This window comes from Triticum urartu, chromosome 1, assembly GCF_003073215.2.
Source record: "Triticum urartu cultivar G1812 chromosome 1, Tu2.1, whole genome shotgun sequence".
Classification (NCBI taxonomy): domain Eukaryota; kingdom Viridiplantae; phylum Streptophyta; class Magnoliopsida; order Poales; family Poaceae; genus Triticum; species Triticum urartu.
Window position 1 is genome coordinate 570,507,013 of NC_053022.1, and position 72,089 is coordinate 570,579,101.

The following is a 72,089-nucleotide window of genomic DNA, read 5'->3' on the forward strand; positions in this document are numbered from 1 at the left end:
GGTGGATGGTGGAGGTGGAGTACGGTCAGTCATTGGAATTTGCCAAGTCCACACCATAAATCTACCAGATAAACGATGGCTGTTAGATTGAGACACGTAGGACTGATTGTGTGGTGATGATTGGTTTGTGCGTTTTGTGGGACTAATTGTTGGGTGTACGTAAGAAAATTTTTGTTTGATTGTTTAATAGTAGTGAAGAGAAAAGGGGGACTAGACACCTGACCACGTACGTGAACGGCGCATCGGTCTCGAACGGGCAAGCACCGGTCACGCGGACGGGATGAGATACGGCGGCCGAGACCGGCCCGTGAAATGCGATGGTGTGACGCCGCTGCTGTTCATGCAGATATGCTGAGATCGACGGCATGGTAGGCCAGACAGCTATCATGGACTATACAGCTCATGCATGCATGCATGCGATCGATCGGGCACGTAGATACCGCTAGCTAGTGTCCTCGTCGGTTAATCGTTGATCGTCATGATATATCGTACACTAATTAACCCAGCTAAACCCCGCTAAAGCCCCATGCCGGGTAAGCCCCATTAGTCTTGGTTCAGTCCAGAACCGGGACCAATGGATGCATTTATCCCGGTTCGTGCGGCTAAGGTATTAGTCCCGGTTCACCTGAGCTCTTTAGTCCCGGTTCGTGCCACGAACCAGGACTAAAGTGTGCGATGCCCATTAGTCCCGGTTGGTGGCATCAACCGGTAGGTTAGACCTTTAGTCCCGGTTGGTGCCACCAACCGGGACTAATGGGTTTTGAGGCATTAGTACCGGTTCATGGCACGAATCGGTACTAAAGGTCTCATTTTCAAACTCTCCCCCCCTACCCCCCCCCCCCCCCCCCCCCACCGCCTTTTCAGTTTTAAAAAAACAAAAGAAAATGATGGAAATGTCAAAAAAATAAAATAAAATAAGTTTCCCATGTGATATGTGGTCTAGTTGTTGGGAAAATTTACAAATATGAATTTCAACTTTATTTACAAAATCTCTCTGAAATTTGTAAAATGGGCATAACTTTTGCATACGAACTCGGATTAAAAAGTTTTTTATATGAAAAATCATCTACTCGAAAAGTTACATCCGATGGAGACCGCCTACGGCCTGTTTGCAAATTTATAGAATCCTCAAATTCCAAAAGGAAAAAAAGTTATGCTCAAATTTCAGTTTTTTTAAATTTTCATTAAATCTGGTCAAACTATGGTCAAATTACTTATTCAAGAAGTATTAGTGTTACTAAATAATTATTCAAGAATATTAGTATTATTAAATAATTATTTCAGTTTTTTTGAATTTTGGTCAAATCTGGTCAAACTATGGTCAAACTGTGGTCAAACAATGGTCAAACTATTTATTCAAGAAATATTAGTGTTACTAAAAAATTATTGTTTTTTAGAACAATAGTTTCAAACTCAAACAGTGAAATGTGTGACTTCATGCTCAAGCTAAACTCCTGAGGGTTAATAGGATTGACATCTTACTATTATCAGGAAAACAACAAGTGCAGACTTGGAAACGAGGGAGAATAGAACCCGGAAGTTAAGCGTGCTCAGGCTGGGGGAGTGGGAGGATGGGTGACCGTCCGGAAAGTTAGATGATTTGAAATGATGAATGGTGATTAGAGATTAAATTGAGCAGTGATGAGGGGTGATTAGAGATTAGAAGTTAAAATAATTCAGAAATTTGAAAAAAAAATTCAAGAAAAATTTCAAAAAAAAAATCAAAACATTTCCTTTAGTACCGATTGGTGTTACCAACCAGGACTAAAGGTGGACCGGCCACGTGGAGGGCCTTTAGTCCCGGTTCTGGTTTGAACCGGGACTAAAGGCTCAGGGCATTAATACCGACCTTTTAGTCCCGATTCAGGAACCGGGACTAAAGGCTCTTACGAACCGGGACAACAGACCCTTTTTCTATCAGTGTCGAAAGATGAATGGACGCCGACGCCATCGACCTGATGATCGCCAAGACCTGTGCCTCCGCTGTCAACTTGACCTGTAACTCTTTGTAAAAGGCCGGTGAGTGTAGCATTTTTAGAGATACGAGTAGTACTACTAGCACTGTGCAGCGTGCAGGTTTTTCACCTGCTTGGTTGGGCGTTCAGCCACAGGAGCATGCATGCATGTCTTTCACTTTGGTGCTTGCATGCGTAATTATTGCCAGATGCATGGCCTCTCCTGTGCTCGGCGCACTTGTCCATTCTCTTCTTCATGCTTTTCTATGTTTACTCAATTTTAGGTTTCTTTTGTGGGAATACTTAATTTTATGTTACTAAGGTGATACAATAATAAGAAGAAAAATGCAAAGTAAACCATAATTGACACAATCAGCTGCAACGCTAAAACCAACCTCCTACAACCTCCGTCTGGGTTTTATTAGGCCCCCTCACATTTTGTGCCAAAATTCGACCATACATTCGCATAATAAAATACGAGTAATAAGTAGAAAATGATATCATTGAAAGCTTCATTTGAAAATGAATCCAACAATATAATTTTTATGACAGATGACTTATATTTTGCAAATCAAATCTACGGTCAAATTTTAACCCAAAATATAATGGAGTCTAATAAACTCGGATCCATGTAGTATATGTGTAAGCATAAGTCATATCTACGCACCCAACTACCAGTAAGTTACACATGTCCATCAATCGCTGAAACACGGTTGATGCATGATCGCTATACAGCTCTATACAAAGCTCACTATTTTGCTTAATTCCAACTTTTCCCGCTCTCATGTGGGCATTCCAGTGCTTTCTCGACTAACCCAAGAAAGTGAAGGCTCGGTAATGGTACCTTTGGCACACTGCGGGTGCAAGGATAGCTAGTGGTACGCAAGGCCACACAACCACAAGAAGATTCTGTTGCATCTCCTGATCGACAATGATCAGGTCCATGGCGCATCAGTTTTCTTTTCCATGGTTAGGGGTGGGTTGTCTCCCCATGGAGATGTACTTTTGGGCGCTCTTTGCTAGCATAGGGTCTATATGTTGAGCATGCATGATAGTGCTATATGTTATACTTACTATTCTAACAGGGGAGCATGTTACGCATGTGCATTAACTTGCTATACTGGTCATTAGGATTAGGTTAGTGGTTGCAAGAGCTGATTCAGAGACATGCTGTATATACTACTAGAAATAGAGGTTGGCTGAATTGATCGATAACCACCAAAGGGCAACTCCTGGCCATGTGAACTGACAATAGTTCCCAAAACACGTGGATCGGATGAAATTATATCATCAATCATATAAATTATAAATTATTAGATAGATAATCTGGCGGACTACATAATAAATTCATTGTTGAGATTTCTTGAACGTGCTTGAGAATGTAACCCGTGAACCGGATTGACTATTTTTTACGATGAGAATCAAAATCGGCATTGATCTTTTGTCGCATGCAAGCATGATAAACAAGGTTCCAAGGGTCACAACCCAACCACAGTATGTATTTAACAGTTCCACAATTGTCCACTACTTTTGTAGACAATGAAATTCTCTAGCAAGTTGCTCGACGAAAGCGATACTAGCAGTATATAAATCCAGATGACTAGACTGATGACTGTATATTGGAACAGAAAACATATCCTAATATAAATCATTGTACTAACAAAAGGAATAAGTTGTCACACCCAACATTTGCTAAATTGACGATGATCCAATCCTATACTTACATGAAACTGGTCCTAGCTAAGAAAATGATACTCCAAAAAAGAAAGGTCAAACCATTTTGGAGCTGGGCCGAACCACCACTTTTTTTTTGAAGGGAGACCAGTAAGGCTGGGCTTTTTCATTATGATAGGTAGGGAGCAATATGTACATAGACCAAGACGGTCATAAGGATGAAAAAGAAGAGGAAAATAAAAGGAGAAGAAAAGAAAAAGAGGACAGCACAGGCGAAAATCTCTCAGCCTGGGTCCCTGAAGGGCGACAGCAGGCAGGATGCACCCCCCAGTCTCCACAATTCCAAATCTCCTCGAATCTCCCTCATTGTGGTTTTCACCGTTGAGATTTTGTTGTTGAAGATTATGTTGTTTCGCTCAAGCCATATCCTCCATGACACCAGGATCATCATTGATTTGATGCCCTTCTTTTGTGCAGCCGTCGTCTTGGAGATGATAGAAATCCACATCTCTTTTGAGCTTTCAAGGTTTTGCCATCCAGTGGGATCGAGTGATCTGCATCCAGACCAGTCCGCAACCTTTTGCCAGATCATCCTGGCATGTGGGTATTCCCATAGGATGTGCAGCGAGGTCTCCAAGTTCCGCAGACACAGAGAGCAAAAGTAGTTGTTTGGCCAGCCTCGACGTTGTAGACGATCAGCGCACCACAAAATTTTGATAGTACTCCTACTTCTTTACACATACGTTTCACCATGCAATTTACACCACAAAATTTACAAGTGAGAACGCCCATCTGGGTAAACGAAATACTGGCTTGAAACCAGCGGTCGTATGTACGTACATACGTGGTTTTTAGTGATGAACACGCAAGGGTTTGAAGAACGCGGGGCATGCAAGCCTGTTCTGCGCAAGTCGTCGCCTGTTGGTTGGTTGTTCTCGGTGGAAGAACTGCAAAATAAATATGAAATGACGAAACCATCAGTCGATGTCACACAAAAACAAAGCCATGTTCTATGATCAAGCAGTTGTTCCCTTGTCTGGCTCGATCGATCGTAGTATCATCCGCCCTTCTGCTCTTTGTTCTCGCAACGGTCGGTCGCCGGGAGATCACGCGGCGTCAAGGGTCTTTTAGTTTGCCTAGTCTCCCTCCCGCTGTACGACCCCGGTTAATCATTGAGGATGCATTTCGTCCGAATTATAAAATGGTCAAGTGGCGCTTTGCAATAGGGCCCGGCCGATTTTTGTTTGGAAAAGGTCGCGCTGCTTTTGGACACGACTGACCCAAGATTGGACTTTGACCAGCAATGGCTAGCTACAGGTGTTCCGACGGAAAGTACAACCGACGCAAGTGGTGATGTTTGATGGATCGATCGGTCTGGCATTATCGTGGATCGGATCAACTTTGCAAATAATCGTTCCTAATAGTATGTCTGTCTATATCTCCTATGTGCACATGGTTTTGGGGCACGAGGACGGAGGACCGCATGCATACATGTAGGTACGTATGTCGTACGTGCAGTTGTTTGAAAATATGGAAGTACGTACATGCGTCGCGGTCGATGTTGTCGTCCGACCCTTGATCATGTACACACGTACAGGAATATGCAGCACATAAAGAACCACACGCGTGCGTGGTACCATTTCGATCCCAAGGTACGTACAACATGCTGCACGCACACTTTAACCGACCGACCGACCGACGTCCCGGTGCGTGTCAAGCTGTACATGCAGCAGCGCCGTGGCGCCATAACTTGTCGAAACGAACGCGAACCAACGCAGCACCGTGCTGTCTCATGCATTCTGTGCCCAGCTAGCCAGATCTGAAGTATGTACTACCCGTCGTGGGGCCCTGCGGCCAGTGGCTCATCTAGCTGCCTTGTTGAGTGGATCCTGGAAGAAGTGTGGCGTGCTTGCTGGGCTCAGCTCACTCAAGTGCCCGGATCCGGAACGACCAATGCCTTGGCTTCAGTACATTCACCCCACCTGCGGTCCACGTACTCCACTGCCTCTGGCCGTCCCAATAGCAAGCAACACGGCCGTGTACTACGCCGTGGCCTCGTGGGTGGGTGATGGGGATACATCCGCACTAGCAGGAACAAGGAAATTAACCGTGCAACCATCAAAAAGCCACTCCGGCACTCATCCATCTCCGATCCCACGCCGGCCAGCCCCTGAAAACTCCGTACAAATCAAAACAGCGGGTTGCGCCGTAGAAATCCAACCGCGACACCAACACAAGAGCTCGGAAGGGAACTTGATTAGGGCATCGCCAACACGGACCCTCGAAATGCTCGCAATCGAACCGAGCTGTGCGGACACAATTTACCATCCAACTCAGTACCTCATTGGTCAGCACACCAGTATAGTTGCCTAAGTTTCCGCAAACAAGACGCAAACACTTTTTTTTTAGGGGAACAAGACGCAAACTAAAGGAGGCTTTACAGTAGTCTGGACCAACACCACATAGGACTTCGATAGCCCTGGTTCACTTAAATCACCATCCTGCCCCACTTTTCTACACTCTGCTCCTGCTCCCCATTTTCTTGCATCCACACCATTCTCGTCTGACGCCACCGTTATATGTCTCTAGCGGTTGACCAGGCATCTTAGGACGTCGCAGCCCTACCCATGTGTCGACCCGCCTTGGATTATGCCGTTGTCCACCTAGGATTCGCCCCCTTCGTCTTCTTGTTGACGTCGTTCATGACGGACACCACGTCTTGCAAGTCGTGACACGGCCGAGATGACAGCGTCCGGAACAACCAATGCCTGGACTTTGGTATGTTCACCCCACCTGCATGTGTTCCATGCGCGTATTCCACTGGCTATCTCCCAATGGACCTCCATCCCAACAGCAACACCAACACGACCGTGAGCTACTGCATGGATGGCATATTTTGGCATGTCGATCCACCAAATATACTTGTAGCTTTCTCCATGCACGCAGCGGCCGGCTCTAGCGCACTGCGTCACACGCAAGCGCTTTGCTACCAGACCGACATGCACCGTCAATACGCTTGTGTTTGTGTTGTGTGCGCTTGGACTCGGCCGAGCACGATGGCGATGGCCACTGAGCGGTTAAACCTCCGCAACTTGCTTTAACTTCATTGTACCTATACGGCCACTGCCCTTTAGAAGAAGCAAAAATGGTAGACTTACGGGAAACAAACGGATTGAACCTTTCTTTTAGTAACATATGAATTAATTTTACTGATATAGCGATAGCTAGGCGCGCAAGAGGAACGAAAAGAAGGCCACTGCGTCTTTGGCAGCTCTGTAATGTTTGCCAACATGTCACAACCTAAAAGTTTACATAGCTATCCTACAGGAAAAAGGTTATATTAGCTTCTTCTTATAGAGAAAGAAGAAGGAATGGTTACTGGCTAGTTGCACATATACTCGTACACGCCTTTGGACGGTTCTGAGCACGCGGGTGTACATGCTCTTTCTATCACGTGACAGTAATCCCGCGTAGACAAGTATCAAGAACAAGGAACTCTAGTTGTTGGGTGTAAAGCGGAAAACGCCCTTCACGCCGTGTCAACTAAAGATGATAACACCAGCAGCTTGTTGTACATGAAAGGACAAGGGTGGATGCGCAACAAAAATAATTACCCACACAAAATAAGCGCCGAGAACATGTTTAGGTTTTCTTCTGGAAAAAAATATACTCGCCATAACCTCCACAAAACAACCATTGAATCAAAATATTAACATGTTTTTTTGTGCTCTATTTGCATGATGAGCTTCGATAAATGTACTTTGCACAAATATTTTTGCGATCTTTTTGATCCAAACGTGTCATAGGTTGATGCATGCTTCATCTAGCGATGAAAGAAACGACAAGGCGGACGAGGTACAAGAGAAGTAGGCTTTTCATCGAGCATAGTTCGTGGAGTGTCGGTGTACTAGAGTAGGGGTATCCTAATATCCCGTACTTGTGCACGGGCAGTCGCAGCATCCCGCGGCAAGGCTTGCCGGGTGACCGCCAAGGTCCTCCGTGGTTCCTTTGGAGCCATTCAAGAACAAAGTATCCAAGTCAAGGCACCTCAAGACCCCGGCAAGAGGAGCTTGCCGGGAAGGCCAACCAAGGCACCTCAAGACCCCGGCAAGAGGAGCTTGCCGGGAAGGCCAACCAAGGCATCTCAAGGAGCTTGCCGCGACGCGCCACGCGTCCCGGCAAGGCCCGGTGAGCGACAAGCTCCCGGACGCGACAAGACAACGACAGCGGCAAGGCGCTTGCCGCGGCAAGCCACCATTCTGTGCCCGCGCTCCAGCACATCCACCAACGTGTCGCTCTGGGGCCCTTTCATGGCGTACGTAGCGGGAGGCTGTGCAGCCAGCGGCGCGCGGTGGCAAGCGGCGCTGACAAGATCGCCATCGTGGCGAGCGTTGGCGTCCCTGACGGTCCCTTTTGCACTTTTTAGGCGACGTAGACGGGCATTTAATGCCCTTGTCCCCTGCCGTCAGGGTTAGGTATGATACACTGTAGCAGGTAGCTGTACCTACCGCAGCATCTTTCCATTTTTACCCTTTGCCTCCGTTGCCACCTGTCGGTGACCCCTTGAGCATATAAAAGGAGGCCCATGCGCAACGTAGAGAGGGGTTCGGAGAAACAGAACACTCACGCTCGGTCTCGTTAGCTGCTGGTGTGTACTGTAGCACTCCACGCTCCCGAGCAAGAACTCAATACAAACCATAAAGCAGGAGTAGGGTTTTACGCATCCGTGCGGCCCGAACCTGGGTAAACTGCTCGTGTGTTTCGCCTCGATCTGCTCTTCGTGCGACCTCCGCCCCTGCTGAACCGAAAGGGACTCGTCCCGCCGGTCCCATAGGTGTTCGTGGATCAGTCCCCCGACATGAAGTGAGAAATAATTGTTTTGCTCCGACTTAGTGTTACGGCTACCGACCGTAACCACAATGTAGCGTTTGGTAAATAAGTGAGTAGAGTGCCGATGCTAGGCCCTCAAAAAGAATGAAAGAAAACACTTTATTTTTGGAAGAAGATAAGGTAAGCCTACTGGACGGCTCTAACTAAGCAAATGTATACGGTAACAGTGGTTTGGCGTAAAGGGGAAAGCATGCAAGTACCAAAACAAGTGGAGAGACCCTGACGTTGTGTCTACCCAAGATGGTAAGATCAGCTTGTTGATCTAAGGACAATGATATCAAATATAATGTCTCCCTGTGCAAATATACATACCGGAATCCGCTTTTTATAAAAGATCATAGCGGAAGTCTTCACTAGCTAGGTGGATGTCTTTTCAGGTAAACAACATATATGGCAAATAAACGTGCCATGAAAAAGTATCAATGGCAACAGACCTCTACCAGCACTGAAAAGAATGCCGCGTCAGCTTCAGTGTACCCTTTTCACTGTAATTATTGTGGGAGCTTTCGTTCCGGGCATGACATATATAGGTGAGTAATGCTACACGTACAAACGAGTTACAAGCTTTTATAAAGAGGGTTAATTTAATTGGTCAATAGGTGGGGAAGCGACCCACCCCCTGAAAATCAGAGAGGGACAAGTTTGTGATTGATTAGTAGATGGAAAAAATCCTAGTCAGCGTGTAATTGCGTGTAACTCTTTGTATATTTAGCATTATTGTATATAGGTCGTCGGCTCATCATGGCCCAATGATGAAAGAAGGTGTAATATTTGTCTGCAGAATAACTCTTTCAGCAAGAAGGGTTGGGCTGCCATCGACGCCTTTAACGATAATTGAGGCAGAGGAAATGAATGAGACCCCGCCATATTGGTTACGAACTTAGGATCACCAAGGGGAGCAACATGAGTGGCGTTGGTGTCCTTGTTCGGCTTCGAGGTTAAGGTTTTGGGTGTGCAATGGATCTTTGGGTCTAGGCCAATGCGTCAAACAAACGACGAAATAGGGCCACTGTGGTACAGCTGTGGCGCTACCATGAGAGGTGAGCTTTGGTTGAGAGGCAGGGGCACCAATAATAATAAAAAGAAGATAATAGTTAGACATGTTGATCGAGAAATATTCCCATAATTGCTCCGGTTGATATATACAACATATACGTAATAACACACGTCCAACTCAATTCACCCTATTCCGTAAGAGCATCTACATTCAGACTTGGCAAATCCGACCCCTTAAACATCCGCGGACACGCTCATGTGCGTCCGCGGACAGTGACCAGTCACACCTCAAAAAATACATTCCACATCCGGATACCTTAAATCCATATTATTACATGTAACGCGGCGATCTTTGAGCGGAGCTTCGTCCGGTTCCGCTCCCCACTATGGCCATGTCTAGCGGCCGGCTGCACTCCCCAGAGTGTTGGTCCGGTTGCCGGCAGGGTAGAGTAGGGCATGGTACACGAGCCGACTCACGGGGCTCAAGGCGTTGCCGTCTCCCATGCCCTAATCTTCCACGCCGGAGCTCGAAACCCGTTGGGTGCCGATGGAGATCAGATCGATGACGGATCCGTCCTGGGATGAGCCGCCGACGTCCATCACGACGCGGTTGCGTCACCTGGACTGATGCGCCATATGGGGCGCCGGAGAATGCGACTCCGCCTCGCCGACGTCCACCTCTGTGAGGGCTACCGCCGCCTCCCGCGCCAGCGCCTGGCACGGCGGGCACGCCATGTCATGTTCTCGTCGGAGGAGGCCCATGGTGTGTCCCAATGCTCGGCGCGCCAACGGAGGGGTTGCGCGTCCGCCACCGCATTCGGACGCCAGATGGACCGCACCGGCTCCGGCGAGGCAGCTATGGCTGGCCTGGCGCCGGATCCATGCGACATTTGGGAGGACACAATGGATTCCAGACGGAAGGAGTCCGAGCGTTTCCGTGCGCGGGCCTCTTCCCGTGCGCGGCGGAGCGCAAGCCGGACGACCATCTCCTACTCGGGGCCACGAGGGATGAGCTTCGGATCAACGGATCTGAAGGTGAAGGGCTCGGATCCGCTGCCCACCATGCCGGAGACGGCCGGGAAGCGCCAGAGATGAGCTTAGGTGGCGAAGGGAAATGGAGTGAAGAGGCTAGGGTTTGGTCCGATGAGCGGATGGGGAGAAATATATGTGGGGTCAGGTGGGCCGGCGTTGGCCGGGTCCAACAAGGCGGGCGTGCCCAAACGCACCCGGGCGCCCCCATATCCGTTTCATATTTGGACTGAATATGAGGGGTGCCGATCAACCCGGGCATTTGAGGGCCGTTTGAGGTAGCCCATTGTAGATGCTCTAATAAAAATGAGAAACATGTCCTATTCATTGTGAGTGTCCATGGTGAGTACCCTTAGTAGCTCTGCGAGGACCAAAGTAAAGAGCCTACCCAAAGCCACTACATGTATGTACAGAAAAAAGGCAAAAGCGCAAGAAGGAAAAAAGCAAGCGACCATGCTGTAGCTGCTTGCGATAGAGCGGAAAGGGAGGCGATGCCGTCAACAAAATTACGCCGCCTACGTAGAGATCTTGTGCTGTAGCAGTTCACGAGCTCCTGTTCACCCAGATACGCTGAGGTCGACGGCACGGACGCACGGTAGGCCGCGAGAAAGCTCGATGCATGCCTGTGAGCACGTACGTAGACATGTACCGGACGCACGACTAGCATAGTAGCTTCGTGGCTGAGAAACCGATGGAGAAAGTGAGTCCATGCATGCATCCCGATACTGGCGGTTAGGCCGGCGCCTGGGCATCTAGTACAATGGAAGCTAGGCGCTTCGTTTTTTGGAAAAGAGAAAAGGTTATTTGGCATGGACGGTTCTCAGCGGAGCAGGTATGCCATTTCTGTGACCTCAAAGTAATTAACCCTCCATCGATGTAAAGACAACCTAGCGAGGGTGACAAGATAGGTTATACACTGCACTGAAACCATCTCCGTTGCGGATCGGTGGGTGGCTTTTGAGAGAATTATACACATAAATAGATAATAAACGTGCCATGCAATTCATCGGTGTATGGAGTGTTTGCCATAGCCAAAATATATAGGATGTTGTCTCAGCTTGATTGGACCTTTCATTGAGACTGGCTATATATACCGTGAGCTTTCTTGATACGGGGCATTTGTTGTTCCTTGTCCGGCTCTTTCGACCTCGTCGTGGCATAGTGGAACGATCATTCATGGACATCTGGTGCCATAGGTGGATCTCCACGCCAAGACGACGGAAGTAGTGCGAAGAGAAGACATGACCATGGTGGTTAGGGTCATGAGGAGGGAGTTGACCCGCCGACAAAATAAGAGCAATGGTGGTATAACAGAGCCGACGCAAAGGCTCGAGGTGACGATGGATGCGGAAAGAACTATGGAAAAGATGGGTAGTTGTTGGAAACAGAGGTTACGGCTGAGTCTAGTGTTCACTGGAGCGCCAGGTAAAGATTGATGCTTGATCGGATGGCGAAAATACTTACAATGCCGATGTGGCCATGCTGAGAAGGGAGGCAAGCTTTGATGGAGAGAGTGCGCCATGGTAAGAGGAGGAAGAAGAGCGAAAAGAAAAGGACCAACTGTACCAGAAGTAAAGATCCCAAATGTTCACTGACCAAGGAAATAATCATTTTGCAATCGATCTAGCCATGCTCGTTTCCTGCAGACACATTCAAAGCGTGAAGTGGCCACCACCTCCTGTTTTTTTCAGAAGTATTAATAGGACATGTGTCTCAAGACGTTGTAATCATTGTTAGCTAGCTATAGTATCCCTATAGCTATGTTGCTCCAACTTGGCAAGCCGCCTACTAAAAAAGCAAAGCACGAAATGGCAGGAGAAAGCACATGATACTGTAGCTTGCCTGTCACGAAACGGAAAGTGGATGCCATCAACAGAAATAGGCTATCGTGGTCGCTCCACAACAGCATACCCTTGGGCCTTGGCTGATGATACAATTAACCAGCTCACGGGGTGACAGACGAGAGGTACTATAGGCCACAGTCAGATGACACGGTACACCCTTTTTTTTAGCATCAATACATACACAAGCGCTCATATACACGCGCATACACTCACCCTACCCCTATGAGCACCTCCGAAAGACTGAGCGTTTACGAAGTCACCGTAGGCGTCTCGTCGTCGACGGGAACGTCTCCTCCCACTGAAAGCGCATCGTCGGAAATCCTGAAATAAATCCAAAAATAATACGAGTACCAGGATTTGAACCCTGATGGATTGAGGATATCACTGTCTACCTAACCGACTCAACCACAGATTGATTCGCGACACGTCACACCTTAGCGTTCCCCATTTGCGTGGTCTGGTACACGTTCCCCATTTTCATATTCGCTCGGACTGGGAAGGCGCCGGTCACGTGGACGCGATGAGATACGGGGGCAGGGACCGACTCGTGCAATAGCATGACGCGATTGAGCGCTGCCGTTCGAGCAGATACGCTGAGTGGAGATCGACGACACGGCAGGCGAGACGGTACAGCTCATGCATGCGCAGAGAATCACCTAGGTTTTAACATGCAACATGCATGGTGAGCAATCTTCAATCATTCAAAAAAAACGTACTTAAGGGGCTCAACAGACAACCAAAGAAACTTCAAACACATCGATATGAAGGATGGGTGCAAATAGAACTAAGGAAATATCACTTTAGTGGTTAGTATCGCGGAAATTTGCAGGGGCACTCTCCTGCCAAGCCCTGCCGACCGCTCGATTTGCCTCGCGATTTAGGAAGTAATTGAATGCCGCGCGAGGGCACAGTAAAAATGAAAATCTCTCAAAAAGTTTTAAGGCTCAATGACGAAACTTACGGTTTTTGCATCTAAAAATGCGAAGTTTCAACAAGTTTCAGATATATAACTCTAAACAATTTTTTCTCTCGGTCGTAGACACAAAATAATTGATTTTTATTTGGTTGCTAGTACTAAGTTTCAACATTAAAACTTTACTTGTTTTTTAAAATTCATCAAAATATATTCAAAATGGGTCTTCTTTGAAAGCGCTGGACACGAGAAACACAAATATGAAAACAGAATGCAATTTGGAATTTTTTGTTTAAAAGATATAGGACTTTAAAAATCTGAAGGCAAAATAAAAAGGCGGCACCAAGGACCTAAATGCCCCGCACCTGCGTGCCACAAATCTTTGTCCATTAGTATCGCCGGGGGGGGGGGGGGGGGGGGGGGGGGGGGGGAGGGGGTGTGGAGCGAGGTTCTACGGTTGAGGTTAGTATTCATTGGAGCTCCGGGTAAACATTGGCGTTTGATCCGATAGAAAAAGTCCCGATAATGCGGATGTGCCCACACTAAGGAGGGAGGCAAGCTTTGATCGAGAGAAGGTGAGGTGATAAGAGGAAGAGGAAGAAGAGCGAAAATAAAAGGACCGCTATGCTAGAAGTAAAAAACTGAAATGTTCATTGACTGAGAAAATAATTATAATCCATCGAGCCATGTTCGTTTCCTACCTACGCATTTAAAGTGTGAAGTGTCCTCCACCTCTAGAACTTTGAAAAATTTAGGGCATGTTTTTTTCTCAAAAATGAGTATAAAACCACCGACATATGCATTATTGTGATCCATACAACCATTGTTAATAATTGTTAAGCAGAGTACAGAAAAAGAATAACCATGGTAGAAGTCAACTTCTTCCACAACAACGCCTTCAGAAAGGGTACACGATCTCATGCCCGTCGTCACCATGTCCGATTGATGGTCATGACAAGAATTTTCATCCTGGTTGACGACATCAACAACTGAATGCTAGTACATCACCAAGGTCACAACACCTTCAATAATGTAACGACATAAGATCTTTGCTGCTAACTTCATCAATAAAGGCATGAATAAGGTTTTCATCCTCGGCAAGTAGTGTTTCAAAAACCACCTTGAAAATGGATATGCCGATAATCATCTGAGTCAGCTCCACACTAGGACATGGAGGTGTTAGCGAATGGGTGGGACGTCATCCCCCCATAGGCAGCTTCCATGGCAGTCGGGGGCCGCCCATGCCACAATACAGAGCTGGACGCTGTCAATCAACGCCAGCATGAGCTAACCTGCCCACCTTCTTCCGGGTGAGGAGAAGCGGATGCCGCCAAACTTCAAGTTGATGAGGGGGTGTGCCCCTTCCCCATTCGTGATAGATATAGGCACTGCCGCCATGAACCTTCCCGTCCGCAGGCCGTCTACCATGCATCAGACGACAAACATCAGTCATCGGCTGCCCTACAACCAACCTGAATCCAGCACTCCATGCTTCCTCCAATCTAGGAAGTTGTTGGCCTCCAAAGTATAGAGGTTCGTACCAAAGCAATGGTTGTCCTCAAGTGGATGACTTTAAAATATATTGAACCCGTAGGAATATTTGTACTATGATCAATGACCCGCACTTGCACACACAAATACAATACTTGCCACAGTCCCTAACAAAACCAGTGAGATTTTTAATCTCACTATCCTTGCTAGTTATAAAGATTAATGCAACTTCTGCTTGAATGTGTATTTTTGTAACAAAATTATTCAAAGTTCAGATTGTAATTGAAAATAAAAAAGCATTGATTCATGTCGAAGGAAATATGGATGAATGGACCCGGACTCATAGTTTCGCTACTGACATCTCTCAATAAAAATAATATGACATGCTAAACAAATTAAAGTTGCATGTCGATTAAATTGCAGTTTTTATAATTATGATCATACATGGCACAATCACAAAGTATACTCAAATAGAGTATTGCATTAAGTATGATGCCATGATGTAGATAGTATATTGTCTTCACCCTGCACTTAAAGTACAACTATGCAACTATCTTTTATCCTTAGTGGAAACAAGACAATAGAAGCCTTTTCCACTTTCTGTCACTGTGGTGGATTACTTCAAGATTGAACCCAACTAATATATACAAGTCCCTCTCAAAAATTATTCATCTTAACATAGCCATGTGTAAGATTAATGTATAGATCAAAGAGCATATATATCTATAAATCATGCAACGAAGAACTCATATGAATCCATTAATAAAACTTATATAAATCTGATCATAAAGTGATAATTCATCACACTCTGGCAAACACACCATCAAGATAACATCAGATTGATCACAGTTATGTAGGTGAGATCATGTTATCATTGTATTGAAGAACAAGGAAAAGATTGGCATCTACCTACTGCTATGGGCCCATAGTCTCAAGAAAACAACTCACGCATGGACATGGTGATAGCAAGGATGACGTAGATTGTCGTCTGGATGAATTCCCCCTCTTGCAGTGTACTGGAAAAGGTCTCCAGATTGAATCACGGTGGAACAGTGAGATGCGGCGGCAGAAAAAAATCCTTGATAAATATGATGAAGGGTTTCAAGAGTATATAAAGTCAGGGGTGCCTAGAGGCGGCCGATGGGGTGTCTATGGGGCCCACACGGCCTAGCTCATGGCCCTGGCAACGACCTAGGGGCACGTAGGGCCCATGGGCACTGCCTTCCTGAAACCTTCTAGACTTGAAACTTCACATTGTATTTTTTTCCCGATTTTTTCGTCTTCAAAACATTTTTAAAAGAAGTTTAAAAAACAACAGAAAACAAAAAACGAAACTGGGCAATGAATTAATAGGCTAATGCCGAAAATAATAAAACTATATGCCAAACTATGCAAAAATGATATAATTATTTCATGAAACAAACTAAAAATATAGATACATCTAGGACGTATCACTCCACCACCCTTCAGTCAAAATTGTTCTCCTTTCGTCAAATCGGCGTTCTGCCATCCTGTGCGGATGGACTAGAGAGATGAGTTGTTGCATGGGGTATGTGATGGATTTTGGTTGGTCAAACGGATGTCCGGACTCCCGTAAATGTCCCCGTAACTTTGTGTCCGGCCCGTGGGATTTTGGACGCGGATGTATGCATGGCAACCACGTTGGATGACAAAAAACGATCCACACGCCACGAGCCAAATGGTTAAGGGACGATTTGATGTACGATTCCCTTGGCTATCCCTAGCGCTAGCCATGCCGAGTTCATTCACCACACAAATCGGGCGCGGACCAAACTAAAGCCAACACCGAGGCCGCCAACGAAAAAGGCAGAGCACGAAAGGGGAAAAGCACAGGACACTGTAGCTTTGCGTGTGACGAAATGGATGGGGGACGATGCCACCGAGTCGATAGAAATGGGCTAGGCTATCGTGGTCGCTCCACAACAGCATATGCACCCTTTTGGATTTGTGCTACGCAGCAGTACCCTATCGGCCTAGCTAGCTAGTTGCTGGTACAATGAACTATCGAGTTCACGAGTTGAAACAAGAGAGAGGGGGGAGGGCGACTAGACCCCTGACCACGTACGTGCGTGCACGGCCCATCGGTCTCCAACGGGCAAGCGCCGCTCACGCGGCCGGGATGAGATACGGCGGCAGAGACCGGCCCGTGAAATGCGATGGTGTGACGCCGCTGCTGTTCATGCAGATATGCTGAGATCGACGGCATGGTAGGCCAGACAGCTATCATGGACTATACAGCTCATGCATGCATGCATGCGATCGATCGGGCACGTAGATACCGCTAAGCTAGTTTCCTCATCATGCATGCAGATATGCAGGCGAGACAGCATGGTAGGCCACTCATGATATATCATACACTAATTAGAGCATCTACGGGACTCCGTAAATCCGACCCCTCAATCGTGCGCGGATATGTATGGACGTGTTCGCGGGCACTGATCGTTCACGCCTTAAATAATGCATTTAACATCCGGATACCTCAAATCCATATTATTACATGCAACGTAAAGCGATTTTTAAGCGGAGCTCGTCCGGCTCCGCTGTGCCAATGTCCGACGGCCGGTTGTGTTGGTCCGGTCGCCGGTAAGGTAGAGTAGAGCATGGACACGAGCCGGCTCACGAGACTACCTACTCTTCCTCGTCAAAGCCAACAGAGGGGTTACGCGTCCGCCATCGCGTTCAGACGCTAAACTGACCGCACCACCTCCGGTGAGGCAGCGACGTTCATTTGGGCGAATGCATTGGATTCCCGACGGAATGAGTCTGAGCGCTGCCGACGTCATCACCCTAGCAGCTCGGGGTCGACGGATCTGAAGGTGAAAGATTCGGATCCGCTGCCCGCCATGCCGGAGGCGGCTGGAGATCACCGGACGGGATTTGGGCAGCGAAGGGAAGTGGAGTGAAGAATGAGGAGGAATATATATGGGGCCGGGTGGGCCATCTTGGGCCGGAGACGATTTGGCGGACGCGCCCGGCGCCCCATATCCACCTCCTATTTAGGCTGGATGTGTCGGGTGCCGGTCAGCCCGGATGTTTGAGCCTTATTTGAGGTGTCTGTTTGGGTCGTATTTTTCTGACCGATCAATGACCGAGCGGTATGAGACTTTCGAGCGTTCTGCTGCAGATGCTTTTTAAGTCAGATAAAACCCGCTCGACAGATCTGTGGATGCCGAAGCCATCGCCCTAGTTAGTAGTAGCGTCTTTTGTGATTTGTCCGTGTGCTTGGACTTCGTGTTTTAGCTCTTCGTTAAAACTACTTTAAGTACCTGTTGCTAGCCTTGTTGTGCCTTTGAACTTGGTTTGTATGCTACAGGTCGTTTGTTGGATGATACATTGCCGTTTTGACTTTGTAAGAATAAAGTCAGGTATACTGCCTTTTCTCTAAAAAAAAGTCTTCTCATAGAGTTATATCGAGAAAAAAAGTTTGAGCACACGATCGACTGATAGCTATGTAGGTAGACACGTACATACATCTATGTGAAACTATGTGCAGAGAGTGATTATGTGCGAAAATTTAAAAAACCAAGAATTGTAAACATAGGATACATCATGTTGGTGTAACTTGTAGACCAGAATAACTTAGTGTGAAAAAACGAAGTTTTCAAGTTTGTAGCAGCAGTAACTTGCCGACCAGAATACACGTGAAGTTTGGTAAAATATAATTTTATTATTTACAAAGCAAAGAAAAACTCACCAACTGCCAGCTCAGAAAAGAAGCTCTCCAACTGCGAAGGCACCATATATACACATCAAGTTAGTGTAGTTTGTAGACCACAACAACTTAGTGTGAAAAAAGAAAGTTTTCAACTTGTAGCAGCAGTAACTTGTACACCAGAACTGACCGTTCGTCCCTAAACTTGATATGCGCGTGTTTCTACTTGTCCTCTACACTTACTCTCACAAAAGTTTTCAAATTTGTATGTGATTTTTTTTGCCAAGTTGCAAATATCGTGATTGTGTCATACCATGGTTATATTAAAAGCATCTGCAACAGATCCATGTCTCTAAAATATTTCTGGTTCAAGGGAAGTTGAGCCGTAAAAATTGCTCCAACCGATCTCGTAAACGCAATTTTTTTAATTTCGCAAAAAGGCAATTTTTTAAGGGTCCCTTTTAATCTGCCCAACTACCCCTCCATCTAAGAGAAAATGACCCTTCGCATAAAAGTACCACATCAACATGCCGTCATCAGAGTCCGCCACACCACCGCCAAAAAACTCTTTTAGGGAAATTTTTACGGGATCTGCTAAAGCACCACCCGTGTTGAAAGATCGTGGATGTCGCCTAGAAGGGGGGGGGGGTGAATAGGCGTTTTAAAATAATTACGGTTTAGGCTTGAACAAATGCGGAATAAACTTAGCGGTTAATTTGTCAAGCATAAAACCTAAAACAACTAGGCTCACCTATGTGCACCAACAACTTATGCTAAGCAAGATAAGAAACTATGTGATAGCAAGATATATGACAAGAAATAATATGGCTATCACAAAGTAAAGTGCATAAGTAAAGGGCTCGGGTAAGAGATAACCGAGGCACGCGGAGACGATGATGTATCCCGAAGTTCACACCCTTGCGGATGCTAATCTCCGTTTGGAGCGGTGTGGAGGCACAATGCTCCCCAAGAAGCCACTAGGGCCACCGTAATCTTCTCACGTCCTCGCACAATGCAAGATGCCGTGATTCCACTAAGGGACCCTTGAGGGCAGTCACCGAACCCGTACAAATGGCAACCCTTGGGGGCGGTCACCGAACCCGTACACTTTGGCAACCCTTGGGGGCGGTCACCGTTACCCGTCAAATTGTTCGGGGCGATCTCCACAACCTAATTGGAGACCCCGACGCTTGTCCGGAGCTTTACACCACAATGATTGAGTTCCGAACAACACCAACCGTCTAGGGCGCCAAGGCACCCAAGAGGAACAAGCTCTAGGGTGACCAAACACCCAAGAGTAATAAGCTTCTCAAACTTCACTTCCACGTATCACCGTGGAGAACTCAAACCGATGCACCAAATGCAATGGCAAGGGCACACGGAGTGCCCAAGTCCTTCTCTCTCAAATCCCACTGGAGCAACTAATGATAGGGAGGAAAATGAGAGGAAGAACAAGAAGGAGAACACCAAGAACTCCAAGATCTAGATCCAAGGGGTTCCCCTCACATAGAGGAGAAAGTGATTGGTGGAAACGTGGATCTAGATCTCCTCTCTCTTTTCCCTCAAAAACTAGCAAGAATCCATGGAGGGATTGAGAGTTAGCAAGCTCGAAGAAGGTCAACAATGGGAGAAGAACACGAGCTCAAGAGATAAGGTTGAATGGGAAAGAAGACCCCCTTTTATAGGAGCTCCCGAATCCAACCGTTATGTGCTCAGTCCGCGCACGAGCGGTACTACCGCCCGGGAGGTAGAACACGAAGAGCGGAGCGAAACAGAGTGCGTGGCGGAGCCGTATGAGCGGCACTACCGCTGGAGCCAGCGGTACTACCGCTTGTGGCGATAAGCGGTACTGCCGCTCCGACCCGGCGGTACTACCGCTGGGACCGCGCACAACGCCTACCATGAGCACAGGGAGAAGGAACAGAGAGGAGGGCCATTGAGCGGCACTAGGGGTGGTGGTAGCCGCGGTACTACTGCACATGAGCGGTACTACCGCTCCTACTGCCGTTGAACCCGACACGAGAAAACCACGTCTCGAGTCGAGGCGGTACCAGCGCGGAACCGGAGCCGTACTACCGCTTATGGCCATGGGCGGTACTACCGCTGTCGCTGTGGGACAGCGGTACTACCGCTTGTGGCGATAAGCGGTACTGCCGCTCTGGCCCAGCGGTACTACCGCTGGCGCCATCCTTAAGCCACTTCCACGAAAGCAAGTAAACTCCACGAAAAACCAGAACTGCCATAACTTCTGCATATGAGCTCCGAATTGAGCAAACTCAAGCTTGTTGGAAAAAAGACGACGAGTAGCATCAAAACAGCGACTGGTTATAGTTAGAAGAGGCAGGGGAGGTAAGCCAACAAATAGAGGAGAGAAACCTCCAACCGAGAAGAATCGGCAAAAACCTCCAACATCGAAAACATCATAGAAGATGCGAGTGGACTCCGTTTTCGATGAACTCGAGCTTGTAACCAAGATGATCATAAGCTCCAAAACTCACAAAGAGAAGCAAACAAGAACCAAGAAAGATGATGCAAGGATGCAATGGTTTGAGCTCTCTACGAATGATACGATCAAGCTACTCATCAAGAGCCCCCCTTGATAGTACGGCAATCGATCCAATAACCCGGTCTCCCAACTACCATCATGAGACCGGTAAAATAGAAAACCTACCAAGGGAAAACCTTTGCCTTGCACATGGTCCACTTGAGCTAGATGATGACGATCTTGACTCCCTCAAGTTGGACCACCTTTCTTGATTGCGTTGACTCGATGAAGACTAGATGATTGCTCCCCCATAGTCCACTATGGGTGAGCCACTCTTCGGCACATCTTCACAAGTCCATTGTCACCACAATGGACGGCAAGCTTCAAGCACTTGATCTCTTCGCGATGATCCACTTGAACTTGCACACGGCAATCTTGATGACGATCACCACTTGATGTCATCCTCTTCATGGGTTGAGTGATATCTTCCCCTTGACACAAGCCCATGAACACGTACCTAACCCCACGTAGAACTCTCACATAGACCATGGGTTAATACACAAAGCACAATGGACAATGCTTACCAAACCATGGGATCACTTGATCCCTCTCGGTACATCTTCTACGCTTTGTGAGTTGATCAACCTGATTCACTCTTGACTTAGTCTTGATCAATCTTGAATCTTTACATCTCTCTTCATTTGGATGATGTCTTAAAGGTAAACATGAATGATCACACAATCTTCTTCTTCAAGACATGCTCGCAATAAGCTCAACTCTCACATGACCAAGCTTTGGATAATTCCTTAATAGCACCTTGGTCAACCCATAAACTCCTTGAAACTAACACATGGACTCCAAGAAAAGCCTATGGACAAAACCTTCAAATATAACTCAAGGCAATCATTAGTCCATAGAGATTATCATCAATTACCAAAACCAAACATGGGGGCACCGCATGTTCTTTCACGTGTGAACCTCCCTAAATTATATCATTATATGGACACCCGTTTCCAACTGATGAGTGGCTAATATATAAGTGTTTGAGGTAAGCCCCTGTGTCATGGCTCGGCTCTCGAACCATACGGCTCTTCCTAAGAAAGCCCCCCCCCCCCCCCCCAAAAAAAAATTCTTCAAAAAAACCTTTGGCCTCCTATTCAAAGGGGCTATTAGAGAAGCAACTTTGTTCCTTGATTTCTTTGTTTTGGACTTTCGAAGGGCTTCATTTCTGATACCTAGTTTCTTAGTTACGATCAGGGTCGGGCCGGCAAAATTCGAGGCCCTGTGCCAAACTTTAAAATTGGGCCCATCTAACTGAAAAAAAACATGTAAAAAGGCTGAAAAATTTTGAACTGTAAATATTGTATATGCCAAACTCAACAATGGGGCCTATCCACAACTCCTTCATGGATTGGGTTAAATCCTCCAGTCTTTGTTTTTTCTTGCCCTTTTAGTAATCAGATTCATAATTTTGAAGATGACTTGGATCTTTTTTTTGTGACATGACGTTGACTTCGATCTTGAAACACTAGACTTCTAAAGCAATTGATGCAAATGTATACAAAGATTAAAAGAACAAAACAAGCAACATCAAGCAACAATTTCGCAGGAAACAAAATTGCTAGGTGGACCACGGATTGTGGTACTCATGCAGGATCACGGTCCTTGGGGCTTGGGCGATGGTTGATGGATGTCGACATTGAATGGTCGAGGATTGTGTCTGGTAGGCTTTGGATTGTTCGATCAGATCACCGTATTTTTGCCTGGAGCCTGGACGAGAAAAGAGGAACGGACTATGTGTGAACTTCATATGAAGATGAACGGACATGGCGCTGGAGTATTCTTCAATTCGTCCATTAGTCCAAGGCAGGAAAAACACATCCACGCGCTGGCTGCTGCATGCGGGCCTCGTCGCGCGCACGACACAAATGGGACTGGTGCGGGCTGGAGCCTGCAGGCCTCTTCAGGCGATGGGATAAACATGCCTCTAGCCTACGGGGTGGTCGTGCTGTGCTAGGCAATTCGGGTCCCCTAGAAATTGGGGGCCATGTGCCATCGGCACAGGCTACACACGCATGGGCCCCGGCCTGGTTATGATCACACTTTCGATGACTTCTTCCTTGGTGTAGTAGAACCACTATTAGGGGAAGTTTTTTATGGGAACTATTGGAGTTGCTCTTATATCGCAGTTCATCGACGGGACTCGGTGGGTTCTGGTACATTCTTGGCATTCGAAGCATGCCCTATTTGGCCGACATTCGAATTACGATCCTCAATGAAATTGAGATACGTACATGTTGAGCATGTTGGTTTGGGTTGTGTTTTCTACCGATTCGGTACTCGTTCTTGGGCTCTTAGCAGGAATTTTATATATGCTCATCGTGGATCTCTATTTATAATGAATCAACACAAATCATGGTTTCTACTCGATGAAGGGCTTAATTAAAAAAATGAGGGTTTTATGTATTTGTTCATATGATCACTATTGGAATCAAGGAAGATTCCTAGTCCCAGAGGTTTGGCAAGTGCTTTTTATTGGGAGCTCAGCAATGCCAGCCGTTTGCCGAGAACCGATCTAAATGAACTTGGTAATGGCAAGCAACTCAGCAAATAAAGAAGTTTGCCCAGTGTCGATAAAACAACTCGGTGATCAAACGAAGCTCGACAACGTCTTCACCGGGTTGGCTTTGCCAAGTACGAAGCTTGGCAAAGATAAGATTCGGTGAGCACATGTGCCACGTGTCATGCCCGTGCTCGTCGAAGTTCTGCTGAGTTTCAACAAGGATGAACTTGGCGAAAAGTTTGCAACGTGTCGAGTTTCTACTCATCAGTCAGTTTTAATAAAAGGGAACTGTACAAACATGTATGCCACGCTTCGAGCTCCTCTCTCGGCGGACTGCCGAGTTTCAAAATCGGCAAAAAACTTTTGGCCATGTGGCACGGTCATTAACGACCTTTTCGTGTAACGTGTTAGTTTGCCGAGTTCTTGTGTTTTGAAACTTGGCAACAACAATTTTAAATGCTTGTCGAGTGCCTGATAATTAGAATTTGGCAAAGTTAATGATTGTTGATGTGTGTTCGGCTGACTCCTGTTTGCCTAGAACAGAACTCGCCAAACACAATGCCGAGTTTTTTCTGGAACTCGACAGTTGCACTGATTCCAGTGCTGAGTTTTGGTCAACCAGTCATGTAGATGTGGTACACATGGTATACGTTTTATGTTAGTGTTTCTGTTTGTGCTATTGTTGTAACCGAAGAAGCACGTGTGCGAACCTCGTATAACTACACTTGTCGGTGAAGTTTACAAGCAGAATGTGCGTATGCACCTTAGATTGGATGAATAACTTTTGGATTCTTCGTGTCTTCACGAAAGGAGAGATCTCATTTCAATGGCCAACATCTCGAGGATATACATAAAAGATAATTATGATATATCATTTGTGTATTTCTCAACATTGGCGGTCACCATGTTTCTTTGGAACTTTTAAGATCTCGTATTGATGCCCGATACCCATATATATATATCCCTGAGACATTGACGGTAAAAATGCTAGACGTATGGACAATTACAGGATTTTACAGGCTCTCCTCATCTAATGACCAATCATAAACCTGTCCCCCTCCCCCCCCCCCCCCCCCCCTCCTGATTTTTAGAGGGTGGGCCGGCTCCCTTCTCTATTAACCAATCACAAGCTGATAAATTAATCATCTTTGTAAAATCTTGTAACTTATTTGTACGTGTAACATTACTGCATTGACGGTCACTTCATATCCACGGGAGAAGAGATCTTGTATCAATGTCAAATATCACTGAGATATAAACATAATTAGATAATCATGATATGTATGCATGATATCCCTGATTTTTAAGATCTCGTATTAATGCCCAATATCAGGAGCTACGGAAAGGAGATATATAGTCATATTAATCGATGAAATCTCCTGTAGCCCGAAGAGAGTGAGATGAACCGCTCCCTCCACACTTGGCATGCACTGGCCCAGACCGGGAGCACGTGTATGGCTGGAACACAAAACAATTAGTAGGGGGAATAGTAACAAAACAAATGGTCACCGCCTCTTACGAAAGAAGAGATCTTATATTAATGCACAATATTCATGAGATATACTTTCTTCGGTTCTTTTTACTCTGCAGTCAAATTTCATAAAGTTTGACCCTATTTATATGAGAAAATACCAACATCTACCATGTTAAAGTTATACAATATGAAAATTTAAGTCATGACACATCTACTGATATTGATTTTATATTGTGAATGTTGGTATTTTTTCCTATATAGTTGGTCAAATTTTACGAGGCTTGACTTTAGACAAATCTTATATCCGAACTAAAAAGGACCGGTGGGGGTACTCTATTAATCGAAGAAATCCCCCGCAACCCCACGAGAGTGGGATGAGCCGTTCCCTCCACACTTGGCTTGCGTTGGCCCCACATCGAGAGCACGTGTATGGCCGCGAAACAAAACAAATGGTAGGGGGGACAGTAACTGCTTCTCCTAAAGAAGAATCCCTTGTATTAATGCGCAATATTAAGGAGATATCTATACTTGAGTTGTAGAGTTAAAAATATTTTCATTTCTTGGCTGGTAATGCTCTAGCCTAGCACTTGCTTCATGCATCGTGTCTAAATTTCATTTAAATTTGATATGGGGAATGATCAAACCCTAGCACCACACTAATTGAACTAGGTCAAGTTTAAAATAGTTTCAATGAACCCAATATGCCCTTCAAAATTGTTCATGATTTCTAGCATAAGGTGAAAACCTCTACCAAAAAATTGTGCACATTTTTCTGGGACATGGATGGGCTTTGAATTAACCCAACAAGTATTTGAATTGGAGCAGTTAAGTGCTATATGTAGTTTTACTGCTCCAATAATTTTGAAAAATCGAGTTATGCTCCATTAATTGATGAAGTGTCCGGCAGTAAGTGAGACAACCTGCCCGCTCCACCCGCACTTATCACCATACAGGAAACACATGTGACGGCTGAAATACAGAAAAGAAGAGACAGGAAGATATATATTTTTTGAGTGTATCTCCAGGATATTGACGGTCGCCGCTGCTTCTCCTTGGTAAAAAAGATCTCATATTGATGTGCAATATTCAAGAGATATATGAAAAAGGTATACTTTATTAATGGATGAGATCTCCAGCCGTCCATTGGGAGTGAGCGAGATGATTTGCTCCACCCACGCTTGTCATCACACCGGAAACGCATGTGACACTTAAAATTTGGAAGAGGAGAGGCAAGGAGTATATCTTTTTCAATATCTCCAGGGTATATAAAAGATGTACACCATTAATGAATATATACGACCAAGATATACTCCATCCATTGAAGATATACACAACATTAATCGAAGATATACGAAGAAAGATATACTGCATTAATCTTTGAAATCTTAGGCGGCCCAGCCGGGAGCGAGACGAGCCCGCTGCACGCACGCACACTTGGCACGCACCGCCCCGTGACGAGCACATGTGCGCGGCCGCGGCACAGAAACAAGTGGGGGAGGAAACATAAGAAGAAAAAGAGGAGAGAGGTGGTGGTGACGGCGAGGGAACCGCAGTCCAACCCCTTTATACATAGAAGATATACTCCATCGATCGAAGATATATCGTTTATGTATATATCTCCAGGATACATAAAAGATATAGATAGAAGATATACTCCATCAATTGAAGATATATCTTTTATGTATATATCTTGAGGATATATAAAAAATATACATAGAAGATATACTTCATCAATCAAAAATATACACAACATTAATCGAAGAAATCCCCCGCAACCCCACCACAGTGGAATGAGCCGCCCCCTCCCAACTTGACATGTGTTGGCCCCACAGCGAGAGCACTTGTATTGCTGCTAAACAGAACAATTGGTATGGGGACAGTAACAACCTCTCCTGGAAGAAAAATCTTGTATTAATGCGCAATATTCAGGAGATATACAAAAAAGATATGCTCCATTAATGGATAAAATCTCGCGCAGTCCATCGAGAGCCAGTGAGACAACCCGCCCGCTCCACCCGGACGTGCATATATATGTGAGGCGTTGGCCAACCCTAGCCGATACAAACAGATCACATCTGCTCCACGCGCACCGCCCCTGTCATTCCCTTTGCTGCTGCTACCGCCGCCGACTCCATTCTGTTCACCGCGTACACGGTTGACGGGAGGACACGCCTCAGAAACCCCGCCTCTCCGTATCCTGTACGGGAGAGGGGCGATTAGGCTTTTAGGGATCGATTACGCGACTGCTCGCCTCCGATCGACTACTTCCTCTACATCTGCGTCGTCTTCATCATCACCATGTCCAGCGACGCCGAACGTGCCGCCGGCGAGAAGCTTGAAGCCGAGAAGAAGGCCACCGAGGATGCCGCCGCCTCTGCCGGGGCTACTAGAGGGTATAACTCGTTTGTCCTGTTTCTATTGATTTCTGTTTTAATCATGCTAGCGTTACACGCAGATGCATGATCGAATAACATCATGTGTTTGTTTCTGTCGGTGCCATGCTAGTAATTTTTCATGGACTAATTTAGTTGAAAAACTGCCCTATTTGCTCGGCAAAGACAGGGAGTGTATATCTTGCTCGTGTAGATATACATGAACAAGATATGCTCCATCAATCGAAGATATACACAATATTAATCGAAGATATGTATATATATGAAGAAAGATACATATTGCATTAATCGGTGAAATTTTTTTTTGAATGTTGATAGTCGGCCTACCAAATTCATTGATCAGAGGAAAAAACGAGCTACAAGGAAGCCCAGCGGGCAAAGCACCTGAGGGAGATGCAAAAGGGGAAAAGAAAAAAGGCGAAGCCCGGAGCAAGGCTAGCCCGCTGCACGCACACTTGTCACGCACCACCCCCGGCTCCAAGCACACGTGTCCGGCCGCTGCACAGAAACAAACGGCGGAGGAAACACAAGGGACAAAGACGAGAGAGGTGGTGGTGACGGCGAGGCCGACGGAGGCCGGAGGGAGGCGCCTACAAAAAGGGCACGCCCGTCGGGGCAACGCACCACCACCACCCCTCTCTCGCTTCAGTTCAGGTCGTATGCCTGCAGCCGCGGCCCGCCTGTTCCCCTTGGACTAATCAATCCAGTGATCCCCGCCCGCGGTTGTGGTCCGTCCGTCCGTCGGGCCTGCCTTCGGTTGGTTGGTTGGTCCGGGCGCCGGTCCCTCCCTCCCCCGCCCCTCCTCCTCCTCCTCCTCGTCGTCGTCGCCTAGTGGAGGTGGAGCCAGTCAGCCACCTGCTCCTCCCTCGTCGCCTTCCTCCCCTCCCCTCCCCTTCCCCCAGAAGACCCGAGCCCGGCCGCCGGCGGCGCCAGAGGTCGCTTTCCCCCCGCGCCCCACCCCACGGATCACCACCACCGGTCAGTCACTCCCCCTCCCCCTCTCCTCCCCTCCCTGCTCTCGGCTCCAGTTTGGATTTTGATTGGGGGCCGCTCCGCTCTGTTCCACGAGCCGGAGGGGCTCTGCTCTGCTCTTCTTGTTTCTGCCGGCCTGCCTCTGTTCTCTTGTCTTTCGCCGGCCGGCCGGGGATATACTGCTCCGTAAAGTCGCCCCAATTTGATTTTGTTCCGCCCGGCCCGGGGTAAAATACTGCTTCATTGATACGCCCACCTCCAAGAATATACTTCTTCTGCTCCTAAAATGGGCTAGATTTTGGCTTTGATTTGATTTTCTTGGGACGAATTCGTCAAGCTTTCCGAAACCAATCTCCTCGTCTTCGTCTTGAACGCCGAAACAGAGGATTCTTGGAGCAACAACACCAGGAATCGTTCGTGCCGCGCCTTGTCTTTCCGTCCTTCTAGAAGCTCCACCAGAAAATTCATCCCCGGGTCAACGAGCCACCAGAACCTCACAGTCCCAGCGTCCACTGTCGAATGTCGCTCCGATTCGCGCTCCCACCATCCCCATGGACGGAGCACACACGGCATGCTACGGCACTGCTACCAGTACTACCATATTCCCTCCTCTCCTCTGCTGCTCCCGTTCTTCCAGGCGGCGGCGGCAGCTTTGGATCAGTTTCCACGGCCACCCACCCACCCACCCACCTCCACCGGCCCGTTCCTGCTCCGGCGAGCTCGTCGACACCTGGAGCAAACACATTCTTATCCCGGGCATCATCTGGCCATGTTTGCGCAGTTCGTGCGTCGATTTGCTTCCCTTTTCGGGGCTGTTACTAGGTCAGTTAGTCAGGTCGCGTCGCATTTACTTCCCTCTTTCGCCGCTCGCCCATTCCTGTCCAGTCCGCTTCGCCCATGTCTCTCTTCCTTTCTTTCTTTGTTCTTCGCTGGCGAGCTCTGTTTTTCTCTGTCGGTCGGCGCCGAGGTCCATCCCTACCTGAAGAGAATCGATAGGCATTTCTTTTTTGTTTCGTAGGATTCCACTGTATGTATGGATGTATGGATGCATGGATGATTCGTCGAATATTTCACCAAAAAAGAAACGTTTCTATATGAATGCTAGCACTATTGTCTAGAGACGTGCGTAGAACAATTGCTCTAGGGATGGACACTACTATTACTTTCCTATTCTGTCCACTCACCGGTGCTAGAACGGTAGGCACACTGCTTTTACCACACACACAAAAAAAGAATCATACTGTGTATATCTGGGAGGGTTCTGCTTCTTCTTCGCTTGTCAAATTGTCAATGGCGTTGTGGCTGTTTCTTTTCTCTTAGTAGTTTGTATCGCCAGATGCTGCTTCCTGAATCAGCCAGCGTGGAGGATTTTATATTTTCCTCTGTTATGAAATAGCCATGAAAAGTTCCTGCAAAAATGCCGATGACGGTGTGCTGTTTCTTTCTCTTATTGATTACTGAAGGGGACGGTTTCCAAGATTATCCGGGAGGGCATTTAGTTCCTAGCACAATGCCAGTGAAGCGGAGTTAAGCTAGGCAACCTGCTTGGCTGGCGTGGCGTCTTATGTCAGTATATGCTTTAGCTTTGCTACATAGATTGTCTTTATGTTGCAATCCTTGGGTTTGTTAGTGGTATCTCTGCTGCAAAAGGCGAGCATCGATGCCCCTCCCTTTGCTCGGATTCTGATCTGCTATTTCATTTCATTAGTAAACGCTGCGTCGGAAAGTAAAATCTCAGGCTTGTCGATGTTTCCACACATGGCATGCAAAGTGGCCATGGTTGCTAGTCAGCTTTCTTTGGTAGGTATACTGTGGGGAATACTGGTGTTCTGGTTTATCTCGGTCTCCCCGGCCGACCACTTTTCGTATCCGCCATTCGTGCGTGCAATCTTGTGGTGTTCGTTGGAAGAAGATTACTGCGTTTTAGTCGGATATTCACATTCTGTCGGTGATAAAGTTTGAAGTTCTTCAAGAATGTCTTAACATTCTGATGCCTCTCTCTTTAGACTGCACTGTCGGTTCTTGGTTTCCAGCTCAGTCAGTGGTTACAGACTGCAAAATCTTTTGACGCCGTTCTCTTTGAATTCACTGCCACTTAATTTGAATTTGCAATGCAGCAATGCCTTCAGCTCTTCTCCTATAACTGGCCTCACAGATTTGCTTGCTCACTCACACACATTTCCTCTGTTTTATCCTTCAGAACAGGTGATAGAGCCAGGATTCTGCCAGCACAAATGACGATCTGTAGCTGCGAGGAGACCATCAATGAGTTCGAGATGTTGACGCGCGATGCTGGGCGCGTGCAGCAGGATACGCTGAAAAGGATCCTTGAGGCGAATGCCGATGCTGAATACCTGAGGCAGTTTGGCCTCGACGGGAGGACTGATGCCCAGAGCTACAAATCTTGCATCCCGCTGTGCGTGCACAGCGACGTTGAGCCTTTCATCCAGAGGGTTGTTGATGGTGATAGCGCACCAGTGCTCACCGGGAAGCCCATCACCTCCCTCTCCCTCAGGTACTCATTGCCTTCGAATGTAGTTGTCTTGCTGTTCTGTGGAAGTAGATGTTTATAACCTGTTTGTTGTTGTTTTATGCAGTTCTGGTACGACGCAGGGGAAGCCTAAGTTCCTGCCATTTAATGATGAATTGCTTGAGAACACACTTCAAATATTCCGTACTTCATACGCATTCAGAAACCGGTAAGGATCTCCATTTTGTTACCATGCTCAAGTACAACTGCTGCTTTTGCTTCATAAACTTGTGTTGTTTATACATTACTTTAACTCGTGTGATTAGAATGTAGTAGCTTGGGTTCTTAATTTCTTCAATGCATCACAAAGTTTTGGAATGATATTATTTTTTGCCATTACAGTGAATACCCTATCGGCGAAGGAAAGGCCTTGCAATTTGTTTATGGTAGCAAGCAATCCTTGACGCCTGGTGGCATCCTTGCTACAACTGCAACAACAAACCTGTACCGGAGTCAGCGCTACAAGGAAGGGATGAAGGATATCCAGTCTCAGGGCTGCAGCCCCGACGAAGTCATCTTTGGCCCTGACTTCAACCAATCCTTGTACTGTCACTTGCTCTGTGGGTTGATATATTCGGACGAGGTCCATTTTGTGTTCTCGACGTTTGCTCACAGCCTAGTGCATGCATTTCAAACATTGGAGGAGATCTGGGAAGACCTCTGTGCTGATATAAGAGACGGTGTTCTTTCAGAAAGAATCACAGTACCATCAATTCGCGAGGCTATTTCAAAGATTCTGAAGCCCAACCCCGAGCTTGCTGACTCGATCCACAACAAGTGTGCGGGCTTGAGCAACTGGTATGGTGTGATCCCGGCACTGTGGCCCAAGGCGAAGTACGTGTATGGCATCATGACAGGGTCCATGGAGCCGTATCTGAAGAAGCTGCGGCATTATGCTGGGCATTTGCCGCTGATCGGTGCTGACTACGGCGCGTCCGAAGGATGGGTTGGCTCTAACATTGACCCCACGGTACCGCCTGAGCAGGTGACGTATGCTGTTCTGCCGCAGACTGGTTATTTTGAGTTCATTCCTTTGGAGAAGCCAACAGGGGAGGAGACGGAGAACAGTGCAGCTATTCATTACATCGAGTCCGAGCCGGTTGGCTTAACTGAAGTTGAGGTTGGCAAAATCTATGAAGTTGTGCTCACTACCTTTGCAGGTACATTCCTTCTCTTGGCTATTTGTTCGGAAACTTATATTAATGTTCTGGATTTTCATCATGTGTTCTCCTTTTGCGCTTGTCACCTGAGTCAGATATCTTATCTTCTAACGATTATTAGAAGCACCTAATCTAGTGGTTCTTGTGGTGCCTAGTTTTCAGTGTAAATCCAGACTTGTTAGCCATGTCCCTACAAATTTCAAACACAGTTGCTCTGTATGCATCAAGGTTGTGTATTAAGCACGTGGGCAAGTAACTATCACAAACGTTTCTTGTCCACTCATTGCTGCATTCATTAGGGGTAGCATCAAACAGCATAAGCCAGCCAGTGCGTCCTAATCTTGGTCTATATCAGCTTTATACCAGACTCAACAATCACATCGCGTCATTAATTAATTCAGCTAGTACATATCTGTCAAGAGCAACTTTGGACATTCCTTGCTCAGGAAATAGTGAAGTTTAGGTGTAAAATTTTGATCCTTTTCTCTTACAGCAGATGATTTAATTGTTGCAGAAAGCAAACCATGATCTCTGAGTACTATTTAGTCTATTTACAGTCCCTTCTCTGCTCTGTTGCTGTAGGCCTATATCGCTACAGACTAGGAGACGTGGTGAAGATAGCGCGCTTCCACAACTCGACGCCGGAGCTCCAGTTCATCTGCCGCAGGAGCCTGGTGCTGAGCATCAACATCGACAAGAACACCGAGAAGGACCTGCAGCTGGCCGTCGAGGAGGCGGCGAAGCTTCTGGAAGGGGAGAAGCTGGAGATCGTGGACTTCACGAGCTACGTGGAGAAGTCGAGCGACCCGGGGCGGTACGTGATCTTCTGGGAGCTGAGCTCTGAGGCCACAGACGATGTTCTGAGCGGGTGCGCCAACGCGCTGGACCTGGCATTCCTCGACGCGGGCTACATGGGGTCGAGGAAGATCAAGACCATTGGCCCGCTCGAGCTCCGGGTCCTGAGGAAGGGCACATTCAGGGAGATCCTACTCCATTTCCTGACCCTAGGAGGCGCGGTGAGCCAGTTCAAGACGCCCCGGTTCGTGAGCCCGGGCAACGGCAAGGTGCTGCAGATCCTGAACCGGAACGTGACCAAGAGCTACTTCAGCACCGCGTATGGGCTATGACAGAAGCAAGAATAATTGCCTGCTGCTAGATTTAGCAGGGGCGTGTAATTACCTTTCTTTTTCTTTTTTTGCTGGTACCTTTTAGTAGTCTCCTCAAGAAGGAACCGTTTGTTTTAGTCTGTTGGAATAATGTTTTCTTCTTTCTTTCTTATATGATCAATCTGGTGCTGGGGCTAGAATCCTTGTAAATTGTCAGTCTGCATGCAGTTGTAGCGAAATGTATGAAATGAGGAGAAAGAAAGAAAGAAAGAAAGAAAGAAAGCTAGTGTTAATTTGCATGACTTGTAATGCTGTGAACAGAAGTGCGTACACACCCAAAGTGAATCCAGAAATAATATGTTTCCAGATCTGGTCATATACTGTTTGTGAACATCCTCCTGAAACACTCAGTCTAGTTCTTCTCTTGTCTGCCCCAGACATGTAATCCTACAGGAACCATCTCATTCAACATTGAACTGTACAAGAGGGCTAACCTGGAGAAACCATTTCATTCATCATTGAGTTCTACTAGAGAGCTACCGCGCGCTTCGCCGTGCCATTATTCATTCATGAGACCAACTCTTTTTTCTCTAGCAGTCGGTTGTTTCATTTTGGTTTTATCTATGTTGGCTTGGATTTTAATTATGTTATGCTGGTGTTTCTTTCATTCGTATATCGCGTTGGGCTGCTGTTGGAAACTGTATTTATTCTAAGAGAAGAGTGGAGCTGTTCGATGCGTGGTTGTGGTGTTCTTACATGTTTCGGCCTCGGTGTCAGCCGATGATGGTTAGTAAGCCCCCTTGGGAGCTCTTATTCCACGCTCAAACCATAAAATTGTTGCTATAACACTCGCATGGCCCGGCTATCGTATTCGCAATATTCCCTGCTCGCTCAGTTCGGCTTGCTCCTCTGCTCGCTTGACTAGATCAAAGAAATCCGGCTATCGTATGTTTTATTTGAAAAAGTTCATTAAATAAAGAGATGTTCATGGAATTTAAAAAAATCTTGGATTTTAAGAAATATTGCGAATTTTAAAAATGAATTTTAATAAATTCCAGGAATTATTTTTTTGTAAATTTCAAACAATGTTCATGAATTTGAAAAAAGTTGACAGATTTAAAAATATTTACACACTATAAAAGTGCACATGAATTTTCTAAATATTCATGAACTAAAAAGTGTCCATGAATTTAAAATTGTTTGAGGATTTTAAAGAATATTCATGTTTTTTAAATGTAAAAAGGTAAAATAAAAAGAGAAGGAAAAAACGCACATAAGAAGATAAAAGCAAAAAAGCAAATAAAAACTATTGAAAATAGTAGAAAAAGACCGAAAATCAAGAAAAACAAAAAAAAAAAAAGGAAATACCTTGTCAAAACCGACCGGCCCATCTATACCAATATAAAAAGACCCAAAGGGGCAGATCCAACTGATCTCGGCCATCGAACTAAGTCAATCCAACGACCTATACTGCTCCAATGGCGAGCGTTAAACGTGTTTAACGTGCAATTAATATCATACCAAATATTGCACCAATCACATGATTAACACACAAATAATTGCATTCCTAATATCTACGTGTAATTAATATATTACCTAAATATTAACGTGCGTTGCACATGCGCCTCTACTAGTTACAGCTAGATGTACATTATTTTTAACCAATGGTACACATCCTCACAGACGGGTCCATATAAACCCTTACACCTTGATGGACGAGGAGGCTCAAAATCTATGAAGCTTATTCATGAATTAAGTGTGAAAAAAATAAAAAATAAATATAAAGAGAAGAAAAAACAGAAAATAAAAAATATTAAAATATTAAAAGCTGTAAAAATGGAAAAAGGAAGATTTTTGACCCGAAACTATAGGAATTTCTTTTGATATTTTTTTAAAATTCAAATAAATGTGTTATGTGCAAAAAGAAGGGAAGGGAAATAAATATACAACAATAGGCCCGACTAAATGTCTAGGCGAATCGACCAGCATGAGGACAAAAAAGGAAGATAGAAAATCAGACAATACATTCTCAAAATAAAAAAAACCTGTATGTTCCATTATGGTTAGGCGTGCGTTACTCCGAACTAGCGACACATACACTTATATGGGGGGTCCATAACAACCCCTACGACGCACCATGATGCTCAAAATATAGAGAGCTTAGTATCTTAGAAGATCTGGACTTTGTATCCAAATTTATATGTAGAAGTGGTTTGAGCTAAACAGTAAAATAAGCCATGCCACACGGAGCACTTGGTCTCAGGCTTAGGATCATCTAAAGATGGTTGCGATGTTGCTCATAGAAAAAGATAGAAACACCAGCACTGATTGAAAAATGGACAAGGATTCAGGACAAACTAAATAATCTGTGAGTGACCTATACATATGGCAATAGGAAATAAAGGTGGTGAATCATCTTCCTTACTTGCCTATCAACGGTAGCACACACACACTAGATGATCCTTGGGCCGTCATGTTGACCTCCCCCGGTCTCCTCCTCTTACAAGCTACTGCCCCCCCCCCCCCCCCCCCCCTACTATGATACGTTGTAATGTATCAATATGTTTAGTTGCACTTTTTCCTGTTATATAATGAATGAACTAGTCATTATTTTGAGGACTAACTTATTGTTTGTTGCCATAAAGCCTTTTTTGCAATGTTTACGCTTTCGGGATTTTCTCAAAAAACATGGAAAAAATCAGGAAGGAATTTCAAGGAAGATAATAAAACCTCGCCATAGGGTAACCGGGGAGGCACGCAAGGGGTGCGCGGACCCCTCCTAAGGTTCCAACCGCCCTTTGGTCACAACCCTTCTATATATAAGTTAGGCCTGCCCTAATTTCTTTCACATATTATTTTGTCGCCACTGCCCAAGATGTTTGTGGAACACAAGAGAAGAGTTTCTACATTGCTTCTCCAACACCCTGCTACAGGGGGAATTCACCATTGTTCTTGATGAAGATCATCTCTGAGTTACTATGCGATGAGTTGTGAGTAGTACACCTCTGGGACTACATGCTTATGGTAGTAGCTATGTAGCAGTTTCTCATATTGTGCTACATGTCTGCAGATCATATGCACAATCTATCATTATGATCATCTATGTAAATTTTTATGGTGGATGTTTTGCTATGTGATTATTAACACCATTATTCTGTTGTTATCATGGTTGTAAGATTATTTATATATGTATGTCAGATCTTTGTTCAATTAGTCCATCTTTGGCAAGTTTGGATGCAGGAAAATATTGGGAATAGTGTGCATTAGATGTTGTATATCACAATTTGTGAAGTGTTCTTAGTGATAAAAAAGGAATAAGAAATGTTCTGACGGGTTTGCGACACTTAGTACAAAAAGGGGGTTGCACGTCTATACAACTCATGATGTGCAGGGTAGGTGGAATATATTCTCAATGGTATGCCATCATGCTATATGCAATGCTATATAGCCACTACTTAATTCTTAGGTGTTGCGAGTGCTTGGGGCACTTAAATTCAGTATTAGCCAATTCATACAATTGATTTTTATAGTTTGGATTTGCATACATACCACCTATATGACTTTACCACAGCCATGTATATGAGTATTTGTAATTATTTGGTTTGATCAATTCAAATTCATATACTTTTATGTGCCACTATGTTGATGGTACTGTTGGAAATATGCCCTAGAGGCAATAATAAAAGCATTATTATTATATTTCCTTGTTCATGATAATTGTCTTTATTCATGCTATAATTGTGTTATCCGGAAATCGTAATACATGTGTGAATAATAGACACCAACATGTCCCTAGTAAGCCTCTAGTTGACTAGCTCGTTGATCAACAGATAGTCATGGTTTCCTGACTATGGACATTGGATGTCATTGATAACGAGATCACATCATTAGGAGAATGATGTGATGGACAAGACCCAATCCTAAACATAGCATAAGATCGTATAGTTCGTTTGCTAGAGTTTTCCAATGTCAAGTATCTTTTCCTTAGACCATGAGATCGTGTAACTCCCGGATACCGTAGGAGTGCTTTCGGTGTACCAAACGTCACAAAGTAACTGGGTGACTATAAAGGTATACTACGGGTATCTCCGAAAGTGTCTGTTGGGTTGACACGGATCAAGACTGGGATTTGTCACTCCGTGTGACGGAGAGGTATCGCTGGGCCCACTCGGTAATGCATCATCATTATGAGCTCAAAGTAACCAAGTGTCTGGTCACGGGATCATGCATTACGGTACGAGTAAAGTGACTTGCCGGTAACGAGATTGAACGAGGTATTGGGATACCGACGATCGAATCTCGGGCAAGTAACATACCGATTGACAAAGGGAATTGTATACGGGGTTGCTTGAATCCTCGACATCGTGGTTCATCCGATGAGATCATCATGGAGCATGTGGGAGCCAACATGGGTATACAGATCCCACTATTGGTTATTGTCCGGAGAGCGATCTCGGTCATGTCTACATGTCTCCCGAACCCGTAGGGTCTACACACTTAAGGTTCGGTGACGCTAGGGTTGTAGGGATATGTATATGCAGTAACCCGAATGTTGTTCGGAGTCCCGGATGAGATCCCGGACGTCACGAGGAGTTCCGGAATGGTCTGGAGGTAAAGAATTATATATAGGAAGTGCTATTTCGGCCATCGGGACAAGTTTCGGGGTCATCGGTATTGTACCGGGACCACCGGAAGGGTCCCGGGGGTCCACCAGGTGGGGCCACCTGCCCCGGGGGGCCACATGGGCTGTAGGGGTGTGCGCCTTGGCCTAAATGGGCCAAGGGCACCAGCCCCAAGAGGCCGATGCGCCTAGGTTCAAGAAGGGAAGAGTCCCAAAAGGGGAAGGCACCTCCTAGGTGCCTTGGGGAGGAGGGAGTTCTCCCTTGGCTGCCGCCCCCCTAGGAGATTGGATCTCCTAGGGCCGGCGCCCCCCCCTTGGCCCCCCTATATATAATGGGGAGATGGAGGACCTCTCACCCCATGCCTTTGGTTCCTCCCTCTCCCTCTCCAACACATCCTCCTCCTCCATAGTGCTTGGCGAAGCCCTGTCGGAGTACTGCAGCTCCACCACCACCACGCCGTCGTGCTGCTGCTGGAGCCATCTTCCTCAACCTCTCCTTCCTCCTTGCTGGATCAAGAAGAAGGAGACGTCACGCTGACCGTACGTGTGTTGAACGCGGAGGTGCCGTCCGTTCGGCGCTAGGATCTCCGGTGATTTGGATCACGTCGAGTACGCCTTCCTCATCCCCGTTCTTTGAACGCTTCCGCGCGTGATCTACAAAGGTATGTAGATGCAATCCGATCACTCGTTGCTAGATGAACTCATAGATGGATCTTGGTGAAACCGTAGGAATTTTTTTTTGTTTTCTGCAACGTTCTCCAACAGTGGCATCATGAGCTAGGTCTATGCGTAGTTCTCTTGTACGAGTAGAACACAAATTTGTTGTGGGCGTTGATGTTGTCAACTTTCTTGCCGCTACTAGTCTTATCTTGCTTCAGCGGTATTGTGGGATGAAGCAGCCCGGACCAACCTTACACGTACGCTTACGTGAGACCGATTCCACCGACTAACATGCACAAGTTGCATAAGGTGGCTGGCGGGTGTCTGTCTCTCCCACTTTAGTTGGAGCGGATTCGATGAAAAGGGTCCTTATGAAGGGTAAATAGAAGTTGACAAATCACGTTGTGGCTTTCACGTAGGTAAGAAAACGTTCTTGCTAGAACCCTATTTCAGCCACGTAAAACTTGCAACAATAATTAGAGGACGTCTAACTTGTTTTTGCAGCAAGTGCTTTGTGATATGATATGGCCAAAGTTGTGATGAATGATGAATGATATATATGTGATGTATGAGATGTTCATGCTATTGTAATAGGAATCACGACTTGTATGTCGATGAGTATGACAACCGGCAGAAGCCATAGGAGTTGTCTTTATTTTTTTGTATGACCTGCGTGTCATTGAGAAACGCCATGTAAATTACTTTACTTTATTGCTAAACGTGTTAGCCGTAGTAGTAGAAGTAATAGTTGGCGAGCAACTTCGTGGAGACACGATGATGGAGATCATGATGATGGAGATCATGGTGTCAAGCCGGTGACAAGATGATCATGGAGCGCCAAGATGGAGATCAAAGGAGCTATGTGATATTGGCCATATCATGTCACTATTATTATTTGATTGCATGTGATGTTTATCATGTTTTGTATCTTGTTTACTTAGAACGGCGGTAGTAAATAAGATGATCCCTCATAATAATTTCAAGAAAGTGTTTCCCCTAACTGTGCACCGTTGCGACAGTACGTTGTTTCGAAGCACCACGTGATGATCGGGTGTTAGATTCTAACGTTCACATACAACGGGTGTAAGACAGATTTACACATGCAAACACTTAGCTTGACTTGACGAGCCTAGCATGTACAGACATGGCCTCGGAACACAGAAGACTGAAAGGTCGAGCATGAGTCGTATAGAAGATACGATCAACATGAAGATGTTCACCGATGTTGACTAGTCCGTCTCACGTGATGATCGGACACGGCCCAGTCAACTCAAATCATGTTATACTTAGATGACTGGAGGGATGTCTATCTAAGTGGGAGTTCATTGAATAATTTGATTAGATGAACTTAATTATCATGAACTTAGTCTAAAATCTTTACAATATGTCTTGTAGATCAAATGGCCAACGTAGTCCTCAACTTCAACGCGTTCCTAGAGAAAACCAAGCTGAAAGACGATGGCAGCAACTACACGGACTGGGTCCGGAACCTGAGGATCATCCTCATAGCTGCCAAGAAAGATTATGTCCTACAAGCACCGCTAGGTGAAGCACCCGTCCCACAGAACCAAGACGTTATGAACGCTTGGCAGACACGTGTTGATGATTACTCCCTCGTTCAGTGCGGCATGCTTTACAACTTAGAGCCGGGACTCCAAAAGCGTTTTGAGAGACATGGAGCATATGAGATGTTCGAAGAGCTGAAAATGGTTTTTCAAGCTCATGCCCGGGTCGAGAGATATGAAGTCTCCGACAAATTCTTCAGCTGTAAGATGGAGGAAAACAGTTCTGTCAGTGAGCACATACTCACTATGTCTGGGTTACATAACCACTTGACTCAGCTGGGAGTTAATCTCCCGGATGACGCGGTCATTGACAGAATCCTTCAGTCGCTTCCACCGAGCTACAAGAGCTTTGTGATGAACTTCAATATGCAGGGGATGGAAAAGACCATTCCCGAATTATTTGCAATGCTGAAATCAGCAGAGGTAGAAGTTAAAAAGGAACATCAAGTGTTGATGGTGAATAAAACCACTAAGTTCAAGAAAGGCAAGGGTAAGAAGAACTTCAAGAAGGACGGCAAGGGAGTTGCCACGCCCGGTAAGCAAGCTGCCGGGAAGAAGCCAAAGAATGGACCCAAGCCCGAGACTGAGTGCTTTTATTGCAAGGGAAGTGGTCACTGGAAGCGGAACTGCCCCAAGTACTTAGCGGACAAGAAGGCCGGCAAAACGAGAGGTATATGTGATATACATGTAATTGATGTGTACCTTACCAGTATTCGTAGTAGCTCCTGGGTATTTGATACCGGTGCGGTTGCTCACATTTGTAACTCAAAACAGGAGCTGCGGAATAAGCGGAGACTGGCGAAGGACGAGGTGACGATGCGAGTCGGGAATGGTTCCAAGGTCAATGTGATCGCCGTCGGCACGCTACCTCTACATTTACCTTCGGGATTAGTTTTAAACCTTAATAATTGTTATTTAGTGCCAGCTTTGAGCATGAACATTGTATCAGGATCTCGTTTAATTCGAGATGGCTACTCATTTAAATCCGAGAATAATGGTTGTTCTATTTATATGAGAGATATGTTTTATGGTCATGCTCCGATGGTGAATGGTTTATTCTTAATGAATCTCGAGCGTAATGCTACACATGTTCATAGTGTGAGTACCAAAAGATGTAAGATTGATAATGATAGTCCCACATACTTGTGGCACCGCCGCCTTGGTCACATAGGTGTCAAACGCATGAAGAAGCTCCATGCTGATGGACTTTTAGAGTCTCTTGATTATGAATCATTTGACACGTGCGAACCATGCCTCATGGGTAAAATGACCAAGACTCCGTTCTCAGGAACAATGGAGCGAGCAACCAACTTATTGGAAATCATACATACTGATGTGTGCGGTCCAATGAGTGTTGAGGCTCGCGGTGGCTATCGTTATGTTCTCACCCTCACTGATGACTTGAGTAGATATGGGTATGTCTACTTAATGAAACACAAGTCTGAAACCTTTGAAAAGTTCAAGGAATTTCAGAGTGAGGTTGAGAATCAACGTGACAAGAAAATCAAGTTTCTGCGATCAGATCGTGGAGGAGAATACTTGAGTCACGAATTTGGCACACACTTAAGAAAATGTGGAATAGTTTCACAACTCACGCCGCCTGGAACACCTCAGCGTAATGGTGTGTCCGAACGTCGTAATCGCACTCTATTAGATATGGTGCGATCTATGATGTCTCTTACCGATTTACCGTTATCTTTTTGGGGCTATGCTTTAGAGACTGCCGCATTCACTTTAAATAGGGCTCCGTCGAAATCCGTTGAGACGACACCGTATGAATTATGGTTTGGGAAGAAACCTAAGCTGTCGTTTCTAAAAGTCTGGGGATGCGATGCTTATGTCAAGAAACTTCAACCTGAAAAGCTCGAACCCAAGTCGGAAAAATGCGTCTTCATAGGATACCCTAAAGAAACTATTGGGTATACCTTCTACCTCAGATCCGAAGGCAAGATCTTTGTTGCCAAGAATGGATCCTTTCTAGAGAAGGAGTTTCTCTTGAAAGAAGTAAGTGGGAGGAAAGTAGACCTTGATGAAGTATTACCTCTTGAACCGGAAAATGGCGCAACTCAAGAAAATGTTCCTGAGGTGCCTGCACCGACTAGAGAGGAAGTTAATGATAATGATCAAGATACTTCTGATCAAACTCCTACTGAAATTCGAAGGTCCACAAGGACACGTTCCGCACCAGAGTGGTACGGCAACCCTGTCTTGGAAATCATGTTGTTAGACAACGGTGAACCTTCGAACTATGAAGAAGCGATGGCGGGCCCGGATTCCGACAAATGGCTAGAAGCCATGAAATCCGAGATAGGATCCATGTATGAAAACGAAGTATGGACTTTGACTGACTTGCCCGTTGAGCGGCGAGCCATAGAAAATAAATGGATCTTTAAGAAGAAGACAGACGCGGATGGTAATGTGACCATCTATAAAGCTCGGCTTGTCGCTAAGGGTTATCGACAAGTTCAAGGGGTTGACTACGATGAGACTTTCTCACCGGTAGCGAAGCTAAAGTCCATCCGAATCATGTTAGCAATTGCCGCATTCTATGATTATGAGATATGGAAATGGACGTCAAAACGGCATTCCTTAATGGTTTCCTTAAGGAAGAATTGTATATGATGCAGCCGGAAGGTTTTGTCGATCCTAAGAATGCTAACAAGGTGTGCAAGCTCCAACGCTCGATTTATGGGCTGGTGCAAGCATCTCGGAGTTGGAACATTCGCTTTGATGAGATGATCAAAGCGTTTGGGTTTACACAGACTTATGGAGAAGCCTGCGTTTACAAGAAAGTGAGTGGGAGCTCTGTAGCATTTCTCATATTATATGTAGATGACATACTTTTGATGGGAAATGATATAGAACTCTTGGACAACATTAAGGCCTACTTGAATAAGAGTTTTTCAATGAAGGACCTTGGAGAAGCTGCTTATATATTAGGCATCAAGATCTATAGAGATAGATCGAGACGCCTCATAGGTCTTTCACAAGCACATACCTTGATAAGATATTGAAGAAGTTCAACATGGATCAGTCTAAGAAGGGGTTCTTACCTGTGTTACAAGGTGTGAAATTGAGCTCAGCTCAATGTCCGACCACGGCAGAAGATATAGAAGAGATGAGTGTCATCCCCTATGCCTCAGCCATAGGTTCTATTATGTATGCCATGCTGTGTACCAGACCTGATGTAAACCTTGCCGTAAGTTTGGTAGGAAGGTACCAAAGTAATCCCGATAAGGAACACCGGACAGCGGTCAAGAATATCCTGAAGTACCTGAAAAGGACTAAGGAAATGTTTCTCGTTTATGGAGGTGACGAAGAGCTCGTCGTAAAAGGTTACGTCGACGCTAGCTTCGACACAGATCTGAATGACTCTAAGTCACAAACCGAATATGTGTATATATTGAATGGTGGGGCAGTAAGCTGGTGCAGTTGCAAGCAGAGTGTCGTGGCGGGATCTACATGTGAAGCGAAGTACATGGCAGCCTCGGAGGCAGCGCATGAAGCAATTTGGGTGAAGGAGTTCATCACCGACCTAGGAGTCATACCCAATGCGTCGGGGCCAATCAAACTCTTCTGTGATAACACTGGAGCTATTGCACTTGCCAAGGAGCCCAGGTTTCACAAGAAAACCAGGCACATCAAGCGTCGCTTCAACTCCATTCGTGAAAATGTTCAAGATGGAGACATAGAAATTTGTAAAGTACATACAGATCTGAATGTAGCAGATCCGTTGACTAAACCTCTCCCTAGAGCAAAACATGTTCAACACCAGAATTCCATGGGTGTTCGATTCATCACAATGTAACTAGATTATTGACTCTAGTGCAAGTGGGAGACTGTTGGAAATATGCCCTAGAGGCAATAATAAAAGCATTATTATTATATTTCCTTGTTCATGATAATTGTCTTTATTCATGCTATAATTGTGTTATCCGGAAATCGTAATACATGTGTGAATAATAGACACCAACATGTCCCTAGTAAGCCTCTAGTTGACCAGCTCGTTGATCAACAGATATTCATGGTTTCCTGACTATGGACATTGGATGTCATTGATAACGAGATCACATCATTGGGAGAATGATGTGATGGACAAAACCCAATCCTAAACATAGCATAAGATCGTATAGTTCGTTTGCTAGAGTTTTCCAATGTCAAGTATCTTTTCCTTAGACCATGAGATCATGTAACTCCCGGATACCGTAGGAGTGCTTTGGGTGTACCAAACGTCACAACGTAACTGGGTGACTATAAAGGTATACTATGGGTATCTCCGAAAGTGTTTGTTGGGTTGACACGGATCAAGACTGGGATTTGTCACTCCGTGTGACGGAGAGGTATCACTGGGCCCACTCGGTAATGCATCATCATTATGAGCTCAAAGTAACCAAGTGTCTGGTCACGGGATCATGCATTACAGTACGAGTAAAGTGACTTGCCGGTAACGAGATTGAACGAGGTATTGGGATACCGACGATCAAATCTCGGGCAAGTAACATACCGATTGACAAAGGGAATTGTATACGGGGTTACTTGAATCCTCGACATCGTGGTTCATCCGATGAGATCATCAAGGAGAATGTGGGAGCCAACATGGGTATCCAGATCCCGCTGTTGGTTATTGACCGTAGAGCGATCTCGGTCATGTCTACATGTCTCCCGAACCCGTAGGGTCTACACACTTAAGGTTCGGTGACGCTAGGGTTGTAGGGATATGTATATGCAGTAACCCGAATGTTGTTCGGAGTCCCGGATGAGATCCCGGACATCATGAGGAGTTCCAGAATGGTCCGGAGGTAAAGAATTATATATAGGAAGTGCTATTTTGGCCACCGGGACAAGTTTCGGGGTCATCGGTATTGTACCGGGACCACCGGAAGGGTCCCGGGGGTCCACCAGGTGGGGCCACCTGCCCCGGGGGGCCACATGGGCTGTAGGGGTGTGCGCCTTGGCCTACATGGGCCAAGGGCACCATCCCCAAGAGGCCCATGCGCCTAGGGTTCAAGAAGGGAAGAGTCCCAAAAGGGGAAGGCACCTCCTAGGTGCCTTGGGGAGGAGGGAGTTCTCCCTTGGCCACCGCCCCCCTAGGAGATTGGATCTCCTAGGGCCGGCGCCCCCCCTTGGCCCCCCTATATATAGTGGGGAGATGGAGGACCTCTCACCCCACGCCTTTGGTGCCTCCCTCTCCCTCTCCAACACATCCTCCTCCTCCATAGTGCTTGGCGAAGCCCTGTCGGAGTACTGCAGCTCCACCACCACCATGCCGTCGTGCTGCTGCTGGAGCCATCTTCCTCAACCTCTCCTTCCTCCTTGCTGGATCAAGAAGAAGGAGACATCACGCTGACCGTACGTGTGTTGAACGCGGAGGTGCCGTCCGTTCGGCGCTAGGATCTCCGGTGATTTGGATCACGTCGAGTACGCCTTCCTCATCCCCGTTCTTTGAACGCTTCCGCGCGTGATCTACAAAGGTATGTAGATGCAATCCGATCACTCGTTGCTAGATGAACTCATAGATTGATCTTGGTGAAACCGTAGGAATTTTGTTTTGTTTTCTGCAACGTTCCCCAACAGGTACTAGTAAACCGATGAAGTCTCGATGCGGTTTTCCATATAAGAAAGCAGTCTAAAAGTTTTTTTGATGTATTTATTTATATTTATTACTATTGTGCAAAAATATATAATGTTTCTATCATTATCTACTCACGTGTTATGGGAACTAAGAAAACTAGTGTGATTGACACCCTGATGGAGTCAAATCCAGCAGATATCGGGTAGGGAGTCCCGAGCCGGTAGTCTTGGAACGATGGTAACAAGGACACGGGAGTTTACCCTGGTTTGGGCCCTCTCGAAGAGGTAATACCCTACGTCCTGCTTTGACTATATTGATTTTAGGAGGGTACAGAGTACAGGTGATCTACCATAATATCATATGTGTGTGTGTATGAGTTGTCCTCTATGGCCCTCACCCCTCGGTTTATATAGATACCGGGGGTGCCTATGGTTTACATAGTTCAGTTTTACATCTAAGGGCAAACGTGGCGAAGAGGACCTCTAAATCTTGGAGTATGTGCCAAGTCTTCAGAATCTTTCATCTTGGCTCTTGTGCTCAACAAATGAGACCCACTTGGTTAATAATCTTGGGGGGGTCCTCAGCCCAGCCCATATGAATGAGGCCGACATGGCTTGCACCCCCTAGCCCTGAACTGGTCTTCAAGTCGAGGACACTACTTGGTCCCTTCGAGTCGTTCTACATCTTTGGTCTTCGGTCTTGTAAGTTGGTTCAGAAAGTTGTCATGCACTTTTCCGAAGTGACCAAATCTTGATCGAAGAGTCGTGTACCTCGGGCATCTGAGGAGCCCTCTCAAAGTTTTTCCAAAGCCTCTTTAACAGAAGCATTTGTCATCTAGGGGAATTATCCAGATCCGATGATCCCTATCTCCCCAAGTTGCTGCCTTAACGGCGAAGCAAGTCCCCTTATTCAGACTTGTATGCTGATTTGGCCCCACTCTGATAACTTTGTGGCATTTAAGAAGACTAGTGTGATTGAGAACCACACTAGAATTGTTGGGGACATACAGAAGTCTCTTCATTTGTTTTAGTGATGTTGTAGAAGGAGATTCCTTGCCATTTTCTCTTGTGGAATTATACCATGAGTCACTCACTATCGCTTGCTACAACCCCTTGTATTGAGGGTACAATGATCGTCAATTGGTATAGTCTCATATGACTCGTGACCTACATCTTGTCATTTTTTCTAGTGTTCCACAAAAAAAATGTTTTATATATAGCTACCTTAGCTATCACGTTCCCTTAAACTAAGGTTGTATATTCACACTTTCCTGGCATGATATCAATTTTGAAATTGGTCCATGAACACACATATCTTGTTAGATAAGGTTGGTTTCGACGTGGTTGGATTGTTTCAAACAGGTTTGGGAAAGCAAAAATCCATTTCTTTCAAAGAAAAACTTGATGTAAAAAAATCAAACAATCGACAAAAAAAATCATATCCTCAATACCATGCATATCACAAATGACAATGTTTTTATACTTGGAGCACACATGCATTGATGGCTAACTAGTGACTCCCCTACCCTCCAAATAGAAATGGCCATTTGACCAAGAAACTAGTATTTGAAATGAGCAAGATGATCTACTCTAGAAACCTCTACCATATGTTGTTAAATTGTGCAGTTTAGAACATTCAACCAAAATTTGTAGATATTTCAGGATGTTACGAAGGACACATGTAAATGTTATATATAATATATTAATAAGTATAAGTAATTTTGTGGAGTAATATAGTACTTTTGTTTTGCTCAGATTTATGATGAAATATATTTTCTCAAAAATGTTAAGCATCCCTAATTAAATGTATAATAAACCATATTTTGGCAACAAAATATAATTCAAACTGAACATGACAAAGTATTTTTATATTGATAAATTTGTAAACTTTATAACAAAGACATATCTTAATATATATACAAACAACATTAAAATTTTAAATTTCGATAGTTATACTTCAAAAGTAATATTTAAGATAATAACTTTAGCGATGTGTCAATAAAGATGACATGCATGAATAGTTATAACAAAGTAATAAAGTTTAGTATGAATTGTGATGAATCAAATAGTGTTGATTTAGGCTAATAAGACAATTAGTGGATTCTTTAGAAAATTCTTATCTAGCATTATCCAAATGTTGTCTATTTCAAACCGTCGATGAGTCTCTTCCAGACGACCAAAGCACATGTAACTAATATTGTAAACACCCGTTCATATATACCTGAATGTATCATTCATTCAATAAAGATTGCTCCATTCACATAAACTCTCTCTTTCTTTTCTTCTCACGTTATCATGCACACATTTCTCTAGACATAGGTCAGGTCAAGAAGAATAAAAAAATTATGGTTGATATCAGTAAGAAATAATTCCAAGAACTGCAAATTGATGGAAGTAATTATCTATCATGAGCCCTCCTCGGACCATGCACCCATCTTGCTCCGGTGCTTGGTTGAGGAGGCACGTGTGGACGTCGGCAGGAAGAGCCGCCATTACGAGGTGATGTGGGAGCGTGATCCCGCGCTCCCTGAGGTAATTATGGACGCTTGAAGGGCGGCCGGCAGCATGTCAAATCTGGGCGATGTCGCTTCATCCCTTCACACTGAAAGAAATATGCCCTAGAGGCAATAATAAAGTTATTATTTATTTCCTTATATCATGATAAAAGTTTATTATTCATGCTAGAATTGTATTAACCGGAAACATAGTACATGTGTGAATACATAGACAAATAGAGTGTCACTAGTATGCCTCTACTTGACTAGCTCGTTAATCAAAGATGGTTATGTTTCCTAACCATGGACAAAGAGTTGTCATTTGATTAACGGGATCACATCATTAGTTGAATAATCTGATTGACATGACCCATTCCATTAGCTTAGCACCCGATCGTTTAGTATGTTGCTATTGCTTTCTTCATGATGTTCCTATAACTATGAGATTATGCAACTCCCGTTTGCCGGAGGAACACTTTGTGTGCTACCAAACGTCACAACGTAACTGGGTGATTATAAAGGAGCTCTACAGGTGTCTCCAAAGGTACATGTTGGGTTGGCGTATTTCAAGATTAGGATTTGTCACTCCGATTGTCGGAGAGGTATCTCTGGGCCCTCTCGGTAATGCACATCACTGAAGTCTTGCAAGCATTGCAACTAATGAGTTAGTTACGGGATGATGTATTACGGAACGAGTAAAGAGACTTGACGGTAACGAGATTGAACTAGGTATTGGATACCGACGATCGAATCTCGGGCAAGTAACATACCGATGACAAAGGGAACAACGTATGTTGTTATGCGGTCTGACCGATAAAGATCTTCGAAGAATATGTAGGAGCCAATATGGGCATCCAGGTCCCGCTATTGGTTATTGACCGGAGACGTGTCTCGGTCATGTCTACATTGTTCTCGAACCCGTAGGGTCCGCACGCTTAAGGTTTCGATGACAGTTATATTATGAGTTTATGAGTTTTGATGTACCGAAGGAGTTCGGAGTCCCGGATGAGATCAGGGACATGACGAGGAGTCTCAAAATGGTCGAGACGTAAAAATCGATATATTGGACGACTATATTCGGACATCGGAAAGGTTCCGAGTGATTCGGGTATTTTTCGGAGTACCGGGGAGTTACGGGAATACGGGGAAGAGCATTGGGCCTTAATGGGCTTTAGTAGGAAGGAGCCAGGAGGTGGCGCGCGCCCCTCCCAAGCCCAGTCCGAATTGGACAAGGGGTTTGGGGCGCGCCCCCCTCCCTTCCTTCTCCACTTTCCTCCTTTCCCCCCTTCTCCTAGTTGGACTAGGAAAGAAGGAGTCCTACTCCCGGTGGGAGTAGGACTCCCCTTGGCGCGTCCTCCTCCTAGGGCCGGCCTCCTCCTCCCTTGCTTCTTTATATACAGGGGCAGGGGGCACCCTAGAGACACAAGTTGATCCACGTGATCATATTCTTAGCCGTGTGCGGTGCCCCCTTCCACCATAGTCCTCGATAATATTGTAGCGGTGCTTAGGCGAAGCCCTGCGACGGTAGTACATCAAGATCGTCACCACGCCGTCGTGCTGACGGAACTCTTCCCCGACACTTTGCTAGATCGGAGTCCGGGGATCGTCATCGAGCTGAACGTGTGCTAGAACTCGGAGGTGCCGTAGTTTCGGTGCTTGATCAGTCAGGCCATGGAGACGTACAACTACATCAACCAAGTTAACGCTTCCGTTGTCGATCTACAAGGGTACGTAGATCACACTCTCCCCCTCTCGTTGCTATGCATCACCATGATCTTGCGTGTGCGTAGGAATTTTTTTGAAATTACTATGTTCCCCAACAGTGGCATCCGAGCCTAGGTTTTATGTGTTGATGTTATATGCACGAGTAGAACACAAGTGAGTTGTGGGCGATATAAGTCATACTGCTTACCAGCATGTCATACTTTGGTTCAGCGGTATTGTTGGACGAAGCGGCCCGGACCGACATTACACGTACGCTTACGCGAGACCGGTTCTCCCGACGTGCTTTGCACAAAGGTGGCTTGCGGGTGACAGTTTCTCCAACTTTAGTTGAACCGAGTGTGGCTACGCCCGGTCCTTGTGAAGGTTAAAACAGCACCAACTTGACAAACTATCGTTGTGGTTTTGATGCGTAGGTAAGATTGGTTCTTGCTTAAGCCCGTAGCAGCCATGTAAAACTTGCAACAACAAAGTAGAGGACGTCTAACTTGTTTTTGTAGGGCATGTTGTGATGTGATATGGTCAAGACATGATGCTAAATTTTATTGTATGAGATGATCATGTTTTGTAACCGAGTTATCGGCAACTGGTAGGAGCCATATGGTTGTCGCTTTATTGTACGCAATGCAATCACGCTGTAATGCTTTACTTTATCACTAAGCAGTAGCGATAGTCGTGGAAGCATAAGATTGGCGAGACGACAACGATGCTACGATGGAGATCAAGGTGTCGCGCCGGTGACGATGGTGATCATGACGGTGCTTCGGAGATGGAGATCACAAGCACAATATGATGATGGCCATATCATATCACTTATATTGATTGCATGTGATGTTTATGTTTTATGCATCTTATCTTGCTTTGATTGATGGTAGCATTATAAGATGATCTCTCACTAAATTATCAAGAAGTGTTCTACCTGAGTATGCACCATTGTGAAAGTTCTTCGTGCTGAGACACCACGTGATGATCGGGTGTGATAGGCTCTACGTTCAAATACAACGGGTGCAAAACAGTTGCACACGCGGAATACTCAGGTTATACTTGACGAGCCAAGCATATACAGATATGGCCTCGGAACACGGAGACCGAAAGGTCGAGCGTGAATCATATAGTAGATATGATCAACATAGTGATGTTCACCAATGAAACTACTCCATCTCACGTGATGATCGGACATGGTTTAGTTGATTTGGATCACGTGATCACTTAGAGGATTAGAGGGATGTCTATCTAAGTGGGAGTTCTTAAGTAATATGATTAATTGAACTTAAATTTATCATGAACTTAGTCCTGGTAGTATTTTGCAAATCATGTTGTAGATCAATAGCTCGCATTGTTGCTTCCCTGTGTTTATTTTTGATATGTTCCTAGAGAAAATTGTGTTGAAAGATGTTAGTAGCAATGATGCGGATTGGATCCGTGATCTGAGGTTTATCCTCATTGCTGCACAGAAGAATTATGTCCTTGATGCACCGCTAGGTGACAGACCTATTGCAGGAGCAGATTCAGACGTTATGAACGTTTGGCTAGCTCAATATGATGACTACTTAATAGTTTAGTGCACCATGCTTAACGGCTTAGAATCGGGACTTCAAAAGATGTTTTGAACGTCATGGACCATATGAGATGTTCGAGGAGTTGAAGTTAATATTTCAAGCAAATACCCGAGTTGAGAGATATGAAGTCTCCAACAAGTTCTATAGCCAAAAGATGGAGGAGAATCGCTCAACTAGTGAGCATGTGCTCAGATTGTCTGGGTACTACAATCGCTTGAATCAAGTGGGAGTTAATCTTCCAGATAAGATAGTGATTGACAGAATTCTCTAGTCACCATCACCAAGTTAGTAGAACTTCGTGATGAACTATAGTATGCAAGGGATGACGAAAACGACTCCCGAGCTTTTCATGATGATGAAATCGATGAAGGTAGAAATCAAGAAAGAGCATCAAGTGTTGATGGTAGACAAGACCACTAGTTTCAATAAAAGGGCAAAGGGAAGAAGGGGAACTTCAAGAAGAACATCAAGCAAGTTGCTGCTCAAGTGAAGAAGCCCAAGTCTGGTCCTAAGCCTGAGACTAAGTGCTACTACTGCAAAGGGACTGGTCACTGGAAGCGGAACTGCCCCATGTATTTGGCGGATAAGAAGGATGGCAAAGTGAACAAAGGTATATTTGATATACAGATTATTAATGTGTATTTTACTAGTGTTCATAGCAACCCCTCGGTATTTGATACTGGTTCAGTTGCTAAGAGTAGTAACTCGAAACGGGAGTTGCAGAATGAACAGAAACTAGTTAAGGGTGAAGTGACGATGTGTGTTGGAAGTGGTTCCAAGATTGATATGATCATCATCGCGCACACTCCCTATACTTTCGGGATTAGTGTTGAACCTAAATAAGTGTTATTTGGTGTTTGCGTTGAGCATGAATATGATTTGATCATGTTTATTGTAATACGGTTATTCATTTAAGTAAGGAATAAATTGTTGTTCTGTTTACATGAATAAAACCTTATATGGTTACACACCCAATGAAAATAGTTCGTTGGATCTCGATCGTAGTGATACACATAATCATAATATTGAAACCAAAAGATGCAAAGTTAATAATGATAGTGCAACTTATTTGTGCACTGCCGTTTAGGTCATATTGGTGTAAAGCGCATGAAGAAACTCCATGCTGATGGGATTTTGGAATCACTTGATGCTTGCGAACCATGCCTCATGGGCAAGATGACTAAGACTCCGTTCTCCGGAGCGAGCAACTGACTTATTGGAAATAATACATACTGATGTATGCGGTCCGATGAGTGTTAAGGCTCACGGCAAGTATCGTTATTTTCTGAACTTCACAGATGATTTGAGCAGATATGGGTATATCTACTTGTTGATGAAATATAAGTCTGAAACATTTGAAAAGTTCAAAGAATTTCGGAGTGAAGTGGAAAATCATCGTGACAAGAAAATAAAGTTTCTATGATCTGATCGCGGAGACAAATATTTGAGTTACGAGTTTGGTCTTCAATTAAAACAATGTGAAATAGTTTCACAAACTCATGCCACATGGAACACCACAGCATAATGGTGTGTCCGAACGTCATAACCATACTTTATTGGATATAGTGCAATCTATGTTCTCTCTTACCGATCTACCACTATCGTTTTGGGGTTATGCATTAGAGACAACTGCATTCACGTTAAAAGGGCACCATCTAAATCTGTTGAGACGACACCGTATGAACTGTGGTTTGGCAAGAAACCAAAGTTGTCGTTTCTTAAAGTTTGGGGTTGCAATGCTTATGTGAAAAAGTTTCATCCTGATAAGCTCAAACCCAAATCGGAAAAGTGTGTCTTCATAGGATACCCAAAAAGTTACTGTTGGGTACACCTTCTATCACAGATCCAAAGGCAAGACATTCGTTGCTAAGAATGGATCCTTTCTAGAGAAGGAGGTTCTCTCGAAAGAAGTGAGTGGGAGGAAAGTAGAACTTGATAAGGTAATTGTACCTTCTCCCTTATTGGAAAGTAGTTCATCACAGAAATCTGTTCCTGTGACTACTACACCAATTAGTGAGGAAGCTAATGATGATGATCATGTAACTTCAGATCAAGTTACTACCGAATCTCGTAGGTAAACCATAGTGAGATCCGCACCAGAGTGGTACGGTAATCCTGTTCTGGAGGTCATGCTACTTGACCATGACAAACCTACGAACCATGAAGAAGCGATGGTGAGCCCAGATTCCGCAAAAATGGCTTGAGGCCATGAAATCTGAGATGGGATCCATGTATGAGAACAAAGTATGGACTTTGGTTGACTTGCCCGATGATCGGCAAGCAATTGAGAATAAATGGATCTTCAAGAGGAAGACGGACGCTGATAGTAGTGTTACTATCTACAAAGCTAGAATTGTCGCAAAAGGTTTTCGACAAGTTTAAGGTGTTGGCTACGATGAGAGTATCTCACTCGTATCTATGCTTAAGTCTGTCCGAATCATGTTAGCAATTGCCGCATTTTATGAAATCTGGCAAATGGATAAACAAAACTGCATTCCTTAATGGAGTTATTAAAGAAGAGTTGTATGTGATGCAACAAGAAGGTTTTGTCAATCCTAAAGGTGCTAACAAAATATGCAAGCTCCAGTGATCCATTTATGGACTGGTGCAAGCATCTCGGAGTTGGAATATACGCTTTGATAAGTTGATCAAAGCATATAGTTTTATACAGACTTGCGGTGAAGCCTGTATTTACTAGAAAGTGAGTGGGAGCACTACAGCATTTCTGATAAGTATATGTGAATGACATATTATTGATCAGAGATAATGTAGAATTATTCTGCAAAGCATAAAGGAGTGTTTGAAAGGAGTTTTTCAAAGAAAGACCTCAGTGAAGCTGCTTACATATTGAGCATCAAGATCTATAGAGATAGATCAAGACGCTTGATAAGTTTTTTTCAATAAGTACAAACCTTGACAAGATTTTGAAGTAGTTCAAAATGGAGCAGTCAAAGAAAGAGTTCTTGCCTGTGTTACAAGGTGTGAAATTGAGTAAGACTCAAAACCCGACCACGACAGAAGATAGAAAGAGAATGAAAGTCATTCCCTATGCCTCAACCATAGGTTCTATAAAGTATGCCATGCTATGTACCAGATCTATTGTATACCCTACACTGATTTTGGCAAGGTAGTACAATAGTGATATAGGAGTAGATCACTGGACAGCGGTCAAAATTATCCTTAGTGGAATAAGGATATGTTTCTCGATTATGGAGGTGACAAAAAGGTTCGTCGTAAATGGTTACGTCGATGCAAGTTTTGACACTAATCCAGATGACTCTAAATCTCAATCTGGATACATATTGAAAGTGGGAGCAATTAGCTAGAGTAGCTCTGTGCAGAGCATTGTTGACATAGAAATTTGCAAAATACATACGGATCTGAATGTGGCAGGCCCGTTGACAAAACTTCTCTCACAAGCAAAACATGATCACACCTTAGTACTCTTTGGGTGTCAATCGCATAGCGATGTGAACTAGATTACTGAATCTAGTAAACTCTTTGGGTCTTGGTCACATGAAGATGTGAACTAATCACATAAAGATGTGAACTATTAGTGTTAAATCACATGGTGATGTAAACTAGATTATTGACTCTAGTGCAAGTGGGAGACTGAAGGAAATATGCCCTAGAGGCAATAATAAAGTTATTATTTATTTCCTTATATCATTATAAAAGTTTATTATTCATGCTAGAATTGTATTAACCGGAAACATAGTACATGTGTGAATACATAGACAAACAGAGTGTCACTAGTATGCCTCTACTTGACTAGCTCGTTATCAAAGATGGTTATGTTTCCTAACCATGGACAAAGATTTGTCATTTGATTAACGGGATCACATCATTAGTTGAATAATCTGATTGACATGACCCATTCCATTAGCTTAGCACCCGATCGTTTAGTATGTTGCTATTGCTTTCTTCATGACTTATACATGTTCCTATAACTATGAGATTATGCAACTCCCGTTTGCCGGAGGAACACTTTGTATTCTACCAAACGTCACAAGTAATTGGGTGATTATAAAGGAGCTCTACAGGTGTCTCCAAAGGTACATGTTGGGTTGGCGTATTTCGAGATTAGGATTTGTCACTCCGATTGTCGGAGAGGTATCTCTGGGCCCTCTCGGTAATGCACATCACTGAAGTCTTGCAAGCATTGCAACTAATGAGTTAGTTGCGGGATGATGTATTACGGAACGAGTAAAGAGACTTGCCACTAACGAGATTGAACTAGGTATTGGATACCGACGATCGAATCTCAGGCAAGTAACATACGGATGACAAAGGGAACAACGTATGTTGTTATGCGGTCTGACCGATAAAGATCTTCGAAGAATATGTAGGAGCCAATATGGGCATCCAGGTCCCGCTATTGGTTATTGACCGGAGATGTGTCTCGGTCATGTCTACATTGTTCTCGAACCCGTAGGGTCCGCACGCTTAAGGTTTCGATGACAGTTATATTATGAGTTTATGAGTTTTGATGTACCGAAGGAGTTCGGAGTCCCGGATGAGATCAGGGACATGACGAGGAGTCTCGAAATGGTCGAGACGTAAAAATCGATATATTGGACGACTATATTCGGACATCGGAAAGGTTCCGAGTGATTCGGGTATTTTTCGGAGTACCGGGGAGTTACGGGAATACGGAGAAGAGCATTGGGCCTTAATGGGCTTTAGTGGGAAGGAGCCAGGAGGTGGCGCGCGCCCCTCCCAAGCCCAGTCCGAATTGGACAAGGGGTTTGGGGCGCGGCCCCCCCTCCCTTCCTTCTCCACTTCCCTCCTTTCCCCCCTTCTCCTAGTTGGACTAGGAAAGGAGTCCTACTCCCGGTGGGAGTAGGACTCCCCTTGGCGCGCCCTCCTCCTAGGGCCGGCCTCCTCCTCCCTTGCTCCTTTATATACGGGGGCAGGGGGCACCCTAGAGACACAAGTTGATCCACGTGATCATATTCTTAGCCGTGTGCGGTGCCCCCTTCCACCATAGTCCTCGATAATATTGTAGCGGTGCTTAGGCGAAGCCCTGCGACGGTAGTACATCAAGATCGTCACCACATCGTCGTGCTGACGGAACTCTTCCCCGACACTTTGCTGGATCGGAGTCCGGGGATCGTCATCGAGCTGAACGTGTGCTAGAACTCGGAGGTGCCGTAGTTTCGGTGCTTGATCGGTCGGGCCGTGGAGACGTACGACTACATCAACCAAGTTAACGCTTTCGTTGTCGATCTACAAGGGTACGTAGATCACACTCTCCCCCTCTCGTTGCTATGCATCACCATGATCTTGCGTGTGCGTAGGAAATTTTTTGAAATTACTACGTTCCCCAACACACACACACTTATGCATACCTTGCAATCTTGGAGCAAGAAAAAGTTTGGTAATGTGGTCAAGGACATTAATAAGTCTCGTACTCGTCTTGAAGAGCTAATGGCTATGAATGCAGATCAGTGAACTATCAGGGAGGCCACAGATCGCATGAATGAACTTCTGTACAGGGAGGAGATGCTTTGGATGCAGAGATCCAGAATAGATTGGTTGAGGGAGGGAGACCGTAACACAAAATTCTTTCATAGGAAGGCTGTTTGGAGAGCACGGAAAAATCGGATTAAATCATTGGTTGATGAACAGGGAGTGACACATACGGACAACACAGTTTTGGTGGACATGGCCACCACTTATTTCAAAAATTTGTTCACTGCTGACCCTACTTTGTGTGATGATCCAGTCACTAACCTTATACATGCACGTGTTACAGATATAATGAATGACAGCTTGTGCGCATAATTTACAGAGAAAGAAATTTCAGATGCATTATTTCAGATCGGTCCCCTCAAGGCACCAGGACCGGACGGTCTTCCGGCACGGGTCTTCCAGCGGAATTGGGCAGTTATGAAACCACAGGTGGTTGCAGGTGTGTTGGAATTTTTTAGGAGTGGGCATATGCCTGAGGGGGTCAATGACACAGCCATTGTCCTGATTCCAAAGGTGGATAGACCGGTAAAATTAATAGACTTTAGACCAATCATCTTATGCAACATCATTTACAAGGTAGTGGCAAAGTGTTTGGTCAACAGGTTACGACCTATCCTGGAGGAGATCATGTCGCCAGAGCAGAGTGCTTTTGTTCCAGGTAGACTGATTACTGATAATGTTCTTATTGCTTTTGAGTGCATTCACCACATCCAGCAAGAGAAGGATCCATCAAGGAGTTTCTGCGCATATAAACTGGACCTCTCAAAGGCTTATGACAGGGTAGACTGGAGTTTCTTGAAGCAAACGATGCAAAAGATGGGTTTCGCTCACCGATGGGTTGACTGGATAATGTCTTGTGTCACCTCAGTGAGATATTCTGTAAAATTTAATGGAACCCTCTTGGATTCGTTCGCACCGTCGCGTAGGCTTCGGCAAGGTGACCCCCTATCCCCGTTTTTGTTCCTGCTTGTGGCTGATGGCTTGTCTGCTTTGTTGAAGGATGGAGAGGCTCAAGGAAAATTTACTCCCATTAAAGTTTGTCGGTGTGCGCCTGGGATCTCACACCTACTTTTTGCTGATGATACATTGTTGTTCTTTAAAGCGGATGAGGGGCAAGCCAGGGAGGTGAAGAAAATTATAAATACTTATGAAACTGCTACTGGACAGCTCATAAATCCCACAAAGTGCAGCATTTTGTTTGGTAATTCTTGTTTGGTAGCTGACCAGGAACGTGTCCGCACATCGTTGCAGGTTCAAATGTCCACTTTTGAGGAAAAATATTTAGGCTTACCAACACCGGAAGGACGGATGTCAAACGGTAAATTTCAGAATTTACAGGCCCGCCTCACAAAACGCATTATCGCGTGGGGTGATACGCTGTCCCTAGCAGGGAAGGAAACAATGATCAAGGCAGTTGCCCAGGCTATTCCGACGTACATGATGGGAGTGTTTAAACTGCCTATGTCGGTGTGTGATGACTTAAACAGAATGGTTCGCAATTTTTGGTGGGGCGCTTCAGATGGAAAGAGGAAAACTCATTGGATATCTTGGCCGCGTATCTTGGCACATAAAATGAGAGGAGGATTGGGATTCAGAGATTTCAGAATCTTCAACCAGGCGCTGCTTGCTCGGCAAGCGTGGCGTCTTCTTACTAATCCTAATAGTCTTTGTGCGCAGGTCCTCAAAGCTCGCTACTATCCAGAGGGACGCCTCAAGGATACAGTATTTTCTGGGAATGCCTCGTCAACTTGGCAGGCTATCCAGTATGGGCTTGAGCTCCTCAAGAAGGGGCTGGTGTGGCGCGTGGGAAATGGCCAGAGCATCCGTATCTGGCGTGATCGATGGCTACCTCGAGCTCCGTCGGGCGTTCTGATTTCCGCCCAAGGTACCTGCCGGCTTCGCCGAGTGGCCGAGTTACTCGACGAGCGCGGCGCATGGCGTATGGACCTACTCCACCGGCACTTCCATCCGGCTGATGTCAATGTTATCAGGAATATACGGACGTCTCCACGCCTCGCCGATGATATCCTTGCATGGGCTCCTGAGAAGAACGGTATATTCACTGTTCGGTCCGCGTACCGCTTCGCGATGGACGAGCGCGAGCGTTCTTCCGCGAGCGCATCTAGCAGGGCACCGGATGGTCGGCGCGCCATCTGGAAGACCATATGGGGGTGCCCTGCCCCCCCAAAGGTACGTGTGTTTGCATGGCGGCTTGTGACAAATTCTCTTGCAACATGGGTGAATAAGTTTTCCCGTCATTTGGAGACCATTGACATATGCCCCCTGTGTGGTTTGGAACGCGAGGATGGGTTCCACGTGATGTGTAGGTGCCCCCGTGCGGTGGAGCTTTGGAGGGCGATGGCTAAGGATTGGAAGCTCCCGGATATAAAGTCAGTTCGGCACACAGGCCCGGAGTGCCTTTTTGATGTGCTTGAGCCCCTCTCGGACACGTCCCGCATGGTGCTCTTGATGACCATGTGGCGCACGTGGCACGTCCGCAACGAGATCACCCATGATAAAATTCCTCCACCGACTGAAGCCTCTCGATGGTTCCTGCATAGCTACCTGATGTCGCTACTTTGCATTCAACAATTCCCTAAGGATGATCAGAGGAAGGGGAAAATGGTTCTGATGGACCCGGCACTAAGGACGGCGCCTTGCAGCAGCAACAACGACGCACTCGGAAACGAAAGAAACAGCGGAGCGCTGTGCACGAGTACGCACAGCGGTGCGCTGGGAAACAGCAGCAACAACGGTGCACTGTGCATAAGCATGAATCATGACGAGCTACACACATGCATGAACAGGGGCAAAGTAGCTTCTGTGCACAAGCATTCGTGTGTGGGCTGGCGGTCACCTGAGCCTGGGTGGCTTACTTTAAATGTCGACGGATCCTATATGGCGCATACTGGAAATGGGGGCATCGGCATGGTGCTTCGTGATAGCTTCGGTGGTATTATCTTTACCTCGTGCCGACATCTTTTCACATGTGATAATGCACTAGCTGCAGAACTTGAGGCTTGCAAAGAAGGAATTGCATTGGCGCTAGAATGGAGCTCACTCCCATTCACCGTCGAAACGGATAGTGTTGAAGCTGCTACGATGATTTCCAACCCCTTGGTTGATAGATCACAGTACACTGCCCTTGTCCAGGAGATCTCTGCTATGATGAGAGGGGACAGACAGATTAAGGTTAAGGCGATAAAGAGGGAGTGTAATCTTGTTAGCCATGAACTAGCTAAGATTGGGAGGGTTGAGGTTAAGACGGCCGTCTGGTTACGGTCGGGTCTTGAGAGGGTTGTAAAACTGTGTGCACTGGATCATACTGATCCGGGTTAATTAATACAGAACCCTCTCCCCCCGCAAAAAAAATCTATCATGAGCCATGGACATGAAAATATTCGTAAGTGGACATAACCTTGGCCCTTGCATTGTCGAACCCCAAAAATGCTCCAAAAATACTCCCAAATGGTAAAGTATGTAGCATTGCACTATATAATGCACCACTCCATCCTGATTTTAAAAATGAATATTTAATGGAGGTGGATCCATTAGCTTTATGGGACTCCCTCAAGAAAAGATATGACCAACAAAGAGCAGTAATGTTGCCGGAAGCCCAAACAGAATGCTCTCTCATACACTTCCTGGACTAAACAAACCTCATTTCAAGAAACATGATCAAAATGACAACTCTCAAACTTGTCAAGGGTTTGGATGCATGAATCGTCGTACTAATCAATGTTGTATTCCCAAGCACCTTGTGGATCTATACATGAAGTATGGAGAAAAAGACAAACAAGATCATGGAAATAAAGTTGAAGCTCATTTCTATGCTATTCAAGATAACCCTCAAGCTGGTCCTTCTCAAGGAGCTATTCAAGTATACATGCCAAAGGGCAATATCATCCTCGATGAAGACATGCTTGTGTATTACAACACAGATGTTTTTGGAGACCTTATTTAATCTCGATAAACAAGTTGATGTCATTTAGCTATTTAAGTACTACAAAAAGTTATATATTGTATAACAATAAGTAGAATAAAGTCTGTTAGACTATGTATATTGTATTATGTGAATTAGACATAATATTGTAATGAATTTATATTTAAGATTGTGATATAAATATCATGTATGTAATTTGATGAATATATGAATAGAAGTAAACTTATTCTAAAATACTCTGTGTCTATCTATAAAATTTTACGGGAACAATCCGATAGAAGAAGAGTTATGCTTAGTGGATAGTACTACCACTAAAACAATTTTAGGGGAAGCAAAATATTTCCAAACTCTTACTAAGAGAAAGAAAGATGTATGGACAAAACTGAAGAGGACTAAGCAATGAGGGGCACAGAAATAGAAATCCCTTGTTCATATATAGTTTTGTGTAGTTTTGATACCTAGTGCATGGAAGATCATCAAGATATGATTGGTGGAGCATGTGATGATAATTTCGTATTACTTTGTTGTAACTCGATTTTTTTATATATTTCCTGGTCCTCATTTATTTTATTTGAATATGATGTACATTTAGACTAAAGTCAGGTTGTTCGAAAAAAATCAATACCATAATAGCAAATCTAACCGATGCATTAAGGTTGTCTACTCACATTCTATGGTACCATGTCAATTTTGAATTTGGTCAATGAACACACATATATTGTTAGATCGGCTTGATCTTGATAGGAATGAGTTGTTTCGAGCTGGTTTGTCAAATGCAAAATCATTGCTTTTTAAGAGAGAATTGATGTAAAAAAATATCCTACATATGACAAATAATATAACTTGGTCAAACAACAGAAAGCTATGAATTGATGCCCTATGCAGTCAATGCGACAATGATTAAGGGTTTTGCCATGCACCACTGTCTTTTGCTAGCTAACCACATTGGATGTACTCCAGTGATGTCGCTTGAACTACGTTGGTATTTCCCCAAAGAGGAAGGGTTGATGCAGGACAACTATGGTAGGTATTTCCCTCAGTTATGAAACCAAGGTATCAATCCAGTAGGAGAACCAAGCAACATTATGTAAACGGTACCTGCACACAAAGAATAAATACTTACAACTTGACCCTTATGAGGGGTTGTCAATGCCTCTTACGGGTAACGACATAGGAAATTGTCAAGTTGACGGGATAAACATTGTGTAGATTGGATAAAATAGATCTAGAATAAACGTGAAATAGAAGATGCAAATAAAATATGCAGCAAAGTATTTTTGGGTTTTTGGAATAATAGATCTGAAAATAAAAGCAAATAAAAATAGATCTCAAAGGCAAATAATAGATCGGAAGGCAAATATGATAAAGAATAGACCCGGGGGGCATAGATTTCACTAGTGGCTTCTCTCAAGAAATAGCACACGGTGGGTAAACAAATTAATGTTGGGCAATTAATAGAACCTCAAATAATTATGACGATATCCAGGCAATGATCAATATATAGGCATCACGTCCAAGGTTAGTAGACCGACTCCTGCCTGCATCTACTACTATTACTCCACACATCGACCGCTATCCAGCATGCATGTGGTGTATTAAGTTCATGGATAAACAGAGTAATGCAATAAGAACGATGACATGATGTAGACAAGATCTATTTATGTAGGAATAGACCCCATCTTGTTATCCTTAATAGCAACGATCAATACGTGTCTTGCTTCCCCTTCTGTCACTAGGAAAGAACACCGCACGACCGAACCCATCACAAAGCACCTCTTTCCATGGCAAGAAAAATCAATCTAGTCAACCTAACTAAACCAAAGATTCAAAGAAGAAATACGAGGCTATAAATAATCATGCATATAAGAGATCAAAACTCAAATAACTTTCATGCATAAAATATATCTGATCATAAACTCAAATTTCATCGGATCCCAACAAACACAGCACAAAAAAGAGTTACATGAAATAGATCTCCAAGAGACCATTGTATTGAGAATCGAAAGAGAGAGAGGAACAATACAAAATTATAGATATGTTGCTATAAAATAGATCTTGTCACCGGCACTGGGCACTATGTCAATAGGTTAGTCCCAAAAAATGATATAGAGTTGCTAAAAATGATTATAAAAGATCCAAGAATGATAATATAACAGCACGGAACAATCAAAAATTATAGATACATTGAATACGTATCATGCAAGTAGAGCTAGGTGATCGATGTGTGTTTGGGATGAGAGCAATGGTGGGATGCATGTGATGTATGTTGATTGTGTGGAGGTGGTGTAAGCAATTGTCCAAGAGTGGCAAACGGCCTGGCTCATGAGACAACCAAGTTTTATTTCCTTAATAAAAACTCATATCATGTAACATGTTGATTATGAATGAAACAATTATTTCTTTTTTTTAAATCGCCATGATGGCCATCACTCAATACCAATGCCGAATCCTATCATGAGGAACTCATTAGCTATCTCATGAGTCATGAGCCAGGTTGTCTGCAAGGAAAACAAATATGCTTGGCGCATGCTTCCCGATCAATTATAGCCATTATTCAATAGTGGCAAATGGCCTGTCTCATGGGCTCATGAGATAGCCAAAGTTCAATTTTCGCTAAAGTTGGTAGACAACCTGGTTTAATGGTTGTATGTTTTGTTTAAGCCAAAGGGAATCCCACACAAAATTCCTCTATTTTGCCTAAGATATTTCTCCCCATATATTTGGTAATATTGACAGGAAAAATAATTTGTGTGGGAGCACGAGAGTGCCAAATATTGGACACCATCCAAATAAAAAGCTAAAATATTGGTCATCACCTGAGGACTAAGGCAATGGCTTAGCCGGCGGCAGTGGTTGCGCTCGATGACAATGATGTGTGTCATGCCCTAGTTGTCCACCTCTTTCCTATCTTTCCAGCGCCCCTGGTTATGTCGCTCACTCCCTCTTATGCTTGTCATCGATCAGCTTTTGCTTGTGCTCCAATGTCACCGTGCTCTATGTGTTGCTATTGTGGATGTGTGCACCATATGATCGTTTAGCTGTCTTACTACACTTTTGCTTTCAGATGGAGAGATAACAGAGCCCGGAAGTTTTCTTCTTAGAAATACATGTGACTTTATTCAATGATAACAACCATTATATGTCACAATGCTTTGGATCAAAGATCCGAAAAACTAGAAAGTAACTCCTAGAACTACTAATTAGTAGTTACATTTAGATCTCTTGGATATATCTTCTCATGGTAAAAAAAACTTTGCAAAGACGAAACTATTCCAAAGCTTCAATGAAGACCCTTGCAATTAGACATGAGCAATCACATGTCACTCGTACACAACCAATAAAGGTTTTAGAGAGCCCCTTGTGTCGCACATCCAAAAATATGGGTAGCCATGACTGATGAACTTTCTATGGTCGAGGATGGTCCCTTAGAAGTGCATATTGTCAAACCACACGATCTGCACTATGATGCCGAGGAAGGATTCCAACTACGCAAAAAAGTGAAACTAACAAAAGCACCAATCCACACTAGTAAAAACTCAAACGCAAACACCACAAGATCCGTCAAATAGGTTTTACGATGATACAAACATGAATTCCGCAAGATCTAAAACATCAGTATTGCGAAAACACAAACACGAACTTTGCAAGATCGGATTGACCATACCTAAAGAGAATACATAGCTTTGGCTCTGAGGTGTTTTCCCAGTAAAGCGTAAAGCATTGTCCGATAATGAAAAGCATAAAAGTCTTATTTCTAATGACACCAGATCCATTCATTGCAGCGTTGTCTCTAAGATAGCATAACTCATTCTAGGAAGATTCTTAACAACACTACTAGGGAAAAGCCTAGCAGTAGCGCGGGCATTTGGTGTATTAGTAGCGCGGGTACCGTGCTACTGATAAGGCGCTACAGCTATAACTACTTAGTAGTAGCGCGTCCCATACCAGCGCTACTGCTAAGTGCTTTAGCAGTAGCGTTTTCCTGTCCAGCGCTAAAGAGCGCGACTACTATATTTTCTCATATCTTTTTTTGCCGTGTATTTGCGATGTTTTTGTATAGGTTTTATACAGTATTCCAATCATATCATAAACATGCAATATGCTCATCATATCATACACATAATAGTCTCATCATATCATCCAACACAAATTATGTCGTCACATCATAATCATGATATAGCTATACAAGTTACATGACATGTCTTATCATACATAATGTAGTACTTCTTGAGGCGTCGGTTCGTATCCCTCTCTCACATTAGCGTGAACCTATAAACTAACTACTGGTCGCTCGGAAACCGGAAACCGGTACACCTAGGCCTGACACTCCGGCCACTCGTCGTATACTCCTGGTGTAGCACTTCTTCGTCATCGATGATCTATGCACCTGCATCGTCACATGAGTCAATGATATGCAACATATATAGTTGAGCAACAGAAAGAGACAGACTTGGCAAAAATAGAAGCAACATATCATAAGCATAAATAACAAAGTTCATCGTACCCAAAATGCCCTAACTAGAGTGATCTTCGCTAGTTGAGGAGGATGGTTTAATTACATCACAAATAAAGTTTCGCCGTACATAACTCAAAGTTTCGTCATTCAGAAAGTCTGGAATAAACGGACACATTGTCATATATCGACAATCACTCCAACATGTCGTGCCATCCATCCAAGTCAGGGAGATAGTCCCCGAGCTTAGTGAAAGGCTTCAGGTCGAGACGCTGAGCGGCTACGCGTGTTCGGACGTCTTCCCATGATATTTGCCCTTCCTCGTAGAACATCCCCGTTTTGTCAAGGACCTCCTTCATGATGACTTGGGAAAGTTCACGCTGGATGTGATAGAACTCATCTGTAGAATATGGGCATCGCCGGCTGTAGGTGACATGCGAAGGTTCTGCTGATCCCGTCTTTTGTCCAGCATGTGGTGTAGGACATAGAATCCATCACTAAGAGTATCACTCGGTTGCTGGATGCAGCAGAAGCCGGTCTTATGGCCGAAGGCGGGCCCGCCGTCCCTTTTCTTCTTGGTCTTGATCTCTCCATCCCGTACGCCTTAGAAAGATAGCACTGTCGAGAACAAACTTGATGTGGATGTAATCCTTTTTGTTCATGTTCTTCAATGAGTCCAAGTAATGAGCGTGGGAGTGTCAGGGGTAAAAGATGATGAGGATGGCGCGCCCGCTGCTACACAAAATAAGTACACCTCTAATTAATTAGCCTCCACTGTGCAAATAAATGATTGAAATCGAAGGAGGGATATCTGCGCGGATGACTTATAGGGGATGATAAGGCACGAGAATCGTCTCCTTGTCCTTATTGGCGACCATGGAATCGACAATGTAGTCCCTTGCGTATTCATGGTGCTTTGCGTAGACTGCCAAGAAGCCCTCGTGCATGAAGTACCACTGGTACAACGACGTCCTAAACAAACGATTTTTAACCCCTTTCCGCGATGACATTTGGAACCATCGCCAAGTGAGTGTGTGGGATAGGGTGTCCTTCCCACACGACCCAGAAATCATCGGGGATAGGCCCTCCTGGGACCCAGGCTGGGGCCGTGTGCGATTGGGGGAGGCATCGAAACCCAATCATTTCCGTAGGTATGTACATCCCACACGGCAATCCAAGAAAATCATTTCTGTAGGTATGTACATCCCACACGGTGAATCCCGGAAAATCATTTTCGTAGGTATGTACATCCCACATGGTGAATCCTAGAAAATCATTTCCATAGGTATGTACATACCACACGGTAATCCTAGAAAAACATTTCTGTAGGTATGTATATCACACACAGTTCTTTGTGTGGAAACGTTTGTGCAAGGTGGCCTAACGCAAACAGTTCGCTGTCGGAATCCGTGTGTGATTGTTAGTTGATCGAACACGCCTACTTTCTAGAAACCGTGCGGGTTGTTTGAGTTCACCGCCCACGGTGTTGTCTGAGTAACCGTTTGCAATAGAAAACCCCAATAAGCAGGGTAATTAGCCTATTATTGGTAATCCATGTACTAATCAAACTGATATTTCTTATAAAACACGCCAGATATTTCATATCCGTATAAAAGCAACCAGGATTTCATAATCGAATTACATCAGATAGCTTCGGCACTCAGTTACGCCATTACACAATAGCACCAAGTTTCACATGCAGCATCAAAAACCTTTGGAAAGTAGCATAATACATGGTAAATAGACAGATGAATCTCACCTGGGAAACTATTGAAGTGGAAGGAAAATATTGAGCTTTCAGTGATGTTGAATGTCCTTATAACTTTAGGCCAGTGGCTATGGATAATTGCCCGCCCAACCTTCGTCCTCTTCAGCAAGACTTCAATATTGTACCATGGGTGTTGAATGAATACCTTCCTCGCCTCTTGACCATGCGGGTGGTTTGAGAGGTAATCATCAGTGAACTGCTTTGAAAAGTACTGAAAACAAAGCTATGCATAAATCGTTGTTGTAAATTTTGAAATGGCGCAAGGGGTAAAAACAAGGTAAAAGAGTTGGTACCATCCTATAGTTGATTGATGTCTTCTTCATTGTGCAAACAAAGATTTTGTTGTTATTCGTCGCAAGTTTCTTTATCCTAACAATCTTTCTGAGTTTCTTGACTTGACTGATATTCATGGACATCTCATTTCCCCGTATGCAAAATGGGTCGAACAGTGGGTCTAAGCCTCTCACAGCAGGACCTACATGTGCAAGACCAAATTGTAAGAAATCTAAATATTAGAATGATTCCTGCAACTGCACAATAATGTGCTATTAGCCAAAGGACCCTGCTTGAACAAACCTTGATGGTAAACCGCAGTGTCTCCCATTGTTTCCTTGCAACACACATAAGAAAGATCTTGATCAGGTTAACTGAGAGTTGCCATACTATCAGTAGAATATGTATTGATTACATCCAAATTCAATTGGTGTCACATGCATAACAATACAAAATTGTACCCACAGCAAATGAAAATCAAATTGCAGAACTAAACCAAACAGTTAAATGGACAGGAGATCAAATGAACCAAAATAGTTAACTGAGAACGACATTGCAGAATAGAAACATGTACTAGAAGATAAGACAGTTAACAACACAAAGAATACTTGAGAACAGTACTACGAAATGTAGCAATTGTTGGACCAAAGTGTTAACTGAACATTACATTTCAGAGGACCAAACTATTAACTGAACATCAGATTGCATATTAACATTACAGAGGACAAATCACTAGAAGGCACTGGCGGTGGCCTCGAGAAAACATCATGATCTATATTTTAAAGTAGACAACCGCGTGGTGGTGTTGACGGTGGCCTCGAAGACGAGGTGCTCCTCCAAGATCTGGTGGTCGACACGCATGGCAGCCATATTAACCTCATTCACGCGTGCGGCCGCATGCTACTCGGCTCCACGTTATATGCGTGTAAAATGGCTGTGGGCGGCGCTTAATTGGAGGAGGGGGCGGTGATTTTAGTGGAAGGCGTCGCCCCGTCAGTCGGGGCATGTGGGACAGGAAAGGAGGAGGATGGTGTGGGTGAAGTGTGGATTACCTGACCATATCGACGAGGCCGCGCAGCAAGAAAAAGGGTTGGCGGCGAGGAGGTCGCGGAGCAAGAAGAAGGATTACCGGCGAGGAGGCGGCGCTGCAAGAAGAAGGGTCGCCGGCGAGGAGGCGGCGCTGCAAGAAGAAGGGTCGCCGGTGAGGAGGTTGTGCTGCTAGTAAGCAACAATGAAGGTTTGAACTTGGAAAGCAAGAAGGAACAGTGGAAATGTGGCTTTTGGTAGGAGGGAGGGGGCGGGGAGATAGATATTTCCGTGGTGGAAAAAAATCGCTCGGTGCCGCGAGAAACTGGCACGCAAGTGTGGTTCAAGCGGGGGCGGTGGACTGTAGATGACGAAGCTTCCTGTGTAAGCGAGACAAGATGATGCCCCAAGATATTTTATATCGCCTCTCACACAATTCTTTCTAGTAAACTGTTTGTGGTATATCTAATTTTTTTCATTATGTTTTGAAAGACAGAATGGTGTTACGAAGGGAAAGGATGGTGTTTGAATTGCTAGAACATTTACGTACAGTGAACATGCAACTAGTACATGAGTGTCGTGTTTAAATTTGGGATTATTCCGGGTTCGTTTGGCATTTTTATGCATTAATTGAGTTTCTAGGCGTTTAATGTGCATAATTCAAATTTGAACTACAAGCACATGCTCCAATGCACCAAAGTTTGCTGAAAATCACATGTGTTTCTTTGGGTGAATTTATAGGCCCCATGCACGAAATGGTAATAAAATTCAAACATCTGGGCATCGTGGCTTGGCCGAAAAGATTGAGAAACTTTGTTTTTTAATTCCTGTAATTCCAAAACGTGCCTAAAAATCATGAAACTTGGCATGTTGTCATGACATGGCATCAACATGCTGCGGTAATTTCTTTGGCCGAATTAGGACAAGCTTTGGTGTAAGCTTCTTGCAAACCGGAGTTTCCCTCAAGAAGGCTCGTGGTTCCGAAAGGGAACGTGTCACCTCCGTGTGCGAAATGACATACGTACACTGTCTTCTCCCACCTTAATTTTTTTACACAGCCAGATTAGACCAAATAGAAGTACCGTGCTAAATTTTGGAATTATTCCGGGTTCATTTAGCCTTTTTTATACTTTAATTGAGTTTCTGGGCATTTAATGTGCATAATTCAAATTTGAACTACAAGCACATGCTCCAATGCACCAAAGTTGTTTGAAAAATCATATGTGTGTCCTTGGGTGAATTTCTAGGTCTCATGCAAGAGATGGAAGTGAAATTCAATCATCTGGGCGTCGTGGCTCGGACGGAAAGATCGAGAAACTTGGTTTTTAATTCCTGTAATTCCAAACACGCCTGAAAATCATGAAACTTGGCATGGTGTCATGACATGGCACAAACATGCTGCGGTATTTTTTTTGGCCGAATTGGGACAAGCTTCGGTGTAAGCTTCTTGCAAACCAGAGCTTCCCTCAAGACGGCTCGTGGTTCCAAGAAGGAACGTGTCACCTCCGTGTGCGAAACGACATACGTACACTGCCTTCTCCCGCTTAATTTTTTACACAGCTAGATTAGACCAGATAGAAGTATCGTGCTAAGTTTTGGAATTATTCCGGGTTCGTTTGACCTTTTTATACATTAATTGAGTTTCTGGGCATTTAATGTGCTTAATTCAAATTTAAACTACAAGCACAGGCTCCAGTGCACCAAAATTGTTTGAAAAATCACATGTGTGTCCTTGGGTGAATTTCTAGGTCCCATGCAAAAGATGTGAGTGAAATTCAAACATCTGGCATCGTGGCTCGGCCGAAAAGATTGATAAACTTGGTTTTTTAATTCCTGTAATTCCAAAACACGCCTGAAAATCATGAAACTTGGCATGGTCTCATGACATGGCACCAACATGCTATGGTAATTTTTCTGTCCGATTTGCGAAGGCGCACACATCAACAATCAACAAAGTAATTTTGAAACAGGTGCTGTCACATTACAAATCGGAAACACAAGTATTATTGAAACCGTGGGCGTTCGACTTACCAATTACATACGACCACGCGTCCCCTTTTTTATTGGCTAGGAGGTGCCGTGTGTTGGGGAACGTAGCAGACTTTTAAAATTTTCTACGCATCACCAAGATCAATCTATTGAGTCATCTAGAAACGAGGGAGAGAGAAGTGCATCTACATACCCTTGTAGATCGCGCGCGGAAGCGTTCAAGAGAACGGGGTTGATGGAGTCGTACTCGACGTGATCCAAATCACCGATGACCAAGTGTCGAACGGACGACACCTCCACGTTCAATACACGTACGGTTGGGAAGACGTCTCCTCCAACTCGATCCAACAAGGGGGAAGGAGAGGTTGATGAAGATCCAGCAGCACGACGGCGTGGTGGTGGAAGCAACGGTGATCTCGGCAGGGCTTCGCCAAGCGCAGGGAGACGGAGGAGTGTCACGGGAGGGAGAGGGAGAGGCCAGGGGCTTGGGTGCGGCTGCCCTCCCTCCCCCCCACTATATATAGGGTGCCTAGGGGGGCGCCGGCCCTAGGAGATCCAATCTCCTAGGGGGGGCGGCCAAAGGGCGGCTTCCCCCCCAAGCCAAGTGGGGGGCGCCCCACCCCTAGGGTTTCCCAACCCTAGGCGCAGGGTAGGCCCAAGGGGGGCGCACCAGCCCACTAAGGGCTGGTTCCCCACCCAATTCAGCCCATGGGGCCCTCCGGGATAGGTGGCCCCACCCGGTAGACCCCCGAGACCCTTTCGGTGGTCCCGGTACAATACCGGTAACCCCCGAAACCTTCCCGATGGCCAAAACTGGACTTCCCATATATAAATCTTTACCTCCGGACCATTCCGGAACTCCTCGTGACGTCCGGGATCTCATCCGGGACTCCGAACAACTTTTGGGTTACTGCATACTAATATCTTTACAACCCTAGCGTCACCGAACCTTAAGTGTGTAGACCCTACGGGTTCGGGAGACATGCAGACATGACCGAGACGCCTCTCCGGTCAATAACCAAGAGAGGGATCTGGATACCCATGTTGGCTCCCACATGGTCCATGATGATCTCATCGGATGAACCACGATGTCGAGGATTTAATCAATCCGTATACAATTCCCTTTGTCAATCGGTACGTTACTTGCCCGAGACTCGATCGTCGGTATCCCAATACCTAGTTCAATCTCGTTACCAGCAAGTCACTTTACTCGTGCCGTAATGCATGATCCCGTAATCAACCACTTGGTCACATTAAGCTCATTATGATGATGCATTACCGAGTGGGCCTAGAGATACCTCTCCGTCATACGGAGTCACAAATCCCAGTCTCGATTCGTGCCAACCCAACAGATACTTTCGGAGATACCTGTAATGTACCTTTATAGTCACCTAGTTACGTTGTGACGTTTGGCACACCCAAGGCACTCCTACGGTATCCGGGAGTTGCACAATCTCATGGTCTAAGGAAATGGTACTTGACATTCAGAAAAGCTACAGCAAACGAACTACACGATCTTTGAGCTAAGCTTAGGATTGGGTCTTGTCCATCACATCATTCTCCTAATGATGTGATCCCGTTATCAATGACATTCAATCTCCATAGTCAGGAAACCATGACTATCCTTTGATCAACGAGCTAGTCAACTAGAGTCTCACTAGGGACGTGTTGTGGTCTATGTATTCACACATGTATTACGATTTCTGGATAACACAATTATAGCATGAACAATAGACAATTATCATGAACAAAGAAATATAATAATAACCATTTTATTATTGCCTCTAGGGCATATTTCCAACAGTCTCCCACTTGCACTAG

At 44.9% G+C, this 72,089-nt stretch overlaps 1 protein-coding gene across 2 annotated transcripts; it reads left to right on the forward strand.

The window, feature by feature from the left end:
- The first annotated feature begins 27,964 nt into the window (after positions 1-27,964).
- Positions 27,965-33,447, forward strand: LOC125531522 (jasmonoyl--L-amino acid synthetase GH3.5). 2 transcript variants are annotated; one of them, XM_048695907.1, is made up of 5 exons: positions 27,965-28,358; positions 30,558-30,867; positions 30,950-31,051; positions 31,225-32,042; positions 32,625-33,447. In XM_048695907.1, exons 2-5 carry the CDS (start codon positions 30,587-30,589, stop codon positions 33,167-33,169), a joined length of 1,746 nt encoding a protein of 581 aa, XP_048551864.1. In that variant the 5' UTR covers positions 27,965-28,358; positions 30,558-30,586; the 3' UTR covers positions 33,170-33,447. The 2 variants fall into 2 exon arrangements, with proteins under 2 accessions (XP_048551864.1, XP_048551858.1); XM_048695901.1 differs by having other exon boundaries at positions 27,967-28,358; positions 30,553-30,867.
- Positions 33,448-72,089: the final 38,642 nt, after the last annotated feature.

Bases quoted from the DNA above. Each gene is read 5' to 3' on its own strand.
- LOC125531522 (XM_048695907.1), top strand. From the start codon at position 30,587: ATGACGATCTGTAGCTGCGAGGAGACCATCAATGAGTTCGAGATGTTG. The intron at 30,868-30,949 runs GTACTCATTGCC...TGTTTTATGCAG, and splicing joins ATCACCTCCCTCTCCCTCAG to TTCTGGTACGACGCAGGGGA. The intron at 32,043-32,624 runs GTACATTCCTTC...CTGTTGCTGTAG, and splicing joins TGTGCTCACTACCTTTGCAG to GCCTATATCGCTACAGACTA.